We start from the raw sequence: 72089 nt of genomic DNA on the forward strand, positions 1-72089 counted from the left end.
TCGTCAAAGGCCACCATTAAGAGACTAAAAGGGGAAGTCACAAAGTAGGTGAAGATATTTGCAATAAATATGCTTGAAAAGGACTCATAGCCAGAAAATATAAAGAATTCTTTCAAAGAAACAAGAACAACCCAATGGAAAAAATAAGCAAATGACTTAATCGTCACTTCACAATTGTGGATATCCCATGGTCAACACTCACGTGAAAACGTCCTCTACCTCATTAGTCACCATCAGGAAAATACAAAATAAAGGCTCAATAATATATTGATAACCACTCCCTAGAATCTTTAAAATGAAAAAAAAAAAGGCAGAGGCAATGTTATTTGTTGACAAAAATATGAAGAAATGGAGCACTTTACCCAGCTGGTGGGGCTGTCAACTATTTGACGGTGTAGGCAATAGCGTTGGTGTGCTCCCTGTGTCTCCTCAGCATCCACCACTCCCATGCACACTTGCCTGACAGTTGCCAACAGCAAACACCCATGACTCTTTGAGGACCTCCTTTAGGTGCCATAACTTGGTTGGCCTGCATGTGGGGCAGGCCCAAAGAGCTGGGGAGTTAATTCCCTGGGAGATGGTCTCAATAAATGACTGCTGGGAGTTACCAGATAAATATGGCTAAGCCTCATCCTCAGTTGGGATAGCTCTGAGGCTGTCCTACGTTGCCTCCCAGAGTTTCACAGCGGGATTGAGGCTCAGTTGTCTGCAGCAGCAATCCGCTCCCTAATTCTAGAGTGATTTCAAACACACTTCTGCCAGGGGTCGAAGGAGTTCACTGATCCCAGACCAGCTTCCAATGTGAATTTTTTGGTTTAATAGTCCCATACCATATAGTATTAATCCAGACTCCACCTCTACATGTGGCACAGGCCTGGGGTTTCATCTCTCATGGACAACTTGAACCTCTCCTTAGCTAAAGCTGTGGACAAACTGCAGGCTTCTTTTTGTTTCTCTGAGCCAGTGGACACAGTTTTTTAGATCTCATCCTATGAACAAGGAAGATATTCTGGCTAAGGCCTCTATACAAGGAATTCATTTCCAGCTTCACACAGGCCAAAGTTCATGTCTTTTGTCCCTAGTCCCTAGACTTTAGAGCCTATATCTGACCTGAAACTCATTGGGCAGTAATTCACTCCTTACTACTGCTTTGGTGTTGATTTCTCTCTTCATTTTTGCCACATAGAGGTTTCGCTTTCTTTTTTGAGCTCAGCTTTTATAGTAGATGCTGTTGGCCCATATCATCTCGGCAGTAGCTCTACATGTGGAAGGCTACCTATCACCCTCACTTGTGCCTCCCAGCCTGAGAGCTTTATATTGGATGTGGGGACACTCAGCTTGCAGGCAGGGCAAGCTAGAAATGCCAGAGAATTAACGCCCCCATGCAGCTGTCACCCAATGACAGATGGGCATTTGGTGGATAAATACCCTAGTTTCCCCACCCCTCAGTCAGGATAGCTCAGACAAGTTCCACTAAGCTCCAGTTGCTCGCATTGGCAACTTGTGTGATAATGCATTCTTCAAGGGCTTTATTTCATTTCCTATGTCTCCATTCCTGCTCCCAGCGTCTCCTGGAATTACTGCCTAAAGAAATTATTGGCACTCAAGTCCTTGACTTGGGAACTGCTTTTAGGGACAGAGACATCATCAACTAAAGTTGATCATACATATAATCTGTGACCCAGCACTTCCTCTCCTGAGTCCACGTACAATGGAAATGCATATAAATGTACGTCAAATGACACATACAAAAATATCTATGGATGTATATTCATAATGCTGCGAGTTGGAAACAACTCAAATGTCCATCAACCATAAGATGGATAAATAGATAGCAGTGTAGTCACAAAGTGGAATACTACACATCAAAGTGAATGAATGAACTGTCACTAAACATAACAACGTGGAAGAATCTTGCAGACACAATGTTGAGCTTAAGAAGCCAGACACAAAAATATACACGCTGTATAATCCACTGATCTCTATATCATAGTATTGGTGCTATATTGTTATTGGGCGCTATATCATGCAAGCCAGAGTATAAATTATATTATAAATGAAAAATGAAATATCTTCTACTATAATTTAAAAAAATAAGGAACAGTTCATTTGGGTTTTCTTCTCCTTAAACGTTATTTAAATTGTTAGCTGATCACGTTTGTGAGGATACTTATTATTTTACAGTACAAGGCTTGAAAATCCATAATATTCCCTTATTGATTGATGTGCTTTATGATGTTAATATCTTAGTGGCCTTATTTCCTCAGTGTCTGATTAATTACACGCATACAATGATATCCATAGTATGGATGTGACTCTCATTTTAATTGATGCAATTAAAAATAACATGGCACAGACTTTTCAAGTTTAACAAGTAGAAATTAATAAATGGATGGTTCACATTTTAAGTCATCAGCATATCAAAAAGAAACCAAGGCAACTGCAGGTAACTTTCGGTTGAGATAATTGGTTTGCCACTCCAAACTGAACCCTTTGGGGTCAACAATTTCTTCAGTAACCATATTAGCATATTTTAATACCTGTTGAATCTAGAGACTCACTAATACGCTTAGTAAATGAAATTGCTATTTATAGTTATTAGCATATTTAATCTTCATCCTGGCCACAAGACTCTGAAAGCATTATTAAAATCCCATTGTAGTAACAGAATCTCTGTGAGTGTTTAGGATCATTCTGCTGCAGCATAAGCAGGAAAATAGAATCCCATCTTTTGGAGAGAACCTTTCCCTTTTCAGCGTGGGCTCCTAACGCGGGCTTTCTGAGAGGCAGCTCAGGGTGGCTCTGGAATCACATTGCATGGCTGTGAATTCTCGCTCCATTACTTAGCAGTAGGTTAGCCTTGGGCTAGCTGTTAAACTCTGTGTGCCTCAGTTTCCTCGTCTGTCAACTCAGAATAATAACAGTACGAGTTACTATGAGATTAAATAAGTGCAATGCTCTTTGAACTGTATGTGGCATAAAGTTAGATACCTTCATTTATTCAGCTAATGTTTATTGAGCCCCTATTATGTGCCAGGGACTATCTAGGCACTTGGATATATCAGTAAACAAAACAAAGTTTTCTGCCCAAGAGTGTTTACTTATAGTCTAACCAAGGAGACAAACAATAAACATAATAAATAAGCCATGTATATTGTGTGTTAGAAGGTGATGGGAACCACGGGAAAAGGCACATGCAGACTAGGGTGAGGGAGGTCAGCAGGGGCCAGGCAGTTTGCAGCAGATAAAGTGGTCAGGGTGGGTCTCAATGAAAAGGTGAAATTTGAGCAAAGGCTTGAAGGAGGCAAGCGGGTTTAGCTAGTGGATTTCTGAAGAAAGAGAGCTTCAGGAAGAGGAAAGAGCTGGGCCAATGTGCTTGGCATATTCAAAGAATAGCAGGGAGGCCAGTGTGGTTGGGGCCAAATGTACGAGGGGCTGTAGGAGCCCAGGTAAAGGGGCTGGATCTTACAGGGTGTTGTAGGCCCTTATAAGGACTGGCTATTGCTCTGAGTGAAATTATTGTTGTTGTTAATCATCATTACTCTTTCCAAGACAGGACATCTTTGCTATAGATGTTGTCTGAAGTATTTCTGTCCCATTTTTTGGTACCCAAGTGACAATCAGTGAAAGATGTTATGAGATTGGCTCCTTTCAAGGCCCCAGGACTTGCCAAGACAGCCAAGGACAAAAGTCATGAGCTGTTTGCCGATTCAAGGTAGTATGAGATCCAGCCTATATGAATGTGTGTCCCCGGGCAGGATCAGCACTGTCGCTTTGGAGGGGAGGCAGTGGTGGTGGATGTTGGCGGAATTTCTCTCTCTTTAGAAGCATTTCTATGTTGGTGTTTAGGCCAGTCACCAGCCTTTTAGCTATCAATAACTCAAGGAGGAAGATCCTCTAGATACTTCCACACCTCACCAAGCCTCTTCCTTAAGCCACACAGGGCTTAAGTAAGGACAGGAAATCCACTTACATGGGGAAGAAGCGATATGGTGTGAGAAAAAGGAAGAAAGTTCTTTATCTGTCTCCTCTCTGTGTGTTCCAGATCCCCGCCCATCTTCCCAAAGCACACTCCTAGCAGACCTACGGTATGCGTGGGTTGTGCAGGTGTGTGCAACTTGGTGTATGTCTCTGTGCCTGTGTGCCTGTGTGTTTTTGGTTACTTATAAGCGAAAATATCAGCAGTGGTTTCAGCAAATTATGGGAATGAGTTAGACAAAGAGTTCACAGGAGTCTCCAGAGGGCATAGGAAGATTTAATTGCCTCTCCTCGCCTGTGTCTGGCTGGTGTGGAATAACCTCAGCTGCTTTTTGCATAAGAAGTGTTCCTCACTTCGTGATTCTCCAGGTAACAGGCCAGTTTCCACTGCTGAATTGATTTTGTTCCAAGTTTTCTGTGCATATTAAATAGGATGGGCTGACTCATTGTCTCCCAAATTCTTTGAGCTTCATAACCAAAAGAGATTCTTCAGCTAGAACCAATGTGACTCTCATCCCTGTCTCTCTATGCTCATGGCTATACTGTCTTGTTTGCCTGGAGGCCGCACAGCTGGAAAACTGAACTCTTGCTCTTAGCCCTCCCCGCCTGCATCCTGCCCTGCTTCAGGAATTTCTGGTTACCGAACTTACCAAATGTGCAAGGAAGCAAGCACCAAAGCGTCTTTGTTGTCTCAGCCATTCACAAATAATTTAACAGCCTACAAATTATTTAAAAGCAATCTAGCCCGAGTTCTCAGAACTTCCAATCATATTTTAGTACTTGCTGCTATGACATTCTTTGGGCATATTTCTTCGCCCTTCTGAGTACTTCATTGACTTTTTTCTATTATCTCCTACATCGAGTTTATGTTTGCCCACCCTAGATGTTATGGAAAACACAATCTTTCTTTTCTTTCTGTCCTCTAGCTTTCCCGTTCCGGTCCGTAGAAAGCCACTGAAGAAGACTTTCCTTTTGCAGCTCCTTCATCTTTTTCTCAGCTGTTCCCTCCCCCGCAATAGTAACTGGGCACCCACTCCATGCCCAGTGTTCTCCTTTCCAATCCTCAGAACAACAAGTCTTCAGGGAAGGCACTATTCACCTTTTGTTACCAATCAGGAAACCGAAGCATGAAGCAGGCAAGATATTGGCTTGAGGCCATACAATTCCCAAGTCAGAGGACCAGAATTTGAATCCAGATCTTCTGCTCCACAGCCTGATTCCATTCCTTGCCTTGCTTTTTCCACTAGATGCCTCTTTATTCTCAGAGCACCCTCTATCATGTATCCATAGGCTGTCTCCCTTTGCTTTTTCTAGGTCTCTAGACTGATTCTTCCAGAGTCTACTCTAATCTATCCCAACCATATTTGTGAGTGTAACAAAGGGGAAGAGTGCTTACACAGTCTTATAGATGCAACAGCAATCAACCCTCCTCTAGTGAAAATTCTGGTGTATCTTGAGGTGGCTATGCAGATTGTGTTTACTCAAGAGGGCACTTGGCCCAATCAGATCTCAGAGACTGAATCCTCTCCTTCCCATCAGGACATGATTAGCTTTGCACTGTCTGGAGTGCAGTAGAAAGGCAAGGCTTCCTTTATTTTCTAAGCCAGGGTCTTAAGACTTCAGCAGCTTTGCAGGGCAAGAGTGAGGGAGGGTGGCATTTATACCAGGGAGAGGTTGACAGCAATGTCTTTAAATGAAGGAAACCCAGGCAGAAATCTAATTTCTCATCTTCTCCAAGTGCCAAAGCACTCCCCCTTTTAAAATTATTTAGTTAGGTCTCAGTGGGAGCTGGTCTCTGTGGAGTATTTATGTGTGAATGTGTGAGGAAAGGAGAGAGTCTGTATGTGTATGTGTCTATGATGATATCTCTCTCTCCCAAAGAATGAAATGTGTGCAAGTTCAATAAAAATTGGGCAAACTTAGACCAGATCTGCAGTGCCTTTCTCTCCACCCATGTTCTTCATCTTCTGCTGACTCAGGACTGAGACCTTCGTTTTCAAGGCACCCCTCCTCCATGCTCTGGCTGACCTTGCCTCCACTTGATGGACCCACCAATCTTTCTTTCTCTGGCGCCATCATTTTCTCCTCTTCCTTGTACATATCCTCCCTATCTTGAAAATGCCTTTATTTGTGACCCTGCCACTCTCTCACCACTACATGCTCTCTCACTATATTCACAGCCAAACTTAAAAAGAAAGTCGTATACAACTCACCACGTCTCTCTTCTTCCTCCTCTCAAAGCAACTGAAGTTGTCCTTTTAAAGATTATCATAACCTCCTGGTCACCCCACCTGATGGTTTCTGCTCATTCTTCCTGGACTTTCTGCAGCTTCAGGATCTTGACAATGCTCTTGCCCTTGTTTTGAGAGTCTCTTCCTCCGCGCCTTCCAACACTCCCCTTCCCCACCTCAGATCCATCTGTCTCCCTCTTCCATTCTCTGAGACTCTGGCTTTATGTGAATCTCTCCAAGAGACTCATTCCTTCTCAAGAACTCAAATAGGATTGCTACACAGATGGCTTTGAAAATACATGTCTCGTTCTATCCTTTCTCTTGGCTCCAGTCCTACGGGTATAACTATTAAATATTTCCAACTAGATGTCCCGTGATCACTCTGAAGTCAAAATGGCACAACAAAGACATCATCATTTTCTCCAGAGTTAGTTCCCCCGATGTCCTTATGTTTGGTAGCAACACTATATTCCTGTAAATTACTACAGTGTAAAACCCAGTTCTCTGGTGTTTTTCCTTATTCTTCAGATGATGTAGATTTTTATCTTTTCTATGAATTTTCTATCTTTTCTATGAATGTTTTTCTTTCTATTCTCACTCATGTCCCCTAGTTCTTCATTGATCTGTCATTAATCTATTTTTGTTTTTGTACTAAATTCTCTGTACTTTGGGTACACTTTCTGCCCACTTTCTTTGCATGCTGTTAACAGACTAATCTTCCTAAAAGACTTCCACTCATCTCCTCAAAACCCTTTTCTAGCTCCTCATTGCCAACATAACAGAGCCCACACCCCTTAGCCTTGCATTTAGAGTGTCCCCACCAATGTGAGACCACGTCTTCCACCTTTCCAGCCTTATCTTCCATGTCTTTCCCACATAAACCCACACTCCTGAGGTTTCTCTCCTCTTCACTCTCCAAAACTACCTCCTCACCAACTTCTTTCCTAACTTCATGCCTACCCCTTATCATTCTTTCCTTTTGAAATACTACCCACCCCCTTTTATCCTATTTGCCCTAGGAAACCTTCCATAATTCTCCCAGCTAGAGGGACCTCAGCCCCTATATATAGCCCGGGTTACTTGGTGTCTCTACCTCCTGTTCTTACACAAGTGCTTCAATTCCTTCCTATGTGGTCCAAAGCATTTGTTATTTGTACAAGTGGTTTTTTCCTCCCAACTACACTGTAAGATCATGTTTACATTCTCCATAACATTTGAGATAGAATCTTTCACTTATTTATTGAACAAGAATAGTCTCCACTTTGTGTGGGGTGGGGGGTGCATGTGTGTGTGTGTAAGAGTAGGGGGAGAGGTTGTGGGAAGAAAACATTAGAACTCCAACTTATATTTATTTTTTCCACATTTAAGTTTTTATTTTGTGAACATTTTATAGTGAAATAATATTTGAGTACAGAATTCATGTATTCAACATTTAAAGGTGGTAATTCACTATAAAAATATACCTGAGGATCGTCTTAGAATGGACTCACTAGAAACAGAGTTGGAGGTAAAGAGCTGCATTCAGAAGGTTGATTGGTCACAGTGATCAAGAATTGTCTCATTTTGGGTTGACACTGGCAGGGCTCTAAGCAGGGCAGTCAGACACAGACAGGACTTTAATCTGTGCCAGGTGGCTGAGCAGCAGGTGAGTCTCTCACAGACGGCCATCCCTAGGGCTCAGCACCTAACAGTGGACCAGCCTTTGGGTGTCCTCTGGGTATCAAGAAACAGAAATGTGCCCCTGGTACAATCTGATGCTCAAACTGAAAATGCCAAAGAGGCTATTAAAACAGTGTTGGGAGCAGGATTCGGAGAGTGAATTATAAAGGTGCAGAAGAGGCAATTAACGATGGAGATTGCAGTACCACTTGGTTATCTTCAGGTCCTTTTGACTCTGAGACTTCATAATGCCACAATCTCCTGGGGAATAGGGAGAAAAATATGAGTGTGAGAAAAGCAAAGAAAAAAATGGCAAAATCAGAAATTTTAAAATAGCTAATATTTAATTTGCCTTTTAAAAGTCCTGATTATTGATTCCTTGTCTTGCTTGCTGATAACTGCTGAACTCCTTGCTCTACAAATCCCCAGGTTGGCTCCCCCTCCACATTCAACTTCATGCTTTCATTTCTTTGTTTCCTTTTTATTTTTTCATAAAACAAATAGGCCAAATCTCCTCTCATGTTGTCCTTAGGCCAGGTTTCCAAGGAAGGCAGCTTCCTGCCAAAGTCCCACAGCTCACACAACACAGAAGACAGTATACACACACATCAGTACACACAGACACACAGTCACACACACACAGAACAATCCCCCAATCATACCCTTCTCCAAAGGCAAAAATGCCTTTATGTCCACTTTCTCTTGGAGCCCCTCCCTTCTGCCTGCATCTGTTTTCTGCACCCCGCTCATCTTGCCCCTCTTGCTGCTTTATTTTAGGAGATCCGCTCTTAGAGCCCATTCCAGGAAGATTCAGGGTCTTCCAAGCGCCAGATTCTTTCCAAGGTCTCTCAAAGCTCAGATCCCAGTCGTCTACGGGAGTTTCCATTTTGAGCCTCCCCAAGCAACCAGCAGGCCAGAGACATGGATGAGATTTCCTCTCCTCCTGGCGCATTTATCAGAATCTCTGTCAGGGGCTGGGCAGGAGGTAGGACAATTTCAGTGTGAAGAGTAGCTGTTAACCAGTTCTCCGTGAGCCCCTTCCGGCCCTAAGTGACCCCAGAACACAGCCTATAGAGATGCAGCATGTAGAACTAGCATTATGTATTTGTCCTTCTCCCAGAGGAGATTTTCAGACCCTTTGAACCAGGAAACAGTCATCCATATCATTTTTTTCTTTACATAGTAGCTTTCTCATACATGCATTCCTGTGTAGCATGTGAACCTTTTTCATTTGTAGGCATTTTATGAGTAATCAGAACTATAATAACACACAATTTTGTAGCACCCTTCATCCAGGTTCTCACTGCACTTTATAAACAGTAGCTAATTGGAGAGAGACTGCTGTGTATTTATTTAACAATACAGTTGTATCTTCTGTTTTAACAGAATGTTCAGTTCTTTACTGTTTACTGTCAATGTAATTTCCTTCACATAATACAAAATTAATGAGGAGAGAAAAAAGCAAATTTGTTTTTCATTAGTTACTAATTTAAGGATTTCCAAGCTGATTAATCAGAGTCCTTCCAGCCCATCCCCCTGCTCCCAGGCACTCAACTGATCAACCATTTTTCTTCCTAAGAATCTCATTTGCAGTTAAATATTTGCTTTGTTTCCTTAACCTATACTAATTTTCCATTTGCTTATACACCTGCATTTCTCACAGTTCTCTCTTCTCTTCTTGCCTCTCCCACAAAACCCACGTGCCCACGATAGAAACCTGTACACACCATCTCTCCCCCATTTCTCAAGCAACTGCCTCTTCTTCTTCACCTAGTCTCTGAAAATCATGCCTTTCTTTTTCTTTCTTTCTTTCATTTTTTTTTACTATCTTTGAATTTAACTCAGTGGCCTCAAGGGTGATATCTTTCAATTTGGAGTTATCTCCAGATACACACACAGACAGAGATGATAGCTTACTGCTGCTAGGGAGATTATTAACTGCTCATATGACTTCATCACAGAATTTTTTTTGTCTGACAGTTGCTTGTAAAATTTATATTTTTCCTCAAGTTCTCCAACAGCGTTTCTATCATCATCACACATCTTCTCCTGTATTGGGCCCACAGGCAAAACCCAATTATTAGCTGTGAAATAAACAGCACTCCAGCAGAGAGAGACCCTCTCTCCTTTCATTGGAATTCCCCAGCAGGGCCATCTTCGTGGGTGTGTGACCTATGGAGTTATACTGGGTCCCACACTTAGAAGGGCCACCTGCTTGGTTTAATGCTTTGTTGTCACGGTCTTGAAATTCTTAATAACTTTTCAACAAGGGGTCCTGAATTTTCATTTTCCATCAGGCACCACAGTTATGTAGTCCGTTCTGCTTTTTGCTTCTTCCTTCTATTCACAGGTCCTGGGCCCCCATGTAAAATCAAAGAGGTCAAACTTGCCCCTCGGTGCTTAGTATTTCAAGGAAAGGGACACAATAGCCTTCTCTCACAGTGGGAACCTTCCACCATCCTGTTCACCTCCACTGAAAGAATCACCTCTGAGTCTCCTAGATCATTTGCTGCCTTTTACTCTAACACCGTCTTCTCCCCAGTCTAAGACCTCAATTTTTCTCCCCCCAGGACTCTCTCTGAACTTCGTCTCATCCTCTTCCACCTTCAGGTGATTCATGCTGGTCAGGTGATTGGGGTGACACAACTCAGTAATTCAATGGCAGAGACACTAAGCCTGGTATCTAAGAACCTCTGAACCTGAGGTCTGAGCTCAAATATTCAGCATAGCCTGTAAAAGCTTTCCTGAGAGTGACTAAAATGCTGTCTAGAAGCAACAACTACCAAGAGGTGGCTGAGGGGAAAAGAGGAAAAGAAGTGCTTTGAAAGAAAAAGATTTAAGGATGATAAGATAATCAACAAGAATAAAAAAATAACTGAAGGGGCCAGCCCAGTGGCGTAGTGGTTGAGTTCATGTGCTCTGTTTTGGTGGCCTAGGGTCCATGGGTTTGGAGCTGGGTGTGGACCTACACACCTCTCAACCATCCACACTGTGGCGGCATCCCACATACAAAATAGAGGAAGATTGGCACGGATGTTAGCTCAGGGCCAGTCTTCCTCATCACAAAAAGTAAATAACTGAGTCTAAGGAAGAGGCACATGATGAAGGCCGCTTATGAAGCCAGATGCAAACAAGTTTGCACAATGAAGTGAAAGGAGACAGGGAAGGTCTCCCCGTGAGTATAAAACTGATTGAAATGTCAACTGTCATCTGTTACTTATAGGCCCATTGTGAAGGAAAAGCTGAGACTCTACTGGAAAACAATTTGACAAGAACTGGACCTGTCTTTCTCTTCAAAACACACACACACACACACACACAGACAACAACAACAACAACAACAACAGCAATCATGGCAATATTATTCTATTCTGCTCGACTTTTTTGGTTAGACAGCAGCTCTTAGAGATCAGGGTCTTTATCTTTTTTTCTTAGGCACTGCCATTTGTCACAGTATCTCACACTTGGTGTGTGTTTTCAAAATGCTAGATTGGTTGTGACCCTCTTTCTTTTAGTACCTATGTGTTCTGCATTGGTGATGACATTCCGTGCAGATTCAATAAGATTTGAAGAGTCCCGTGCATGGAACATTCTGCTTGGACTCAAATTCCTGCCTTGCTGTTGCCAACTCTGTAGGTCTGCACATGTGTCTAAACTTCACTGTGCCTTAGTTGCTTCATTTCTAGACACGTTGCTGTGAGGATTAAATGGGTTTATATGCTCAAAGTACTTAGAATGCCTGGCACTCAAGAAATGTCAGCTATTATTATTATCGTTGTCTTCGCTTTCTGCCTTGTGAGACAACAGAGCTGGACGGTGCAAAGTGTGCAATGAGGGCGTGCTTTCTGGAGCTCTAGAACCACACTTCTTGCTCCAGGCAAGGGCTGTAATCCTCTCAGGGGTCCATAGCATCCTCATCTTTTATGGCAGGAGCAAGGCTTGATTTGAATGTACAGCTCAGGCCTTCTTCCCTCTCTTTCATCTTCCAGGCAAAAGTGATATATTCCATGCTTATTTCCTGAGGGGATTCACTATGAAGAGTCTTTCTACCCATCCACATCCAGAGCAGACTACAGAAATATGACTGTGCCCTGTGGGTAACATTATGTCCAGATATTGACAAAGCTGGTGCAGTGGTGAATAAGACAGATAGATGAGGATGAAATACCCAATGCATCGGTAAGAACAAAACATATTATACTTGGGCAAAACCTCTTAGGAAAACCAGTGGGGCCGAGTGGTGGACACACTAACATAACTGATAGGACTACGGCACCTGAAGAAAGGCAGTCACCTTTGCCTCTGCATCTCTGCAGCCCCTCAAAAGCAATGCAATCAAACCGCTTACACAATAAAATATTTAGAACATATTATTTAGTTTAACCTGCTTACACAATGATAGACCTTGGCATTTTCCATTGTTTATAGTTTCTTTGTGTAAAGAATTCACCCCATTAGGTGACAGCTGTCCTTGATACTAAAATAATGTTCAATCTCTCTTCTTTTTTTCAGATGCAAACAGGGACATTTGTGACTTGCTTTCACAGTATCTAAAGCACTTGGGTTTTTAATTGATTATTTTATAGAACAGCCAAGCTTGCCATTGGAGAATTCTTTGAATTTTCAAACAAAGCCCAATGCCACAGAAACCCTGCAGAGTCCCAGAATAAAGCAATACTACATCCTGAAGAAAGCATCTGATTTCAGGAGCAGCCGTGCTGACACTCATCAACAACATCCTTCGCTGGCCTCCATAGATGCACGTAAGTGGACTCCTGCTGGACAAGACAGTCATGTCCTGCGACCTTTCAGTTTTCTCTCCACGTAAGTATCAGATTCTCAGACTGCACTTACTGATCAGAGTCAGAGAGCCCCCAAAGAAGAAGTCAGATTATTGGAAAGCAACAGCTCTGTATAGAAGCCAAAGGAAAAGGAAAACAACCATTATGTCCAAGCTTGTTTCCTTAACACCTTCCATCTAAGGAGCTATGTGAAAACACTGGAGCGATTCTTGCCGCAGTGTAGAATTATCTAAGTCACCTTTGCCCCGTGAACACCGTGCATTGTCAGCAGTTGGATTGCCAATTGCCTAATTTAAGCTTTCTGAGTGTTTTTCACTGATAATAATAATAATAATAATAATAACAACAACATGTTAAAAGAATAGCTTCCTAGCCTAACATTTCTTCAGATGACAGCTGGATGACTCTTTTATTCCTTTTGGTGCAGCCACCCATGAGCGTGAAAGGACAATAAGATATAAGATGCTGGAAGAATGCATTTAACCCAATGCACTGTGACACTAATGGAGTACATCTCAGACGTGGTAATATTAAACTATTTGCATTAACTCTCCCTTGTTGCTGGCAATCACACTGTGACAAGTGTCATCTTCAGCAAGGAGATAACCTTAAACATTCAATTTTAGCACAAACATCTTTTACCAGCAATGAGTGATCGCAGAAAAACAAGTGCTCCTACATAGATTTCCCTTGTATATCCTGACCTAGGTAAGGAGACAAGAAAGGCCGACTAATTAACACGATGTTTTGAAGCTAATACTCAGGAGTGCCTATCCTTCTGATTTCCATTTGTAAATATTTTCTTTTTTTCTCTGCTTGTAATGAAATTTGAAGTTAGGAAGACTTTTAATTGGCTTTAGCAGGTTTTTTTGGGGGGTGGGGGCAAATTTCCTTCAATCCTGTGTAAAGATCTGACATTTGCTCTTAGTTCATTCAGAACGTGTAATAAAATGTTTGGGGTGGGGTTGTGTATACATTTGCACTACCTATTCAATCAGAATTTCATTGGGGTTCAAAGATTAAAAGGGTGTGATCTCCCTTCTTGTATAAAAGATTTGGGGTCCAGCTATCAGAGTGTTTCTTCTTCTCATTTGAGGTCTTCAAGGTAATGAAAAATTTCCAGAACCTCTGCCCAAAGGGATTGTAGTCAGAACCAAGGAAAACAGTTGGGGGAAACTTACTAAATCCAAACGAGTCTTAAGGAAAAAAAGCCAAGGAGCCAGCCCCGTGGCCAAGTGGTTATAGTTTCCTCTGCTCCACTCTGGCATCCTGGGTTCTCGGGTTCAGATCTTGGGTGCAGACCTACTCCACTCATCAGCCATGCTATGGAGGCATCCCATACACAAGAAATAGAGGAAGGTTGGCTCGGATGTTAGCTCAGGGCTAATCTTCCTCAAGTGGAAAAAAAAAAAGGGATTGGCAATGGATGTTAGCTCAGGGCAAATCTTCCTCACCAAAAAAAAAAAAAAAAAAAAGACAAAATGCAAAGCCAAACATTTCAAGAACCAAGGGAATTCAGTGAAAGAAAAGATTCAAAGTAGAGGAAGGAAGGTGAGTCAAGTGAATTCTCTGATTTGGAATTCTGATCCTCACTCTTGCTTTTTTAGCGTACCGATGGACCCTGGGCTGGGTGTGTTGGAATGGGCAAATTCCAAGTGAACAACATGACTGCCTTCCATATATAGGCTTTGTTATTTTTCCATGGGACCCAGACATCTCAGAGCTCACTGCATTTGGAGACAGTTTTCTAACTTCAGGTCTTTAAGTTATTCTCTTGTAGGTTAAATTTGACCTATCTTCCTAATTTCCTCAATTCACTGGGTGACGGAATGATGTGTGAGCACAAAAGGGTGGAATTGAAGCAGACAGATGTAGAGTGGAGAGGAACATCTTCATTGTGATTAGGCAGGGGAGAATGATTCCTATGGGCAAGATGGGCTTCAGGTACATTCATGAGGTTTAAGAGACAGCTTAGAAGATAGCTGGATGGAAAAGATAGCTTAGTGTACTGGAGAACGGTAGACATTCATCAAAATACTCAGGAGAAGGATGGAGATGCAGGAGAGAGGAGTGGAACAAGGTGAGATCCAAGGGAATAAATCTGGGTCTGGAGCCCACAAAAGAGTAAGTTGCTGATCTTATTTTGAGGACTTATTTTAGGACTACCTGCAAAAAGGCCATCTTGGCCTTCACTAGGTATTGACTGAATCCCTCAGTTTGTACAACGTTAAGTTAAAACTAGAAGACCTGAATCTTTCAAACTGGCGAGGTAACTTATTGTCCATGAGCACTTAGGTAAGTCTCCAACTATTTCAATCTACCGTCACCTAGCGTAACAGGGCCTTCTACCTGGCTAATCTTTCTTGTAAGTTACAGGGTGGGTCACCTGAGAAACATATGAGAGTGTTCTAAAGATCTGAAGTGGGATTTTCAACAACACAAAGATGCAAATACAAATCCCATTACAAATATAAGGGCTGGAAAAATATTTCTCCACCCATTGTTTAGTACATAGCTTAGCTCAACAAGTGAAAAGGAAATCTTCAGTGCCAGAAATTAAGAGAGCAGAGCGGTAAGTAGGAGCTGATGCCACTTGCCCAAGCGCACTTCAGATCAGATATGTACGTAGAGTCCAGGGGTTGGGGACCAGAGACACGACCTTGGACCTGTGTGACGTTGGGAGGCTCTAAAAGAACTCTGTGCATAGAGCTTGGAGTCTTAAAAAGCTGCCTATTCATCAAAAGAGATCCAGAAAAACTTTTCCTACCAGCTTAGAAAAACAGAAATAAAGCTTCCTATTTGTCCAAGGCCTTGGGGGAGGGGAAGAGTTGCTTATGAGAAATTTAAAGCCACATGTGAGTTGTGCCAAATGCAGGTGTAGAGTCTGAATTTATCCTCCTCGGGTGGTACAGAAAACTTAAACCACGAAATTAGCATGAGAAGCTGATTTTGGGCTATCGAACGACTTGAAACCCCCAGTGAAAACACATCTGAAAGGACTCAGAAGTGTTTTATTTTTTCTCCCGCATCCAGAGCAATCAGGATCTCCAGGGAAAAATAGGCCCTGCAGAAGATGAGTTCACAAATTAAAAAATTACAAACCACACGAGGAAATGAATCACCATGAAGGAGAAGCGAGAAATAAAAACAAATGAAAATTAGCTACCCAAGACTTGAACACAACTAATTTGAGACTGTAGATTTTGAAAGAATAAAATAGAACTTCTGGAAATAAAAGCAGTACCGATTAAAATTTTTATATGCTGAAAGGGATAAGTATTAGTATGATGAGAGGTTATACATCAGAAAGAGATGTTTTTATTTTAAACAATAAGAGTAAATATTATGAGAATAAGAGAATTTTATGTAATATTTATTAATGCCCATGATGAAGATCTGTATTAAGTTCTGAAGATACCAAAACCAATTAAGACCCAGTTCCTGATCTCATGGAGCTCATATTCTAGGGAAGACCACAATAGTGCAAAAAAAGCCCAGAAAATGTTATAGATGGACGGGGTACAATGAGGGCATAAAGGAGGGAGTGGTCAAGTCTATCTAGTGCGGTTGGGCAGAGGGCAGTCAGAAAAAGCTTTGTAGAGCTTCAGATGCTTGAGTGGGTCTTGAAAGACGGGCATGTGTTTTGCAGACTCATAAAGAGGGAAAGCCATTAAAAGTAGAAGATGCATGGTAAAACAACATGGCATGTCGGGGACACTGGGCGTGAAGGTGAAGGGAAGGGTCAAGAAGCAGGCAGGCATATGGTGATTTTTACAGGGGCTTATAAGGAAAGCACAGTATCACCGTAGCTAGGAACCTGGAGGCAGACTTCCTGGTGTAAATCTTGGGCCTGCAACTTACTGGTAATGTAACCTGTCTCAGGGCTACTTAATCTCTCTAGATCTCAGTTTCTATTGTAAAATAGGGAAGAATAATACAAAATCTTCAGAAGATTGTTATGATAACTAAATGACATTATGCCTGTCAACACTTGGCACAGTTTCTAGTATGTTTTAAGCACTTAATGAATACTAGCCCTTGTTATTATAGCTGCTACTCTTAAGACAGAGAGGATTTTGAGAGGGATGGAAGCAAACAGCAAAGTAATAAATATTACAGTATTCCTTCAGTCAACAAGTATTTGAGACATTTGTTGATAAAATAAGGAGCAAGGGTTATTGCACCGAAAAACACCAGACTCCTTTCCTCAAGAAACTTACATTCTAAAGGGGAAGACAAATATTAAAAGGAAGCAGAGAAAATGCGTTGTCTTAATCAGCGTCACCTGGGAACTTGTAAATGCCAATTTCCAGCTTCTACCCGAGACCGACTGAATTGAAAACCCTGTGTTTGGGGCCCAGTAATCTGTGTTTTAACAAATCCTCCAGCTGATTGTGATGCAAGCTAAAGTTTGAGAATCACTGCGCTGGGCTTTTATTTCTTTCAGTTTAACAGAGGGAGCTCTTCATCATAGTTGAAAACACCCTAGCGGCACCTGGAATGTAGCCATTGAAAATTACTTGGCTCCAGGTGCTCTCCTTGTGCCTTCAGCTTTTCGTGGGTTTTTCTGACGACTAATTTAGATTTAAAAGACATTGTTTTAAAATTGAATCTGGGTAAAATCTTAAGAAAGAAATCAATAGCTAATTATAGTCTGTTTGGTTTCCCGTCTTCACTAGCCTCAGAGAGATAGAATATGGGCCTGTTGTCTCCAGCAGGGGGCTCCAGGATCAGCCAAAGGAGCAAGAAGAGAGTCCCCACCCTCGACCAGGAGTGAGGGCCAGCCATACGTACTGGCTGACTTTGCCAAGAATACATTCTGTGGATCAGGCCCACTGTCCAGCCACACATATCCTACTTAAAGTACCCAAGCGGCCCATCATAATGTACGTTCTAAAGAAAATGGATTGAGTTCATTGCAGGGCTTTTAATTTTGTCATTGGACATACAAATTGGGACAACCTGTGGCCTTCCTTTTTGATGCTCCTTCTGAGTAATACTCGACCTTTATCTAAATACATGTTGAGAAAATATTTAAGGAAAATTCATCACAAGGTGTGCCAAATGATTAGCCCCTAGTGCATGGGTCCAGGTCAGGCCAGAACAAACAGACAGTGCTATGTCACAGCTTATTGAGAGACAGACCAGTAGTGAGTTCTTGGTTCATCTCTTGGACCGCCCACCTGAAAGGAAAGTCAAGCTGCTGACCCCACTGGAAGTCTAAGCAGCAGTTCCAGATAAACGCAGCATCTTTGAGGCTGACGCTCGGCCAGAGGTAACGTTCATCCCTAAAGTTTGTTTGCAAGGTGAGTGTTTAGCATTTGGAGGAAGTTTAGACATCTTGTTATCTATGGTCGTTAGGTAACCAGGTCAACCCGTGCTGTGCCTCTGGAATGGCATGAATAGTGTAAATAACTAGACACGATCATTATCTATAAAGGACAAGGAGGAATGCCTTTGGACGCCAAGAATACATCCCTCCCCCTTAATGGGAGGGAGAGGAAGGGATGTCACTGAAAGCAACATTTGGTGACTCAGAATCGGCCTGGGGGAAGGGTAGAGAAGAAGTAAGGAAGACGTATTCCTTCAATAAAGTTGTGGTGCTCTTTTACGCTTCTACAACTCTCCAGTGGAAGAAAATGCTCGATATCAAACATAAGAAGGCCTCTCAGTGTTCTGCACTGGGAGCTGCAGGCATTTTGATGGGTGGGTGGAGGCGGAGGGGTAGATTGGGCTCCGGGTCATTTTAAGGCCGAGGGGTAGGGGTGGGGCTGCCTGTTTGGCAGCACCTGACTGTGGTCCTAAAGGAAATCCCCAGGTGGAGATATTGACCTTTTCTTTAGGTGAGGAACAGGAAAGCGATTGACAGATGGAAAACATTTTGTGTGTGTGGCCAGAATGTTGGAACCAATACGGGATCTCTAATATTCTAATATAAGTTCAGTAGCATGCCAGGAATTTGTTTTAGAACCAAATTGTGAAAAAAGTGCTCCTGATGACACTTTGCCAGGAGTAGTGGAAGATTCCACAGGTCCAACGTGCCCCTTGGTATTTATCCAAGATTAGACTGTTTGTGGGGCAACAAGAGGAGGGGTTGGTTGCCATGGAGCCAAGAAATACCCCATGACACAGGTGGGAGTCAGCAAGGTGGAAGGCACATATCTCACAAGATTTTTCAGTATAGTAAACTGATTATTTAGGGAACAGATGTTGAAGATAATAAGGAAAGATGAGAATGATTAGTTTTTAAGCTTCAAATGGTTGACTCATTGCCCTTTATGTATAGTTTCTTTTTTTTTTTTTTTTTGAGGAAAGTTAGCCCTGAGCTAACATCTGCCACCAATCCTCCTCTGTTTTGCTGAGGAAGACTGGCCCTGAGCTAACATCCATGACCACCTTCCTCTCCTTTATATGTGGGACGCCTGCCACAGCATGGCTTGATGAGCAGTGCCATGTCCGCAGCAGGGGTCCAAACTAATGAACCCCAGGCTGCCAAAGTGGAACATGAGAACTTAACCACTGCGCCACCGGGCTGGCCCCCTCTTTATGTATAGCTTCTTATGAACCCTCAGAGAAAACTGGAGGTAGAGAAATGTTAAGTAACTTGCCCAAGGTCACAAAGTAGTCGAGCTGGATTTTGAACCCAGGCGCTTTGATTCCAGAACTTCTACTCTTCGTCAGCTACACTTCCACAAACTTAACTGCCTCCAAGCCTCTGGATTTATGGACCAAACGGCGTACCGGCCTTTGCAGTCCTACATGCCGCGGGCAGAGGAGCCTCTATATTCTAAACTTTGCACTTAACCTCAGTTATTCTGCGATTCAGATATGCATGCAGGGAGACTGAGGGAATTTTCAATACATTGGTTTAATTTGGAAGAATTCCGTTGGACTATTTCCCTCCCCACTAGTCTCCACTCATTTCCCTACTTGACAATCTCTGCATCATTTAAGGAGGATATTACAGTGGCTAGAGCACTTTCATTCCCAGATCTGCTATGTATTTGTACATGACCTTAAAGCAAAGGAATTCTCAGGTGACTCTGGTATCTACATTTGTAAATAGCAGTATCTACGTCTGTAAATGGCAAGTAATGGCTACTGTCTGAGAGGTTTTTAAAAAGCAATTTGTTTGTAAATGACTTCTGGCTTCTTGGGTCAAAGAATTACATCAATTAAAACAGAAATGAAAGAGTCTGACATAACACCAGTTATTACAGGGAAATAGAAGTACGTGCCTACAATAGGAACCATGGAGATCAAAGGGCAAACAAGTGTAATTGAGTGAAACTAATAAATTACTGGAAAACACTTTTCAAGTAGAAGACAATGTCACATATATGAACAACAGCATTATTACTAGCTTTAAAAGAATACAGAACTTCTCACATTGCAGCCCTTCAAAATCATCTTTCAACCATTTTTATTCAGAAATAATGACTTACTACAACGTTTGTTTAGAAACTGAAATTCCCAGTGCAGCATTAGCACTTATTTCATTGATGGAACTCTGGAAGCTTAAAAAGCATTAGACTGAGGTGGTGAAAGCAACCTACTGGCTTCTCACAAATGAGATCAAGACGTGCCCAGGAGAATTACCAGAAGGGCCGATGTCTGATTTAAAGGGGAGGTTGACAATAGATCAGAATCTACATAGCAGACATTTATCATTTAAAACATAGGCTTTACATAGTATCATAGCTTATGGGCTCTCCTCCCTAAGTACCAGAACCATATGGCTTTTAAATCTGACTAGTGACACCCTAACAATTAATGAAGAAAAATCCCCTCGTTTCCTATTCAGGTAGATTAAAAGAATCCAGGACTTCTTGCTACCCTCTGGTTTTTCAAAGCCTTCCAACCTTCTCCAAATACTTCATGCTCTGAAATGCCCTATCCTATATAATTGCCAAATTAAATCTCAGCTTCCTTAAGTCAGACATTCCCAGCTAATTGCCAGAAATACGTTACAGGTGTGTCAAATTATTTCCGTCCTCAGTCCTCAGGGTGGCTGCCTAGGGTCTGAGGGCAGTGGTTTCCAGCCATGAGCAGCTTCAGCAGTTTACTCTAGTGTAACATATAACTATTATTTTCTATGCATGCTGTGACATTTGAAAAAGGTTGAGGAAGAACGGCCCTAAGTATTGCCGATGGATACTCTTATCATGAGATCAGCTAATACTGACTTAGGAAACGTGTACAATAGTGTCCAGCACACAGTGAGTGAAGTAGAAGTGCTTATTAAAAACAGACGTATAAGTGAAGCTATTATTTTAAAACCTTTGCACTAAGATACAAATACTGATAAGTTAATACATCATGAGGATTGAAGTCTAATGAAGGCTCTTATTAATCTGAATTCATTTCTAATTGGAGAAATCACAGCTTCTCTTTCCCTAGCAACCGCTCATTCCCCTCCTCTGTGGGGTCAGCATCCTCCACCTTCCCCTGCCTTGAAAACTTGTCCTGTGCAGTGTGAAATGCAGAGTCAATACCGTTTCTTAGGAAGTATCGTGCCATCTATAATTCTCTATCCAAACACCTTCACCAGTAGCTTTAGATCTTGTGGGACTCGGTAAAAATAGTCATTTCTGGAGGGAGAACTGAATGTTGGCAAGAACCTAATGGATCTTCAAAATCAGGGAATTACAGATGCACGGCTGCCGAGGATCACTTATGTACCGTAAATTACCACAGCACCGTGTCACCGCCAAGGGGCTTCGAGTTGTTTCTGCAGCATAGGCAATAGATTCGCACAAGTTTTGTTGAATGAATAACATATAAATCATAAAATAACCAACTTCTGCTTGATTCATGTCAACTATCATTAAGATACTGATATTAAGTATCATTGATCATTAAGATAATGATATTAAGATATCATTAAGATACAAAGTAAAACAACTTGGTCTCTGCCCAGTGCTTTAGTCTGGCGAAAAACAATAAGCAATTATACCAAAACACCATAAGTCAATGCTTGAGAGCTGGGAATCATGGTACAATCCTGTTTTTGAAAGTCAAATGCACAAGTTTTTAAATCTATATTCCCAAAATTGATTTCCAAAGCTAGATCTCAAATCAGGACTGAAATAGTGGTATCAGCTATGTGAAGTTTCAAGTATACCTCTAAATCCACTGGGAATCACCTTTTCTCTTTTTTAAGTTATTTTTACTGCCTTCAATTTTTTGCGTGTATACATGATCTTTGGAAAAAACAATATTTATCACAAAGAGTTGACTTTATGTATGAATTCTACACACAGAGATTGACTGCTACTAGGTCACCCAGGAGGCTCTGGGAGAGCTAGGTGGCACTGAATTTGATCATAGAGGACAGAATAATATTTTAAAAAGAATTTTCCTGGCAATTCAGCTATATGGCAGAGGTTTGCCACTTTTCTTCTCAGTTTTGGCTGCAAACCCTACACTCCGCTTCAGGCTGTCAGTGTCCTGGAGGGAGGTAGGGAGGGGAAATAGAATAAAAGGATTGGCCCTGGTGGAGGCTCGTGGGAAGACACCATCCATCTGACGTTACTCGAACCGCTGTCTCAGTTTCTAAATGCTCCTGAATAAAACCTCAGTTAATACAGAACTTTACAGACTTCAGGTGTGGCCACAGAAATGATCCCATTCAATCATAATTCTAGCTCCTTGGCTCTGCAGAGCAGTCAGGGGAAGGATTTTTGGGGGCCTCATATATGGGGCAGGGAAGAAGTACACCCAAGATTAAACTCAGCCACGAAGTCAGGCCTTGAACCCAGGCCTGGCATCCTTTCCACTACAGCACAGCAGCTTCATCAAGTCTCTGCAGCTTCAGGGAACCACTGCGTGAGGAGGCAGGCTGCTGCTGCTGGCCATTCTGGGGACCCTTGGGAGAGAGAACAAGGCACCATGCTAGGCCGAGGGGCTTAGTCTCAGCACCCAGTGGACATGGGCAAAATCATCGCTAAGCGGAAGAAAAATCCCCTCTAGCTTGCTTCTGTCTTGTTCATGGTCTTCTCTTTGTTATTTAGGAGCTAATTACGCAGTCTGCTGGTGTCTCAGCTCCCAGGCCTTGTGCTACCTGCTCTCTGACCATTTGCCTGCCTGTTATTTCTGTCAGCAGACAGAGGTCAGCGAGAGAAGGCATCAGACTTTAATCAGCCTCCTCTCTCAGCTGTTAGCATCAGTGGAAAAATCTTTACAGAATGCCTTATAGTTGGCTATCAAGGATGTGCACATCTGGGGATTATTTATGGATTTCATTACTCACTTGACTCCATTCACTGTTATTGTGAATAGCTGAGGTTATTCCTAACACAATTTCAGATCTGCAGAGGGGTCCTATGCCCTGAAGAACTGGACATGTTCAGTTCATCATAGCTATCCATGGCAAACAATTCTGGCTTACAAAATACAGACGTATACAAGAAATGCTCGTGTGGGATTAGTGGGTAGGATGGGTGAAAAAATTTTAAACCATAGGAACATCTCACTTTGAACAATAGAGCTATTTCTGAAAAAGTTCTAAAAAATTGGGTTTATGAGCATTTAGTTACAGTTAAACCCACCAGAGGAATTGACAACTCAAGGTACACCCTGCTATGAGCTCTTATGCAGGTGCAAAGTATTTTTGCGAGGAAATGATTCCCTCTCCATTTGTCTTTTTTACGAATTTGAATATATCGTGTTGTCTTAAAGCACCTGCATAGCTAAATCTGCCAAGATGCCTTTCATTGACTACCTGGTAGATGATCGGACTCATTCCGTCACAGAACATTAGAAACTGTCTGGCTGTTTCCACTTTCAAAGCTGAGAAATGCATACCGTAAATTGGACACAGATTTTTAATGGGCCATACCTGATTAGCTTCCTACACTTGCACACTCATCTCTGAACACAGGAGAGAAGCAAATGGACCCGCTCATGCAGGCAGGTTTAGAAGCTGCTGCTTCATGTAATGTTAAATCTGTTAGTTATTGTGTTTACATATATTTGAGGAAGGAAGACCCATTTGTTTTTATTTCAACTTTCTAAATCTAGCACCTTTGCAAATACTTTAATCACTTGCCTACAGAATTTTCATTTAGACCCAAAGAGTTGGAATAAGCTCATTTTCATTTATAAATGTCATACTCTTTTCTGCTGTTTATACCTCATCTTTGCTCTTCTATACCTAGACAAAAGCTAAGGTTTTTAGGTCACATTTTCCAGATGATTGCTCTGTCTTTGCTGTCATTTGTGCAAATGGCTTCAGAATTCCAGCACAAGCATACAGTGCATGAAAAATGTCAAAAATTTTTGAAGTGTTTAAAGTATAGTAAGGCCGATTTTGCCTGCCGTTTTAGTTTCTCTTGGCCCACTGCCTGATATCCATTTGGTACACTCTGAATATTCTAGCCTTGGACACAAAGGAAAGAGCTTGCTTTTTAGACTGGTTTGTACTATTACTGTCGGACATGATAGCCGTGAGAATAATGGCGTTAAGCCTCGTTGTCAAGTCCCTTGGGTCATGACCATTCCCTGGCTTTGGTGTTCATTCTCATCTTTGCATTTAAGATGAGAAGTCATATTTTGGTTACGCACCTAATCATCCTTACAACCAGACCTGGAAGCGCTTCTGGTTGTCCTTCAACCTCAACAAGGCTAGCTATGTGCCTCTTAGAAAAGGAGAGTCATGGAAGCAGATTCTATTGGTGGGCACGGCATTTTAACTATAGTATAGTTTGCTTCTAGCTTCAAACTACCAAGGGTGTTCTGTTAAAATGCACACGAATCTTCCAGAAGCTTCCTGCTCTACTGCAGGCATCTCCTGAGGCCACCTTGTTAAAGAATTTACTTTCATAATCAGCTTCTCAGAATCAATATTTCTTTTCCTATTTCCCTCTGCTTGGACATAATGTGATTAGAACAAAGAGCTTTCATGCTTTGGGACTTATCAGAATTGTTGCTAAAGAAAACACAATCCAATAGTCCTCCTCTTACATATGAACTCTGCTTTTCCCCTTCCACTTGGACGTCATAATGGCTGTGAGAGCTCCAGAACGCAACTAAGCAGGCTTGGAATTAGGGCTCTAGGGGAAACAAACATGCCCCCATCATTGCAGAGGAGCCTTGAAAAGGGGCGACTTGTGCCAAGATCTTTGTTGACCCATATTCACTGTGATAGCCACATGTCCCATCTTGCTCTTCCTTCCCTGGAGGCTCTCCCCTGGAGATAGTGGCATTTGGCAGTAAGTGTGACCTATTTTGGATCATTCCAAGGATATTTGGATTTATCTAATTTCAGTGAATAATGCTGAAATATATAGGATTTTTCCCTTTATTAGAAAGTGGAGTGCATTTTCTAAGATTTTACAACTCTAATTCCTCAATCAGTGGGGTGAGATTAAAACTTGAAAATATTTACATTGGATAACCAAGTAAGACAAATTGCTCACAGCCCCCCAGGTTAGAAAGATTGGGATTTAACAAGACAAGCAATCAGAGGCTGAATTGAATGGCCAAAGGGTCTCTGTTCCTTTCTAGCATAATCAGAGATTTGAATGGGACACAAACCAGAAAAATTATTGTTAGGTTTATAAGTGCAAATAATAAAATCTATCAAAAAATGTATGGCAAACTCCCCCTCCCTTAAAAAGACACAAAATTTATTCATGTTTTGTGAGTGTATATATATATATGGTGAAATCTTTACAAAAACTGTGAAATATGCAATTAATTTGGAAAAGGATTAATGCCAGAGTATTTTAAAGCTTTACTCCCTTCCCACATCATAACTCCAAGATGTTTTCAGTTTTTTCCTAATTGAAAAGCAGTCTGTGTTATTCAATATGAATGAAGTAATCACATTTGGGTCAGGTGTATGGTTGGGTGAGTTTGGACACTTTCAAGGGAATCTCTCCCTTAGTCCTTATCTATTTAGTCCCTGAAGGATTTCTGTATCTCTTTGGGCAAATAAGGCAGTAGCGGCAGCAATAATCTTATTTACAAAGGGCAGGAGGGCAGAGGATTGGAGGCCCCAAGGGCTGGCATTCAATACCATCCCTGCCATCCTGAGATCAGAGAGTTTGCCCCAGCCCAGGTGAATAATGACCAGGAACACTTTGTGACTGATGACTGCTCTGTTTGGGTTACTAATTGATGTCCCTCAGTTCCTAGCGAATAATGCTCTTTCTAGCAATGACAGTAATGTCATCAGGAGGGAAAATAAGTGGCCAGCTAATGAGGAAATGGGATGATGGGGCTCCTACTCCCACCCCTGGATGCTCTACTGGGCCAAGCAGGAAGCGATACTTTTGCATACATATGTATACCACGCTTTGGAAAAATCTCTTTGAATTAGCAGAACTAGGGAAAAGGCTACCTAAACTTTGATCTTTTTTGACTAATATTATGAATCTGCTCAGGCCTCTGTAAATCACAGTGCAGGCGCCCCAGGAACAATGAATCCCCCTTAGCATCTATGCCCTTGGTCATCTGGCTCCTGGCCCTCATCCTCATTACTCTCCCATGGGTACCGTATCCCAGCCACAGGAGACTAAGTTCATTCTCTGGACGTATCATGCTCTTTCAAATCTCTCACCTGTCTCTTTCATCCTTCCATTATTTCTCTCTCTGTAACATCCTTTATCTCCATTTTTTTCCTTTCCTCTTTTCCTGGCTAGCTCCTACTTGGTCTTCAGGACTCAGCTGAGGTATCACCTCTTCTTTCTAAGTCAGTTCCTTGTGTCCCTTCTGGTTTCCACAGCCTCCTCTACTCTAGCATCGATTGCATTGCACTGAGATGATCTCCTGAAGTGTCCACCTTCTTTCATCAGCTCTTAAGTATTTTGATGACTTATCATCATAGATACTCAACAAATATTGCTTGGAGTGAACAGAATAAATGCACAGTAATTTGCTAAATGGAAATTGAATCATGGCTATCAACTCAGTAATGTAGTGGCTAAGAGCAAATCTGAATGCTACCACTTACTACTTGCGTGACCTTGGGCAGGTTACTATCCGTCAAATGGGGATAAAGCCTTCAGAGGCTGGTTGAGAGGTTTAAATGAGATGATGCATCTCATAATAAATGAAATAAGTGCTAACTATTATTATCAATGCCAAGAACAAGGCAGGTTCACAGTGAATATTTGCTAAATTGCAGTTTACAGTTTTAACAAGTTACAATTCATTGACGAGCAGAGTATTATTCCTAGATGGATTGTTCTATGTCCAAGTTAAAAATAAAAGGCAAGGTTTTTTTTTGAAATAAAAAGAATTAAAATGAAAACTTGCTGTAAGAAAGTGGCCAAAGAGCTATGAAAAGAGCTACTATAAGGGGGATCAGGAATATACTTGTAGCACCCAGCTCTGGGGATAAAATAAATCAAACTTCTCCTCAGCTATTGTTTTAGCTACCCAAGGTGAGTGATGATTCACACTAGGCAAGTAATAAAGAACACAAATTTAATTTATTTTGACATCCAGATGGATTTGATAAAGGTTTTGAGTCGCTGCTGTCTGGAGAAAGAAGGAAAGAAAATGCATGTATCTGGTTAGAGCCGTGCACATCCTCACACCCCATGTTCCTTTGCAACATGGTGTGATGAAAAGATCCAGAGCTTAGAGCCAAAGGATCTGGGTTTGAACTCCAGAGATTCAACTCACTGCTGACTATCCATGTTGAACTTGGGCAAGACTCTTGGGCCTACGTATGTGGAAATGTGCTGCAAAACACCACAACTTTAGGCATTATTTTTACTAGACGTTTGGTAGGTAAAGGTGATGCTCTTCATCTTTGTATTTTCTAACACATGGAAAGTTTTAAATAGATATTTGTGGAATATATGACTTTAAATGAATAGAGAATGAATGACTGGAAGCATTGTGGTTTAATAAAAATAATACGGGCTTTGGAATCAAGAAGGCTTGGGTTCTAAACTTAGCTATGTGGTCTTTGCCTTATTGAGCTTTCATCTCACTTATAGTGTGAAGTTAATAATATATACATCATAGGATCGCTCAAGGATTAAATTATATATATATTATATGTAACATAATATAAGTTGTATATATATAAAGTGCTGTTATAATGCCTGCCACTCAGTAGGCACAATAAAACAGAGCTTCTTTGTTCCTGATTACTAGCTAAAGGATTGGTGGAGACGTTAACTGAATAACTAAGATAAAATGAATTATTTTAAGATGGATTAATTCTAATACTTTATGTTGGTATAGTCCTTCACAATTTTCAAAGCTCTTCAAAACACTTTACAGCTTCTGATGCTACTGATATTTTCAGAGTTCGTATTTTCACAGATGAGAAAACCAAATCAGAGGTTGTAGTTTGTCTAAGGCCAAACAACTAGAAAGTGACTGATCCCCATCTACATCCTGGGTCTAATAATTTCTTCTCCAGTATTCTTTCCAGCACAATAGCTATCTCTGTCAGTCAAAGCTGGGTATCTTTGACATTTGTCGTGATTCTGAGGTTAGCCAAAAAGATCGTGTACTGGATAAGGAACATTTGAACATTTTCGAATGGATCAGGCTGACCAAAGATGTTAGGAATTCTATTATCATTATTGTTAGAATAAACAACTGAAGCGCTGCATTTGTCATCTATTTCCTAGTGTTGAGAGAGTAATTATTCATTTGCTCTACAAATATGTGAGCACCCATGTTCAAATGTTCAAATGAACAAGGTCCTGCAATTAACACTGGGGAGTCCTGCGATCTCCTTTTTCTCTTCATCCAAGACTGCATCTGTATTTTTTAGTTACTCGTCCCATTTGTCAATTTCTTCCTGTCATTCTTTTCCTTCAGATGTGTCACAGGGAACTACGTATCCTATAAGCCTAAATGTTTGTTACTTACCTTTACCCAGAAACTTTTGAAGTTGCAACATGGTAGCCCAGTGACCTGTCCTTCTGAGATGTTCAGAGACAGCCCCTTCCACACATTTCATCACCTCCTAAGCTAACCAGATACGTAGACTCCAGATTTCCCTCCCCAGCACTCCGGGGAAAGGGAGTTGAGGAACAACGGTGACGTGTATTGTTCACTTTCTGTATTCCAGTATGGAGCCAAGAATGTAACCTGTATCATCTTTAATCCAGGAGAAACTATTATCATAGAACATTCTGGAGGTAAGGGTGGAACTTTTCCAGTCAAAACCATCTATAAGAGACACTGTGGAACTTCTTAAATACTTCAATTTGTTTTCTATTTCTACATCATTCTAAATGTATATTTCAATATAGATGGCAACACATCTTATTGATTGGGGATGAGTTTTGAGTTTCAAGATGCTATATGAAGATACTGAAGTAAGTATCTTATTCCCATCAAGTCCCAGTATAAAATTTAAGAGCTAAGAACACATGTCATTTGTTTTTTAGTAGAAGCATTCAGCTTATGGAGTTAACCACAGTGTTTCCTAAAAGAGGCAGAATGATTAATTTTGACTATTAAGAATAATCTATTTTCAAACATTTGCCAATTCATCATTTAAAAAATTTAAAGCCTTCTTTCAAAATTGACTGCAAACATACTTTATTTCAGACAGTAATAATGGTAAAAGTAATTATAATGTTTTTCTTTACTTCATTATAAATTTGATAAACTGTTTTCCTTATGGTTCAAATAAAAATCACGTGAGTTTTTACAAGTTATGTTGAAAAGTAATTGTCTCTTTCACCTGGTTCAGAATATATGATGTCTATAAATTCTTTAGTTTTTATATGTTTTATTAAATCTGCTAAGTTCCAATTTAATTTACATATTGTGAATTGTACATTTATTTTCATTTACTGCAAAATCACTAAGTTCTTTGGTGAAATAATGTTTTAAAAAGGTATGATAGGCTTTTTTCCTTTATTATGTAAATGATGGCTTTTCACATGTTTTTCCTTTGTTGAAAATGAATATATTAATCCAATTTGCCCCATTTCTCAACTAAAGTCACAAGTGCTTTTGGGGAACAAATCACTTCTTCAACAATCTTTTAGAACTTAAGTCCCTAGTGTTTTAACAGCAGACTGTGAAATAAGGCAGAATCCAAAGGCATCTTATGTTCTTCTTGATAATCTAGAATTTTTATTTGATTCCAGGTAACTTAGGACAATAGACATGATGGGATGTTTGCTTTTTGAATAAATAACAATTTAATTACATCATTGAAATAAAATATAGTGTGGGCTTAATACATTGTAAATATCACAGAAGTCCTACTTTGCTATAGTAATTCAATGACTGAAGCTACAGTGAATAACAACCTTACTAGTACTTGTGTACAAAGTATTATACAGATTACTAACAAAGATAGTGCAGCGGTTGCAAGGATGTTACCAGCTCAACAAACATCTAACAATACAATATTTTGCTAAGAGGAAAAGTAATAATGTTAGATTTACAGACAATAAAGAGCTATGTTTTCCACTTGAAACGTCGGAAACAAGAATCCAGATAATCTGGTATCTTGATTCATATTATCACAAGAAAAGTTTTCCTTTCATGGGGACTCTGATCCCCAGCAGACCTGGTACACCAAGTTTATGTGAAGATAACTTTCAGGATGCCACAGCAATGTGAAGAAACTCTCCTATCTGATAATTACTGATTTGTAGGCCACCGCTTAAATATCTGACTTTTTTAAAACCTATTTACATACATTCAGCCCAAATCAGTAGATAAAATGTTTTGTCTATGTTACAATAGGCATTGTTAACATTTCATCAGAAGGCCAGTGCAAAACAATTGTTAATAGCCATTGCCCAGCATTTAGGAGATTTTAAGATATCATACAAATATACAGTTAGATTGTGAGAAATCTAATTTTGCGCATGATATTGGTGGTCTCTTTCACAGACATGGAATGGCAGAAATTAATCAACAAGACAGTAACTAGAATGCTAGTCATCCAGGGCCTAATTCTCATCTCATCTCATGGTTGGGCCTATTTCCGCAGCATGGGTTTAAGGTGGACAGAATTCCTTGACACCTAATGCCAGATAAACCAGACTCGAAGTGATGGGGAGGACTGGGAATGATCTCAAACGTAGGCATAAGTCTGCAGCTTCTCCCAGGTCCATGCTTCTCTAACATATATTTCACATACGATGGAAAATTAGAGGTTCTTGGAGACAGCCCTCTTTGTCTAAACGAAACTTGGTCTAGGACGAAAGATTCATCAATACTCTGAAGAAATTGAGCAGGTTGGGAATTTGGCCCTTTCTGAAGACATATGTGATGGCGAAAAGCATGGTCAGGACAAACAGGTTACCCTCAGAGGAAAGTAGATAACTCTGAAGTTGGACCTTATAAAACTTACTGAAATCTAAATATATTTAAACTAATGGGTCTAGTAAGTGGACTAATTAATGAATGATACTAATGATTCTAATGAGTATATTCATTGGGGAGAACATTTGAGTCACTTGGGTTAGGAAATGATATTAAAAGCGTCAAAGTGAATCAAAGTAATTTAAGTGTTTTAAAATGAAGTGGTATAATACATAGATGATGATACTTCAGATATTTCTTAAAATATCAATAAGCACCAAGTTAGTGCTGTCAGCCCCATTGTCCCTTAATTTATTATATTTGATTTAGATCTTGAAAGCACAATACACTATAAAATCTACATTGCACACACACAAATACAGTTTCAAAAACGAACCCTGGAATTTTTCTACCAATAACAGGAATTTCATCCTCACCAGCTTTTCACAGCTGTAAGAAGAGAGCTGGTACTGCCAGACGAGTTTTGAGACATGTGGACTAGTACTCAGAATGATGCAGGACAAAAGAGGGACAATTCTTAAATGGAAGCTAGACGCTGTTGAGTTTTCCCATAATCTTTTCTCTTTCTAAAGAGATCTTATGAATCCTCTAGCACCCTGAGTCCCCATCTGCATATCACAGAGAGGTACAGTAAGGGAACCAGCAGGCAGATTCCAGCTGTAGAGACAGACAATTAAAAGTATTCCAGCTTGGTCCACAGGCCACACTCAGCCTTAGACCATATGCTGCAAGAAAAGACTCTGCCCATTAGGCTTCTCAGGTATGTAGATAGCTAGAAATCACCAGAGAAACGCCCACGCTCCACTTCACTTCACGGTCCTAGGCCCGCAGGTCCTGCAGGTGCCATGCTTTATCTGGATAAGGAGTAGGTTGTTTGTAAGTAAAATTTGTCAGCGTTGAGTTTCCTGGGAAAGTCCCTAATTCTGAGCCCCTGTGGCGCCACTGAGGAGTATGAGACTGGGCTGTAGGAAGAAAGCAAGCCGGGCTCATCCTTGCACGTTAGCACATCTTGCCAACCAGGAGAGGAGAGGTCTATTCCTGACCCGAACCTCCCCAGACAAAGCAGGTGCTGGACTGTCACCGGTGACATGCGGGCAAAACACAGAAGCAGCCCTGTGTCATCCAGGCCTCACTCACGAGTGTGTTGGCTCCTCACTGCCCTTTTCTGTCTTGCCCACGGCCGGGTGGCCCTCCTTAGCCACAAGGCCAGACCTGTTGGTCCTACTTCAGCAAGTGGTGTACAGTGCTGCTTAAACTGGGATCACACTGCCTACACACGTGATCAAAAGATGTTACCATTGGGGGTCTTTTAGAACCACTTCCCCTATAATGACTTAAATCGCCGTGGACTTGATCCATACTGGTGCTCAGAAAACAAACGCTCTCATTTCCCGACATTAACACTGTAAATACAGACTTTCACTTGAATGTTTGTCATTGATTATTCCTTGCTAAACACTGGTCTCAGGGAATGCCTAAAAGTCGGTTTAGGAATACATGACCCAATCTCTTAAGAGGGAAGGTTCTGAATGTTTACGGTCAATATTTTTATCAACAGGATTTCTGGAAGAAGTCAATTTTAGAAACTGAATTCAATTGCTCGAGTGCAGCGAGTGGTACAGTTCATACTTGGTCACAGTTTTCTCACTTTATGACATTACTGTAACAGTTACAGGATAGAAACACACACATACACACATTTATATTCACACTCACACACAGTATAATTTTACTGATCCAGACAACACTTCTCAATTAAGAAAAAATGAAGACTGTTGCTTGGCCACCCAGGCATGAAATCTACTTAAACCTGGAATACAAGAATGCAATACTCTTCAAGTAAACAGCAATTGCACAGTGATAATAATATACATTAAGATTGACACATGCTGTCTTAAGAGATCCAGTAATAGCTAAATACTAAAGAAAGTCAGAGATATCAGCCAAAAAGTCAATATGCCTTCTCTCTTCAGATCGGATTGTAATCCATCACTCAACAGAACAGCTATCATCCAGAAGATAATAAATGTCCTTGTATGAAAATGCAGCGCTAACAAATTTTTGTGTCAATGAATTCTCAATACTTTGGAGAGTCTTCAAATTCTTCTTGTTGTATTAACAGAAAAATAAACCTTTATGATTATTTCGGTGTCAAATTTAAATAGAGATAGTTGAAAAAATATTAAGGTTTCTAAAGTTATATCATGGGCAATAATTTTTTAAAAAGTGGTCTCATTGGCATATATCCACTGCTTGTGTTCCATTATTCTCATAAAAGTCTACCCTTCAGTTTTGCTGAACTAGACAAATATAAATAACACATAGTAAACACTGATACGCATCTTACAGGACACAACACATTTTACAAAATAGTTCTACTTTCGTACTATAACTGTTGTAAAAATGGACATCTCTGATACTTACGGACAAACACATTTCACATTATAATGAAAGTTGTGGTTACAAAGGCAATACGCATTTGATGGCATTTTTCTATGGGTACTTAGACTTCAAATTGTATAGCCAAAGGTTTCTCTCCTATTTCATTGAGACTTTGAAGAACGTTCCAGTCACTTAAGCAATAGGCTTTCTTCACAGTAAACCCCTGGAGAACCGAGTTTGAGTACCTACACTATTGAAACGTTAAAGAACTGACAACTGATCATGGTGACAATCACCTTTTCACCAAGCATGGTAAACTTAAAAAAATATAACCGATGAGACGACAAACTCTTCTAGATTTTGAGCTTAAAAAAAAAAAAAGTGAATTTCTTTTCTTGTGCTGCCAGGGAGGCGTCAGGCTCACAGAGCCTCAGCAGACGTGTCTGTGGACACAGACATGGTAACCTTGGCAATCTTGACCGTGCTCTTGATGCAGCTCTCCGCAGCCCTGTGCATGCTGGCTGTGTTGTTGGCGTGTTTGTGGAGGCAGTCAGAGTCCCCCATGCTGTTATCGAGCGGCTGCGCAGTGCCTTCACATGAGGGGAACATACTCCGGAAAGCATGTCTCAGGTCCTTGCTCCTCAGGGCATAGATGATGGGGTTCACGGTGGAATTCAGCAGGCAGAGCATGCTGCAGAATGCAAACACCGTCTTAATGAGCTTGTTCATCTTCCCAAAGACATCATACACCATGATCGCAAGCAGAGGGCCCCAGCAGATAATTAAAACCACAAGGATCAGGACCAGGGTCTTGGCCAGCCTAATGTCCATGCGGGCTTGGTCGGGCCGCGTCACCTGGACCTTGCCATCCTCTGATGTGTGGATGATGATGCTCTTCTGGGTGCCACGCTGAATCATGCGGACTGCGTGGCTGTGAGCCTTCCAGAGAATGTACATGTACGCATACACGATAAACAGCAGCAGCACGCTGGTGACCCCAATCCAGAACATCAGGTAGGTTTCATCAATGAGTGGGAAAATGTCTGAGCAAACGGATTGCAGTTTCTTGCAGTTCCAGCCCAGGAGAGGCAGCACAGCAATCACAATTGCGATGGTCCACATCAGGCAAAATGCCACGACGGCCTTAGGCCTGGTGACAATCCTCTTATAGGCCAGGGGCCTGTGAATAGATATGTACCTGTCGATGGCTGTGAGGAACAGGCTGCCTACTGAGGCAGTAAAGGAGGCTGTGACCCCGCCCAGTTTGAACAGAAACACATTGGGGCTATCTTTGCGGTGGAACACGTGGAAATCCACGAAGCTGTAGACAAAAATGACACTCCCCAGGAGGTCGGCCACCGCCAGGCTGCCGATGAAGTGGTAGGAAGGCCTGCAGCGGAGGCTGCGGGAGTGGAGGATGACGCAGAGCACCAACAGGTTCTCCAGGACCGTGAAGGTGCCCAGTGTGAGAGACAGCACGGCGATGGCCAGCTGCTGGCTGGGGTTCAGAATCATGAAGCACTCCATGTCCATGAAGTTCTCCCCACACTGAATGTTCTCCTCATTCTCCTTGTAGGACGAAAGGGACTTGTTGTAAAATTCGGTGATGTTCACCTGGTCTGCTGGCACCAACTGGGGGCTGTCTCCCGCAGTCATCTTCTCTTGGAAGGGACTTCCTCTAAAGGAAGTTAAAGGAAACTTCTGTGGGAAGTACCCTAATTTGGACGCCATGTCGCCTTTGATATCTTCGTACTGAATGTCATTTGAGCCCACATAGAGCAGGTCTGTGGTGATGGTGCGGAAGGTGGTGTCTGCAAGGCCATCTAGGATCGACTTCATAACCTCCGTCTTCGATTAGGCCAAACTCCAAACGACTGAGGAAGAGACCCGCAACAGGGAATCCTAATGGGAGGGAAAACAAACAAGCTGAATGGTGAGAAAACCAGGAGAGTATATACATAAAAAAAAAACTCTCCTGTAAACATCCCAAACATGTACCATCGTGTTATTTCATTCTCCACTCTGAACATAGGTAAAATCAGATTCAATCAACAAAATGAGTCAGGCACTTAGTTAGAGAAAAGCCACCCAAAGCTGGTGATGTATTTGGATACACTAGAAACATATGTTCCTTCTTTTAAGCTTTCTGCGCAGATTTAAGTCACTGTGTTACTATCACATACACACAGTGTCCTAACGCTGGTAGGAACAGGGGAGAGCAACAACGTGTCACACAATCTCTGCTCTTGAAGACTTTGATCACCTTGTCACACAAGTAAGACAACGTACAAGACAACCAAAGGACAAGACAGCGCAGAATCGGGAATGAGCTGCGTTAAGTGGAAAGGCGGAGGAAGAGACTGCCGGGAACCAGAAGAAGCGCCCGACGTCGGCGGAAGATCCGGGGTCTAGTTCCGACTCCATCAGGCAAGTCTCCTCACCCAGGGGAGAAGTTTGGACTGAGCCCAGGCTCAGAGGCACTTCTAAATTGTCTACACCAACGAAGAAAAATGTCATGAAGGGCCACCTTGCACTGAGCCTCCAGAGCAGACCAGGCTCTTTAACCCTGGGAAGGAGTGATGACGGACAGCGCTGCCTGACAGCGCCCCCCGCCCGCTGTGCAGCGACACAACACGCTGAAAACAGGACACAGGCCTGAGCATCCGAGGCTTTACACGTGGACGGAAATAAGGACGACGGAGAGGAGGGGGCCAGATGTTAAGGGCTCTTCAATTCCAAGCTAAGCAATTTGGTTTTGTTTCGAAAAAAACAGGCAGAGAATTGATTTGACTGTTTATAAGTGTTTGTTCAAAATGTGACTATTATGCTCTTTCGCTTATAAAAAATAGAAGTACTGAATGATATCTATAATAATTAAAATAATCATAAAACCAATATTTTATTTACCAATTATCTTTTTGCTGTTCCTAAACATATCACACTATACTCGGGGGAAGAAAAGATAGTCATTATCCTGGAACAAGCTATAAAGTTCTGAGTCCTCCTGTGAAAATGCAGAGATTCTACCTGTCTGAATTAATAATTCATTTACTCATCCATTCAGCAAATTATGGAGCACCCACTATGTGCCAGGCACTGCACTAGGCACTGGGAACACAAGAGCATCAAGAAAGAGTCCTTCTTCTGGTGGCAGAGCAGTGGATTACCCTGAGCCTGGCAAAATGGTGCCCAAGGCCATGAGCAGACACGCCAGCCCAGCGAACAAGCTGTCTTCCCCCGTCTGACTGTGGTGCTGCTGGCCGCTAGCAAGTTCTTTGCTGCCTGGTTCTTCGTTTATAGGGTCACCTCCACCACGGACACTCAGATATCTACAAGGAGCTTTTCACCTCTTTGGTGGCCTTGCTCTCTGGAGTCCTCTTTGGAGTCCTCTTCTTGCTGCTCTGGGTCAGCATCGACATATGAGCTCCCAAGGGTTCCAAGCAGGGGCCGCACTGGATCCCTGCTTCTGTAAATTAAATTTTTCACTATTGGTGGAAGTGTCCTACCTGCTGCTCACAGTAAAGGCAGATGTGTGAGCAAATAAAAAATAGAAAGAGTCCCTGATCACATGAAGTACAGCGTAGCAGAGGAGACAGGCAGCTGACGCTGTAATTATGAGAAAGCATGATGACAGCTATGACTGAGGACATACAGGATGCTGTGGGAGCAGCCAGTCTAGGGGGTTGAAGGAGGCTTCCCCAAGGGAAAGATGCTTATGCCAAGAGTATGTAGGATTAGTGTGGGTGGAGACAGGACACGGAGGCAAAGAAAACAATTTAAAAGTAATACCTTAAGTGTCACGATGTGTTTTTGTTCTGTTTGTTAGTAATTTGGAACAGGCACAATGTGTTAAATGTGGCCCACCCTTCCACACTCTGCCACCCCTAAGTCCAGGCCACCATCCCTGCTCACCAGAACTAGAGCCCCGCCTCACAGTTTTCCTGCCTTTCTCTGGACCCAGCCCCTTTGATCACTTGCCAAACAGTGGCGGCAGTGGCCTCCATGAAAGACCTGAGTGTGTGACTCCCCCATTTCAACTTCTTTACCCCAAAGACCAAGTTCAAATTTGTGCAGGGCGTTTCCCCTTCAGGCCCATGCTCTGCAGCCTCACCACATGCAGCTCTTCTCTTTTGCCCAGCTGAGCCCCTTTCGGATCTGACCCTCGCTCGCTTGTCCCAGAGTTCTCCACCTGCTGATCTCCCTGAGCAGAAAGCTCTCCACTTCCACCTCTACCCCTGCAGGAAGACATCTGGTAATGGCTTCCCAGGGTGGTGGACCCTGGCCTCTCTCTCCAATCCTCCTCTCACCGCCCCTGGCCTTACCACTCGGGCTGGACCAGATGCAGCTCCACAAACCACCAAAACCCCAAATCCACTGCTCTTCCACTCAGTGCTTTTGCTCCCACTATTTCCTAACGCTCTTCCACTCAGACCCTTCCTCTCCCTCTGCATGGTCAACACTACCTCCTGTAACTCCCCTGCTCCCATGTGCAGATGAAGGGCCCTCTTTGGAGTTCCCAGAATATCCAAATAGAGTTCTATTGTAGCGCTTACTAAATTTTCTAATTTCTCTGTGTTTGCATCTGTTCTGCCCCTTCCTTCCACCCACTGGAGTGTAAGCTCTCTGAGGGAAGGACTTTATCTATCTTAGTATTTATTCATAGCATTTAGCATAATGCCTGACAAATAGAAGGGGGCCCTAAAAAAGTTGGTTGATTGAATATATGTATTTCAAAATAGAAAAAAAGGTCCTTTCCTATCCAAGGTGGGGGAGGGGTGCTCCTAATTATAATGGGAAATAAATAAGCATGAAACTTGAATCAAAATATCCAGCTTAAATAGCTGCCCAACCCATTTGCGCTAGAAAAATGCTCTGTATAGGTGAGGTTATTGACCTTTTTTTCCCTTATTTTATTGAAGTCACATTGGTTTATAGCACTGTGTAAATTTCAGGTGTACATCATTATATTTCTGCTCCTGTCTAGACTGCATCGTGTTCACCACCCAGTCTGGTTTCCATCTGTCACCATACATAAGTGCTCCTTTACCCCTTTTGCCCTCCTCTCACCATGAAAGCTGCCTATGTAACGATTACCTAGGCTAAATACTCATGGAATGAGCCAGATGACTTGGGCAACTTTGGCTGCAGAGAAGCAAACAAGAACACGGGCAATGTTTTGCAGGTGGTAATCAGACAGGTGTGACGGGTCTGTCAGGAGGGCTCCCTTAGCTCCTCCAGCCCCTCCCTGTAGCCCTCTCACATGATCAGTGTAGCCTGTAAGGACAATATGGAGGCACCACCAAGCCGAGGACCCCAAATCCTCCATGGGTAACTTCTGTCATCACTCAGGTAATTACACCTTCTTCCTTAGTCCAGGCTTTGAACGGGTTCTGCTCACCCTCACTGCACTGTCCTAGAACCAGGCACACAGGAGCTGGAACCACCTGACCACAGGCAGGAGTACTAGTGTACAGACCACACAGAGACACAGCACAGGGAGTCTGTTAATTTGAACGAAGTCAGGCAGCGTCCAGGGACATAGGGAGTTGTTGGGGATAGAAGTAAAGGATGCAGGAATAACAGTCTGAAGTCCAACAGCCAAGCTGGTTGCCTAGTGCTTCCTGGTTCTTTCACCTAAAATCTCTCCTGAGTCCCCAACCTCACCCTGGCTCCAACTGTTAACTCTCAAGTGTCCTTAGGTCCCTGTTTAGCTATCTGTCTATCATCTCCTTTCCCACATCATCTTCTCTTCCAGAAAATGTCCTATGCGCCCCACCATTGGGCTGTCTCCTGAGTCAACTTCGCTCTTTGCAAACTTACATTTGCTAAACCACCCCATTTACATTGGAAAGTTTTCCCATGATCAGAGGGGCACAGAAGATAGCCAGTTTGGGAGAACTGTTAATGGTCCTGGCACAGCCTCAAATCTAACTTTGGCCTCTCAACTCCCACCCAAACTTAAACACACAGCTTACTGGCCGGGAGAGGACTTGCTGCTCCTTGAATCACACTTGCACACCTTCCTCCTGTGCAATTACCCCTCCCTCTGTCTGACATACTCATTTCCAAGCTCTCTGTTAGATTTCTCTTGCAAGGCCTAGTGCCAAAGTAACCTCCTTTTCTGAGTTCTCTTTGACCAGCCCTTCCCCCCAGGCAGAACTAATTCCCTCAGTTTATCTCTCTATTATAGGCTTCATCATATCATTTAATCCTGAATTTATGTATTTACTTCCGTAACTAGAATGTGGTTTCCAAGCACAGGAATGGCGTCTTTTTTTTCTTACATGATTCACCAGCCTGACAACAAGATAGCAGACGAGAGAGAGAAAGCTAGGCTCCCTCAGAAATGTTCACGTGAACCTAACAGGTGGCAGTTGAATTTTATTAACTGATGCATTAAAACAGTGAGTTAATAATATCTGCCTTTTCTTAAAATTAGAGGAGAGAAAGGTAATTAATTCAACGATATTTGGCCTGAAAACCAAAGCTTGAGCTCAACATGTCCAAGCAGCTCTCGGGAGCTGGTCCAAGGCCTCCATCCCTAAGTCATCTTCTCTCAAGTAACTAACTCTCTCTTCACACTTCCCAATTAAAAAACCAATTTATTTTAAATTATGATTATTTACATGTGTATATCACATTCATACGATTCCAAATTCAAAAAGTGTAGAAGGATATGCAGCCAAGAGTCAACCTTTCTCATGCCGCTGTCCCAGCCAACCAGTGTTCCTCCTGAGGCAAGAAGCTCCTTGTTCCTCTTCCCAGAGATATTCCATGCGTAATCAAGCATCTATGTGTTCATTCTGTCTTCACTTTCTTTTTAATGAACGCTAATGGACTTCACATACTGTTCTGCACCTTGCTCTTTCACTTAAAAGTATACGTGAACACAGTTCCACATTAGTCCACGAATCCTCCCTCCGTTTAGCAGCTGCCTTAAGGATCTGTTGACGAATGTGACCAGCCTCCTACGGATGCAGCTTTAGGTTACTCATCATCTCGGCTATTACAAATCATGCTGCAGTAAACTACCTTCCGTCATGTTGTCTTTCCCATTTCTTATGGTATTGTGAATAATCTTTCCAGTCCCCTGAGCTCAGACCTCAGACTTACCCTGGATGCTTCCTCCTTCTTGGCCTCTGTAACCAGGTGGACCACTAAGTCTTGCTGATTTTCCCTTTTTAAGCACTTACTGGGAGGTTATTATGTGTAGGTGGCAACCTGAGCCTCTTAGGTGTATCAAACTGTTTATGTTCAGAATAGCCCTATGAGGTGAGTGCTGTTATTATCTCCATTGTACAGATGAAAGGCACAGAGAGGGTAAGTAATTTGCCATTCGCCCAGCTAGCAGGTGGTGGAACCAGAATGAACCTATATATTCTCCTTCTAGAGCACTGCTATCCAATAAAAATGCAATGCCAGCCACATATGCAATTTTCAAGTTTCTGTATCTAGGTAAAAAGAAAAAGGTGAAAGAGAGAATTAATTTTAATAATATATTTTCTGTAACCCAATGTATCTAAAATATTATCATTTCAACATTTGGAACCAGCCACATTTCAAGTGCTTAACAGCCACATGTGGTGGTGGCTGCCATATTGGACAGCACGGGTCTGGAGCTGCTTTTAACCTTCGTGATACACGATCCCTCTCACCAAAGACAGAGATGCTATTACACTACCTCCACTCGCTCCAGCCAGTCAGAGCACCAGTAATGGAGAGAACACTCAACCAGGAGTTAGCAGACCAAGATTAGTGTCAGACCTGTACATTGGCAAGTAGCTAATCTTTCTAAACCCCAGTATTTTATCCATAAAAAGGGGAGGAGAAGCAGGAGGTGGAGGAGGAGGAGGCCAAAATCAGAATTGTTTTCAAAATTAAATGGAAAAAACAAAAGCATTTAAAGCACTCGACATAGTGCCTAGCACAAAATCTGTCTTCAATATTATTATTATTGTTACTTAGTACTATGGCTCTTTGCCATATATTATTAATTATATTTCAAGATAATTCACTGCCTTAATCAGATCATAAGCTGTTTATTCAATTTTTCTTTTTGTCTCAGCACTTAAAGCACGAAGCAAATAGAAGATACACACGTAGGGGACGGAGGAGGAAACTTCATTGAACGTCTATTATATTCCAGGCATTTGAGAGACTCTACGTATATTCTGTCACTAAATTGCCATCACAACTCTGTCAGCTGCTTCTTTATAATTCCCATTTCACAGACAAGGAAATGGAGGTCAGTAAACGTTAAATAAACTGTCCAGAAAATAAGGAGTTTGGAGCTGAACGCACGTCTCTCAGACTTCAGAGCTTCTGCTTTTGGACTTTCAGCACTGTTTTAAGGATTAACAGTAACTAGGATAAAGCCATTTTGCATCTTGTGTTATATTCACGTCTTCTAGCTTCCTACAAACACAAATTAAGGTATTTTGTCAATAGTAATTGACTACCTCCTACCAGATCACTGTGTCCTATCCCAGCCCATCTAGGTAAATCTTCCCATGGGCATGGCCTTAAGGATTAAAATCTTAGGGGCCAGCCTCATGGCTGAGTGTTAGTTTTGTGCGCTCCGCTTGGGCGGCCCAGGGTTTCGCGGGTTCGGATCCTGGGCGCAGACTTGGCACCGCTCACCAGGCCATGGTGAGGCGGCGTCCCACATGCCACAACTAGAAGGACCCACAACTAAAATATACAACTAGGTACTGGGGGGATTTGGGGAGAAAAAGCAAAAAAAAAAAAAAAAAAAAAAAAAGGGGATTAAAATTTTAGTATCTGGAAGAGCTACAAAGCTTCTTCAGTGAAGTCAAAGGATCACAGTCCTTATTCCAGAAAAGCAAAACATGTGTGCCTGTGATTGACTCTTTATTAAGATCATCACATATGTGATCACAATTTCCCATTTTAATGTGACCGAGCACTTTCATTAAAACAAACCAGGTCGTTAAATCTGAACCAGGGTATGGTGTGGTTATGAGATATAGAGTAATTTCTGTCCAACAGAAGCCAACTTTAGTGAAAGAATACAGTTAAAAATATACATGGATTTTGTGTGGCTCAAGGATCTTAGTCATGTCAAAATACCACTGTGCACAGGCTACTTTCACAGTTAATGGGATCATGGCAGGAAAACTGTTCTCCACATTTCAGCGAGCCTTTCCTTTATTTCTACATTCGGATTATTACAGTAATTTCCACCTGATTGTTTTTTGCACTGAGAGTTTTCTTTGAGGATTCATTAGTAATATAGTTTAGGCTTTGAGGGGTGAAGCTGCCATTAATTTTGTTTGCTACTGGGAAAATCATAATTGGAAACTTTTAGCAACATGCACACATGCACCTATTAAAGAAGAAGTTTTTGTTACAGTTATAGTAAAAGAAATGACTGGATGACATTTAAGGAGATTTTTCTAGAATTCTGCTTTTAAAAATGTAACCAACATATTCTCACAAAATGAACCTATAAATCACAATAACTTTATAAGCTTTATAACAATAAAACTATTTTAATGTGTTGGATCTATTATTTTTTAAAAACTTCAAGATTTTAGAATACCATCACCTGTTTTTTTGTCCGCCTCTCCATTTGCACACTCGCCTCTCCATCCACCACCCCCAAACTTACACATCGCCTGGCAGGCTATGATATCATCAAAGAAATTTTATGGAAATGGCAACAGCATGGAGTTTTTTAAAAAGTCTACCCAGAGCCTGTATCTTTGTTTCTATAACCATTAAGGCTATAAAACATCCATGTTCTCATTAGGGTGAGCATGGAGTAAGTCCTTAAAACAAGACTTCAAATAGAATCTTTTCTGTATCAGTATAATTTAATAGCAGGTTATTTTAGTCTTCATTGCCCTACTGAAGACCTTCTTTGTTTTAGAGAGACATTTTAATAATTTAGAGATTTATCACTGTTGTATCTGGAGTCAAAAGGCTTGCAGTCTTGGCCTGTGCAGCATCTCTGGGGGAACAGAGAGTAGGCAATATTTGCTTCCTGCAGGATGTCACGTCCAGGAAGGCAGAAAACCCTTTAAAAGCATCAAAAGGACTGATGCTCCCGATATAGTTACAGACTGTATCAGCCCGTTGGCTCCTTCTCTAATATTCTAAGCTTATAAATGCTTTAAAGAGACAATACCGAGCTCACAGTTTCTATTGATGAGTCCAGGATATCAAATGCAAGAATTCCAGGCCATTGCTTACCCTCGTTGTCTTCTGTACTCTCTCCCTTGGTTCTGTGTTGTTCTGCTTGGCTAGCCTTGTAAAAGAGCCCTGTGAAGGGTTCAAGAGAATGAGGGTGCCAGTGGATATATTTGTTCGTTATTTTCCATTTATTTCTGGGAACGAGTCTGGTTTCTACTAATCTGATCAAGAAAAATAACTTGCTTCTCTAAATACTTCTCTAAAGTTAGTAGGGAAAATTTTAGTTGACTCTTATAATAGCATTAGTCTAAGTCATGTCCTCAATATACATGGCAGGTCTCATGGGCCAACATCATAACTTGATGAATGATATTTCTGCTACAGTTGAATGGGCAATTGAGTATTTTCTAACTCTTACCTAACTGTTAGAGTTTTGGAATTATTAGTCTGGTAACCTTTTGTATCATCTTCTATAGCAAAGAGAAATAAAGGATTGACTTAATTATCCTGATAATTCAGCCAAAAATACATAATTCTTCTTCCTTGTATTAATGTTGGCTCCTCTTCCCATACATAAACGAAAATTCCATTACGCTGGTAATGCTCAGTTGGTTCTCAAAGCTTTAGCTTTTCATATATTTTGTAACGTAGAATAGAACTTATTAAATGTACTATTTTCTCTGGACTATTCTTACTAGCAATATCAGTGAGTGTTGGATTTTTCATAAAAATATATCAACTAATATAAACTAAACAAATATTAAGACATCTATAAGGCTATATTTCTGTTCATATTTAACCTGAAGTATGCCTAGTTATTTAACATTTTAAGGCTTGTTAAAACTTAAAGAATTTCAGGGCTCAAGAAATGATGCCTTTAAATGCTATCAGATTAGCACTCACCGTCAGGCAGTGATGCCAAAGAAAAGCATATCACAGAGGCAAATTAAGGCTACAAATGAAATGATTTGCTTTTATAACTAATTCCATTTATCATTGAATTTTGCTCTGTTGTTTCCTACTAAGAAGTAACTTTTCTTTTTCCCTTTATTTTTTTAGAGAGATACTTTTTCTACATAATCTGTAAAGAAAGTAATGGAGCATAACTGAAGCAGCTTTGCCTTGAAACAGAGCTGACAACTTTTCAATTCAACAGAAGCCTGGCCCATATCTAAAATACTCCATAAAATTGTCTTTATCTTGCATATGAGGTTTGGTCATTAAAAGCCAAAAGCAATATATTATTCTGGTCCATAACATACGTAGAACCCAGTAGACAGATTATCTTTATAGTTCACTACCAACGACAGCAGCAGTTAAAGTGTGCCACATGTTGCCCAATGGTGCCGCTTACTTTTCAGTTTCTTCATTCATTCTGCAATGAAGGGGATTTTCTCTTTGAATCCATGAGCATACAAATTAAGTCCAACCAGAAACCAAGTCTTGTTTCTCCAGGTTCAAATCTCAGAGCAATGGGGTGATTTCGGTTATTAAATACATAATAGAGAAAATTCCAATTCCCAAATATTTTCAATAAGAAACATTTGAAAGTTTATGTGCCGGGCATCATGCTAAGCATATATATTAGTTTTGTTTAATATTTCCATGAATTAGGTGCCATTACAATCCCTATTCTACAGGAGAAAACTGAGTGTAGAGAGGTAAACCCTTCACTCAAGGTCTCCACCTAGAGGACACAGAGCCAGAACATCAACCCAGGTCAACATAACTGAAGTCTTGCTCTTAACTTCGAGGTCCGGGAGCCATTTAATAAGACACTCGCCTTTCCATCTCTAAGGGAGGGGGAAGAATTGATTTTGGGAAAAGAAGGTAATAAATAGTACATGATAATTTTACACAGTGAACAGCTAAAATTTGAAAGAATGATCTGTTGGCAGCAGAAAGGTTGCCCATAGCACTTGCAAATCATCCTTGCCCCATGGTCTTCAGGGACAAAGTATGACAATTAACTATAAACTATAAATCCCAACCCTGGATTAGCACCTTATTTGCCATGACTATTGGCTCATAATAAATAAAATCTAACCTGTCTTTCCCTCTATTTTTTAAAATTAGGTAGATTTTTTTTCTTCATTAGTCAATAGTGAGGATTGCGGACAGTAATGAGTTTCCACAATACCAGCAAGGAATGGAGAGGGCACCCTCTTTCAGTCTGAATGAGACATGATGGTTATTAGTAAACAAAAGCTTGAAACATTCATTCCCCATATGGAGAAATTCAAACTCACTTGAAATCACTCAATTTCCCACATGAGCAGTGTGGTTTTCTTAGACCCAGAGGGAACAAGACTCTCTGTGGCCAGTTCCTAAGATCTTGCTAGAATCAAGGCAGAATAAATTCTGTAAACCTTAGCAAGGCTCCAACAAGAAAGTACTTGTGACAGACTCGCAGTGCCCGAAGGACACAAAGCCGTGTTACTACAGCAATGAGGCTGGTGGATATAAAGTGATAGGCCCTTCCACACTTCATGTAACACATTTTTATTGGGTGTGTACTCTGTGCCTAGCACTACAGACAATATAGACATTATCCACGTGTCACACCTGTGTAACGGATATGGGTCAAGGATACAAGGGAAATGATTCTCTATTTTACCCCACCCCATCAAGTAAAGTCCCCCTATCTGTTCTTCCCCTCCCACTGGTGACAGACTGGAACAGGGTACGCAAACATGTAACAGACATATGATATATCAGTACCGGGTTGTGTAAACCCCGTTCCTACACATGCTTTCAGGTTTTCTCCCATGAGAGATGATGGTACTGCTGAGTCATTCTGTAGCAGTCTTTCTTGTGTCTAAACCCCTCAGATCACAAACACCTTGGGAGTAGGGCCCCATCTTATCTGGCCTTCCATGTCCTCTGCCTGGTACTGTGCCTGGCACAGGGTAGGGACTCAATACCTGTTTACTAAATCAATGTTCGTGTGCATTGGCAACATCGCAGATCTATCTTAGCAGAATGGCTTTTAACTGGGGATAGTTTTCCCTGGTATAAAGTCAGTTGATCGTTAGGGAATTAAACCTGAGTCTTGGTCTCATACAAACATCCATCTGAAAAAAACTGCCCAAATGTAAACGTTACATGAAAGACATCAACAATTATTTACCCCAGGATCTTTATCTCAGTAGCAAACAGAAGTGACTCTGATGACAAATGGAGGTTATGGGCAAACATCAGGTATTTACCTTTCATCCCCATCCTTGTTTAGCCTGGGTGTGTATTATGAAGTTCAACGTTTACCCATATAACAATGACATATAAAGAGACATTGCAACATGCACAACCCCGAATGAATCCTAATTATATGCTGTTTATAGACTTTCAAAGACAATATATGAAATTATGATCATAATGGACTTTTCTTCCCTCACATGCATATTATTATGCATTGATCTTTCCCAAATGGGTTTCTCCATATGCAAGCGTGTTTTCAATACACACTTGTAAAAGAAGTTATGTGAAAATTCAACCACTAGATGGAGTGGCCTTTTTTTTTATAAGCCCTCAGGAATCAATTAGTTACTCTATTCAGTGGACACAGTTCTTGCCTTGGTTGAGCAACTTCTCCTGCTACAACATTTTATGCATTTTACAACTGAATTAATTAAAACATAAATAAGAAAATATGTTACGGAGGGTTAAAATGGATTATCACCACTGCTTACAAAAACGAAATTTCTAATTGCTTTTCTGGGGCAAAAGGGCATTGAGAAAACTTAATATATTGATAAAAATTAATTGTGAATATTTGGAATTCTGCCTCAAGAAAGTAATTAAGAATGAGTAGAGGAAAGTAGTTCTACTAAAAACAAATGATATGTTTACGCCAAGAGATGCTAAAAGTAAGATGAGAATGTCTCAGGAGCCCAAAATCAATTCTAATAACAAACTCAACTCATTTCTATTTTATGATACATTTGGCTTTCCAATTTTCAAATGTGAAATCACCAACATGGTCATAACTCTGTGATAAAAAAGAATAGAAAATTATTTTCTATTATTACAGGGCTAAAATGGAATATTCCACAAGAGAAGTGAATTTTTGTTCAAATACTCATACAAATCAAGGATACAGTAGCTTTCTAAATAATTCAATTTCCTTTCTATCATTTTCTCACTGGAATAATTTAAAATAAGTTTTTATTATTGTGTAACTTCAAGGTTCCCTTCAAACACAATTTTGAAAACCAGGTACTTATGTATCTCTTACTTGAAATGTTAAAAAATTTTCAGTGTGTACTAATAATGTAAGACATAAATAGAAAAATATGCCTTCAAGATGCAAATAAATACATACAAACAGAACTGGAAGAGCTAAGTTTCAGTAAAGAGGCTAAATATGCTCTGGAGATGTAGTTACGATTAAGAAGTAAGCATGCAAATTGGATGCAAGTATAGAATGTTTATGCCACTGAAACCATGAGGTAGTTCTATTGAACTCATTCAAGGTCAAACCCTTCGAAGGGTGTGTGTCATGCAATTGTGTGATTTTTGAACACAGCTGAGGAACTGAAAATACTCAGAAAAAGTGAGGTGAAGATAAAGAATTAGGAAATAAGATAGGTGAGAATGGGCTGGAAATTCCAGTGTGCATCTTAAAGAAGACTCTGAGAAGTCACATAGCGGTATGTAAGTGCATGCAGAGTTATTTTATACATCATTGGTTCTCAAAGGGTGGTCTCCCAACCAGCAGCTTCAGCATCACCTGGGAACTTACGAGAAATGCAAATTCTCAGGTTCCACCTCAGACCTCCAGAATCAGAAACTCTAGGGTTGGGGCGCATCTGTGTTTTAACAAGGCCTCCAGGAGATTCTGACACACTCTAAAGCTAAAGAAACACTGTTCAAAATTATGGAGACCTATGAAAAAGACTAAATGAGGGAGGAAAATAGAATTAAGCTTTAAGAAGAATTAAGGTTAGATAGCAAGAAAGAATATTCTATGAGTATAGGTTTTTAGATCAACAAAATGAATTGCTAAGGGGGCCTGCTCGTGATAAAGTCGTTGTCCACAGAAGATTTAAAACCAAGGTATTTCTATTTGATTGGAATAGAAGATGTAGTCTAGCTTGAACATAAGCAGGAGTGGGGAACTTCTCAAGGTTTTTCAGCGTAGAATTCAGGGCTCCTCGGCATTTTTTCAAGAAACTTATTGTTATATATTTTGTCCGGCAAAAAAAAGTAGCTTCAAGATATATGTACATACCCAGTGCGCAGACATAAACTAAGAGCTCCACACCATTTCCTCCTAATTCTATTTACAAAGTCCATGCCAAGTTTTATAGGCCTGCTAGCCATTTCTTTCAACACCATCGGGAGGGGACCCAGGATTGCTGAGCATAAAAGAATAGGAAAAAAGTAAAAGTAGTCAACATTCCAGCTTATTTTTTTTAAGATGGAAATGTTTCTGTTTCTGATTCTGTTCTCTTCCCCAAACCGTAAAGTAATGTATCACAGGAGATGAACCCAGAAAACGACACACTAAAATGGAAATTTTGCAGTAGGTCCACATACTGCAGATCCATTGCAAATTATCCTACAGAATTACCCTGGTAATTATGCAATTTACACTGCTTATAGCTGGCAAGTATCTTTCACAAATACCTGAAAGTATATATGTGGAAATGTATCCCAAAGCACTTAAATCTATGACTCTGGGCAGACTGTTCCCTCTCTAATTATTTCATCAATAAAAAAGGATCATCGATTACTCATAATTAGTTTCCTTAGGCGATGACTAAAATCATTCCAAGATGTCCTCTTTTTTTTAATTTGTAAGAACTTAGATATAATTTTCAAAAGTAGTTGTACATTTTCCAAAGTCAAATTCCCCCCTATGCAAAGATACGGAATTCTTTGGACACTCTTTTGCTTACTTTGGTTATGTGTTAATTTGTTTAGCTTTCCTCTTCCTCTACATGCATAGGGCTTCCTCACCACAACTTATACAAAAGCTAGAGAAAACATTTACAAATTCTGGTAGCAATGCATTAAAATGAGTTGAGAATCTGGTCCATTTAACAAGCTACACTGGAATAAACCAAAATACACAGATCATAGTGGCACTAAATTAAGTCTCTCTTATAAAGAAGAAGTCAGGTTGACTTATTTTTAAATATAGTTGAGTAAAAAGCAAACGAGAGTGACAAAGGCATATCACTTATGATATTGGTTCACTTGCTATGTTAAAAACATCTTTGTTAGCCTCTTGACCAACAGAAATCAATGTTATAAGATTTCCTAGTACAAATGCCCATATGTGAAAGTAGAAATTCATTTTTAAAAAAGCATACTGGAATTTAGCACCATTTAAATGTAAAACTCCTTATAACTTAATTGAATTTACAGAACTCATATTGATCCCAATTTTCTTCTCTAAATATATGATCTACAAGAACAGATGAAGAAATGATGAAAGAGGGGAATCTTCCCATTTCAACATAAATTTTGAAAAACATTATTTCCTTAGTATATTTTATTTTAATTATATTTAAATATACTACCGACATACACAGTTTGTGAAAGCATTTGCCAGTATATTCAACTACCACAACAGATTGCCTGGCACATCTTTGAAAAATGCCTCTGCTTTTCTTTAAAAAGCAATAGCATGGAATTTGCTAGTAGGAATAAAAAAATAGATATTACACTGTCAAATTTAGGAAACTATACTGCACTTTATCTCCTGAAGTTAAAAAAATTTTTAAATGCTCTTCAGAGTTGATAATGGTGGTAAGGAACCCAGTCAAAGATGTCAAATTTCAATGAATGCAAACTCTAAACAATTAAGAACCTAAATTAGAGTGGAAAAACAAGACCTTAGATAACAAAATCTTATACTCTTAGGGAAAAATGGTTTGCCATCCGTGTTAGGAGAAAAGGGAACTTAAATTCCTTGTTGCATTCAAAAAATGCAAAATCTACTTTAGGAATCTTCTTCAAAAGTACAGAGCCTAATGCAATAGCACAATGGATTAAAAAAAGAGTTGGCTAAAAAATATCCATTCCTATCTAACCAGTCTCAACTCACATATTCAAAAACATAAGAAAACAAACCAAACATACAAAGCAAAACTCTGAAAGCTTTCCTAAAGTGCAGGTGTGAACATTTCTCCAGCTGGGGCTAAAACAGAATTCATAGTATTCCAAAACAACTGCTAGGACTCTGCCAGGCCCATTTGCTCAGGTTTGGTGAGTAAACAATTCTTCCCTCAAAAACCCATCCAAACACAACTATGAAGCTCGAGAATTCCACGCTCACTAGGTTACGAAATTAACCTTGCCAAATGAAACTTTCAAATTAGAGGCATCCCCAAATTATTCATTTATAATCTATATGGAAAATACTTCAAATATATGGAAAATTTCCATGAAAACTAGATCAAGAATATATTTGCAATCGAAACTGTCCTAGGATAACTACTATAATGCAATGCACTTTATTTTCCATGAGGCACCCTGTTCAGTGAAGAAATACGACCCAGGAAAGCTTTTAGTAAATATTTTATGTTAAGAACTAGAGGTAATCACACTGATTACTTTATGTAATGGCTTTGACCTATTATTACTGATATGTCATCAGCATACCTATTATCCATGCAGGCCTGTTTGAGACAGAAGTTCATCTAACATCAAACACTTGAGCAGCGGCAAGAGAGGCATTGGAAAACCGCTAAACACACCCCCCCCGCTCTCCCCCCTCACAAATTTCCTATACTTTTAACTTACTTGTGATAGCATTAGCATGTGTGTTATATATAACAAATAGAAGTAGGTAATATGCATTTTGTGATATAGTAATAACTTTGTATATTTTCTTCCAACTTTCCTTCAACTTTCTTTCCCAAAATAATAAACAATTAGCAAGATTGGTGAGAACTGTGTTAAACCTATCAATTAGTGCGTATGATAAAACTACACTCAAATGTGGTTATGCCCATTCTGGCATCTTTGCAAGATTCTTCGAACACATGGGACTGGAAGGAATTTCCACTATACTGGAAAAGAAGAACGGCCTTGTTCTGCTTCAAGGTGGATACTCCTTCAACCTTGAGTCTTCAGTGTCCATCTGCATAGCTGCCCTGAATTCGGACATTTCCCCAAATTTGGAGTATTTACTTAAAATCTGGATTATATGTTCAAATATATAGATGTCTTAATTTTTACTTCGGTCATGAAATACATCTATGAAAAGTTTGTTCATACATATGTATAAATGTGTGTTTACACATGGTTATCTAAAATTATGCAGCATATAATTTGATATTACATATATTTTGGATGATATATTTATTGTTTCTTTTAGTCCAGAAAGTATCTGAAAGAAATTTGAGTTGATCTATGTTCTAGTTAATCCAATCTAATCTAAGAATATACAGATAAGTGAATTAAACAGTTATCGGAACATTAAATAGCAATTCAGTGGCCAAGTGTTGAATCTCCCAACCCCCAAAAACAGCATTCAGGCAGTTATATTATCAAGTTAATATTATTATGAGAACAGGACTCAGAAAGAGCTGGAGATCCACGGCGGGAAAATAAGAAGTTAAAATTTCGCCAACACAAGGTACATCAATTGGTTTTGATTTCCTCCTCTTCTTTAACTTGTCTGCCAATCTTCAGTCAAGAAAAGAAATATCAGCAGAGCTGTGGTCCCTCAAAATGTAGATAATGCAACATATAAACCTGGCCCCAGCACAGTTTTTCAAACAATGTTGAGTCCAGGTTGTTTCAGAGTCAAAAGCAGAATTATAAATAATTTAAACCCAAAGGCTGCTTTCATTCTAACTAATTTGTCAGTTCAATTAGAAAGTGATGAATACAAAAATAGAAGAGACAGACTTACACTGGTGGAGACACGGCATCCTTTTTTGCAGGAATGAAAGCTCTCATCTGTGTTCTTCATGCAACTGAGCTAACATAATTACCCCAAGAATAACAGGCAGCAACCTAGAGGACAGGCTCCATCTTACTAACCAAATTCAAGACGCTATAACCAAATCTTGTTTTACTCATCAAGTGTCGTTAGGTACTTCCAAATTCAATTTATTACTCTTTTTGCAGCATTCCTGGAGAGCTAATTATGGGAAATAATCCCTTTCCTTATTAGGCCAACTGTTTGCTGGGAAGAAACATTTGGTAAGCATGGTGAACTATAAACTGCGATTATAAATTCCATTTCATAACAGTTTATTCTTCTAAAGCAAAGTATTCCATTCTAACTCCAAATACTAATATGCAAGACAACCAAGGAGCCTGTCTAAATTTCCGGGTGGTTAATGTTAATTCTGAGTCAAAGCAAAGAAGAATGTCATACGATCGCTTTGAAAGAGTTTTTCAGGCTTTGCCTTAGTAATTAATAAGCTGACACTGCATACTAAAGACTTATCAACACAATCAATGGGGCTGCTTCCTCCTTGAGAAAATAGGTAAACTGATTCAAGGAGTTTTCTTTTGGAAAAGACTGTAACATGCCACAAACATAGTGGTTCTTCTGGAGAATTTCATTCCCAGGAGTTTCATCTTGGTAACATTTAACAATTTCACTATTTTAACATTTTGAAATGCCAAAAAGAACACACTGCTCCTGCAGCTAGGCTTATTAGAGAAGAACAACCTCACAGGCGAGACAGCGAGGCACACAGTCCACTGGGAAAAGGATAACAGAAAAAGACAGAAAACAGTGGATAACAAACAAAGCCCAGGACCACTCCAACGTGAGATCGGATTTCCACCAGAATGTCAAACTTTACACACCAATGAATTACTATCACTTATGGTTTAGTTAGAGGACGAAGCATCACATTCTTTTTAAATGCATGTATACTGATGCTATCTATTAAAATCAGGGGGCATGGATATCTAATTTGCCTGCCTAACTAGTATGCAAGCAGAGTAATTTTATTTTTGAAAGGTCAGAACTCGGCATTTCCCCCTGTGGCATTATTTTACCCCCACGGAGACTTAGGAACACAATGAGACCTCTCCCCATCAGACACTTGATACATACCTCAGCCAAGACTGCTCCCCGCCTGGAGTGGGAGACATCTTTGGAACAAAAAGAGTCCGTTTACAGTAAGTTCTCTTGAGAACCTAAAATGAATTAGTTTTTAAAAACCATGTCCATCATCAAGTCTCTCGCCCAACTGTGGCAACCGCTATTGCACCCACAATTAACCGTCTGTGGTATGCAACACTTAACATTCCGGAGATGCATGGATTCTGTTCATGTATGGATATAATCAAAAAATAATCTGTCTTGCTTAAGAAACTATAGAGGGCCTTTTATTTTGATAAACTTGCTCTTAACTGAGTTAGAGAGTGGGGGAGGGGAAGGAGTACCAGGAAAAAAGGGACAGAGAAAAAAAATCAATCAGTGTATCTTCCCTTGCAAACTGTCAGTAAGGTGGGATTAGAAAAGCAACACTTTAAATCAGATAAAGTCCTAGGGGAACCTTAAAGGTTGGTTGCTCTGAGCTTCTCAATATTCTGCAAAATAGATTAATGGCAGTGGTCACTCCACTGATACCCAATGTCCACCGAGTTTCTGCTAAGAAATTGCATTTCTCCCATTGTTCAAAAAATGTTAACTTGGTAATAAAAATAAGGAGAACTCATAGGACCCACAGAGATATCTTTCAACACCTTTAAAATCAGTAAATGTGTTTTAATCTCTTATTGGATTAAATGCCCAAGGATGCTTAATATACCAAGAAAACAACAAAGGCAAGAATAGCACTTATGTGAAGAAAAATAAAAAAGATGGGGGACAAAATGATTAATAGGTTACTAATTTTTTCTTCTCATCTGTTCAATTTAAAACTAAAATTAGAAACATGCATGTTGCTTTTAAACTTTCAAAGGACCAAATGACAGTTTCTCACGTCTATCACAGCAAACATATTTGCATTCAGGCCGTGATCCATTTATGGCTGTGAGCCTTAGCAAGCGATGTCTTTTAAAAACACAGCAACTTTATTCACCTAATGGCTAGTTCTGAGTTAAATGGTTCCATCAACATTCAAATCCAGATACTAGTTAAATGCACACTGATTATTCCTCGAAAAAGAGTGGTTTCTGTAGCTATACTTTTTTATGTCAAAAGTTTATTTGACATACATTTCTTTATATGACATTTATATTTTACTTGCGACAGTTTCTAGGTTTGCTGCAGAGATCGATGTATTTCTCTGGGAAGACTTCGTTGCTGATATGGTTTATAGACATTAAGCACCAGCTCAAGCATCTGTTTTTCAAACATGCACAATTACACATTTTCCGCGAACACACAATCAGTGCATACAGAGAGCCAGGTGCACACACATTCAATAACTAGTAAATGGTAGAAATCTCCAGAAGTAGCACAGACCACAGTTAACAGGCTGGGGCTATACAGCTAAGTAAACACCGACGCACGATTCGCTCACACGGAATAAGAACTCCACGAAGGGCACTTGGGGACCACACCGGTCAGTACCCGAGGGGGCTGGAGGCGGAAAAGTATTTCCAAACGCAACTCTGCCAGGTCTTACCCTTCGCATCCCCCGGTCCTCGGGGAGAAGCTCCCTCGGCACCTCTCGCCCAGCGCAGGGGCTGTTTCTCCGCCAGAACGAAATGTCCCCCCTGACTCTACGGAGAGCTCTGCAGGGAGCCGAGGCGCCCCGCCCGGGCCAGGAGTAGGCACTGGCGCCGCGGGAGCCAAGGAGAGGCAGAGGCGGAAAAGAAGTGGAGAAGGAAGGGGTGGCCAGGGGAGTAACGAGGGGGAGGTGGCGCCGGCGCTGGGATGCAGGCGAGGCGGGGTGGGGTGAGCGGGGTGTGCCTCCGTCGGTCGGTCAATAAGTCAGTCGGTCCGCGCTCCCCGCGCGCCGGCGTCCCCTGTCTCCAGCGCCAGCCCGCGACAGCGACAGAGACTGGCGTCCCCTCCGCCCGCGAGCCTCGCCCCTTTCCCGGGCTCTTTACTGGGTCCTCCCGCTCGCCCCGCCTGGCCCGGCGTGGGGCCACCCGTCACCGCCAGCTCGGGCGCCTGTCGCCTGGCCCAGCGCGCGCGGTCCCTGCCTCTCCCTCCGCTCTCGCTCTGTCTCTGGCTCCCTCTCGCTCCAGTCCCATTTATGAAGCGCGGTCCCATCACGTGTTAATGAGCCTTTGTCCTGCCCTGGCAGCGGCGGCGGCACAGACCCCGCCGAGGGAACTGCGCGGGGAGGGACCCGCGCGCTGCGCAGCGCGGCGCCCGTGGCTCCAAACTTTGCTGGCGCGGCGGACCCGCCGCTGCGCGGGCCCCGGGGCCAGAGGGGACCAGCCTCTCCGACCCACGTCACCTACTTCTCTTCCTCCTCCTCCTCCTCCTCCTCCGCCGCCACCGCCGCCGCGGTCCTGGGGGCCCCCACTGCCATGACCTGGCTCTGCTCCCGGATACCCTCACACCCTGGCCTAGCCAAGAAGGGGTTCGTGCCTGCGCCGCCCCGACCTCTGGGCCATTAATCACGCGCGCCCCGGCTGCGCGCACTGCCAACACCTTGCGCGGGGGTCACGTCTGGGGCAGCGGACTCAGCCGGAAGGGGAAGGGGAGCCGAAGGGGAGAGATCGAGGCGCTCCTGGCCCGGGGGTGCGGCCTCGGGCCCCACGGCCCCTACCCTAGGCCGCCCCCGCGGCGGGCAGCAGCATGGCAGGCCCGGGGGCGGGCGAAGCCTTGGGACAGCGTCGCGCAGCCCCAGAGCTGTTTGCTACCTGGCGGCGGCCCCGCGGCCACCTGTCCTCCACCCTCGGGGCTCCGCCTGGCTCCCCGCTGGGCGCCTTCTCCCGCCCCCGCCGCCCCCGCCGCCCCCGCCCGGCGCGGACCACTCGGGCGCGCCCCACCCGCCCGGCCCCGGCTGCAAACAGTTGGGCTCCGTAGGCGGCTGACTCTGAGCCTCCCCGCCCAGCGCGCCCCCTCCCCAGCCGCCTGGGGGCCCCGCTCCTCGCACCTTCTCGCTGGAGGAGGACGCCCCCCTCCAGGGCCGGGCGGGGGCCTCGCGGGGTTCGGGGGCAGCCGCCGCAGGCGCCTGGGGATCCGCGGTGCGCCCGGCGGCCGCGGCAGAAATTAGGGGACATGCTCGTTAATTGGTTCCACTATCAGCCGCCGTCTGCCTCCCGTGTGCACGGATCAAACCTTAATTGGTCTTTACATTTATCATGGAGAATTGCGAACCTACAAACAAGCCCCAGCCGCTGCTTCAGCAGAAAAGGCGCTCCCCCTCCCCCTGGGGCCCGGGCAGGGATGTGGCGGTGGCGGTCGTGGTTATTTAGACATCTTTATCTCTCGTGAGTTGGGACGAGGGAGAAGTGCACGGTTTCCACCTGATGGAGCCACGTCACTCCGGCCCCAAGAGCCCGGCCAAAGGCACTTGGTTCGGTTCTCTCCTCTCCATGATCGTCTCGGCGTTCATTTTATGACACCTCGCCGGGGATCCGGCAAATTGTGCCCCAGTCCTCATCCATCCCCTCTCCGGTACCGACCTCCACTCTCCTCTCTCCCCAGGCCCGGAGCCCAAGAGTAACGGTAACACATCTGGGCCCCATATTTGCACTACGTGGCAAGAATCCGGAAAAGCGAGCCTCTCAAGGAAGAGGAAGACCGGTGGGAAGGAAGCCCAAAGTTGGCAGGTCAGGGCTCTGGGGGAGGGAAGGCAGTAAGTGCCTTTTGGAAACATCAGGCCAAAGCGTAGAAAGGCTTCTTGCAGAGCGCTAGTCCAGTCTTTGAAAATCCCCCTAGAGTGCTTTAGGTTAGAAAAAGTATTTCCCATTTCCCCATCAGGAAAACGGCTGAGATCGAGTCCACAGCAGAAATGATCAATTTCTACTAGGTAGGCAGACGGAATAGGTTATAAAGAAAGATCTGATGGACCCATCAATAGATGAAGGAATGATTGATTGATAGGTAGGTAAACGTGGAATTAGCGCTGGGCTTCAAACCTGATGGCGAGGGCGCCCTTACTCACAGCGGAAGAAGCCATCTTCAGCTCACCCCAAAGGAGAAGGCTCCCTCGAGAGATTTAAAAGGGGAGTAGGGGAGGCTTCGGCATCTGTTGCCTTTTTTTTCTTTTAGAAGTCATGGTTGTTAAATTTTACCTTCACCCTGCACCCTTGGCAGAAGGAAATATTAGCGAAGTTTTGCCCCCGTGTGACCTCCTAGACTCTAATTTCCCAAGTGGCCCTGTGACTTGACAGGAAATAACTTCCGAGTCTTGCCACTTCTGGTAGCACAGGTTCAAATGATTGCCAGTAATTAAAAGAAAAGATCTAAGCAGCTCTTCCTCTCCCTGTGAGGAGGACATCTTTGAGGCGACAGGAAAAGCTGGGGCACTGGGCTCCTGGCGCACTTCCAGGCAACAGGATTTCACATGAGCGCTGCCACCCTCCCCTGGGTGATCCACACATCTTAGGCGGGGCTGAGGTGTTTAGCATCCCTCAGATACACAATTCGGACACATCCTGAGGTGCCCCTTATAGGGCATTCTCCCACTCATCAACCTACCCCTTGGTGGTCAACGTCAAATCTAAAAGTGGGAACAATTTACAGCCTATGGAAGGTACGCCATGGAAATCTCTTATCTAAACTCAGCCACACCCACTTTTGCTTTTGCATAAAGGGGAGCAATCTAATTATCTTCAATGTCTCTAAGTCATCCCAAATCTCTTTTGATTGATAGTGGATTTCTTCACTGAATTCTGTGAAATTCCAAGCAGAAACCTAGGATCCAAATGGCTTAAAGATTATTCGTTGAGTGACTGGCCGAATTGACCTGTGGACAGAGCCAGTCATTAAGAATCTAATCAAGCAGTGACTCCAGCAGCTCTAACTGTTGAACCCGTGATTCTGTTGTTCTGGGTGGGGGGAAAGCTGGAGCCTGACAGCTGGTGAATTGTACTGACTTTCCATTTAGAGCTCAAGGGTAATGCTCAGTAATGGAGTCAAAATTTGACTTGTGACCTGGCATTTTATTGCCACAAGTGAATGTTTTGTTGAAACTGAGAGAGTTATTATGTTGTTTGGAAAATGCTATTCTTGTGGGCATGCTTGCACGTCTTTAAAATTTAAAACCTGTCCTGGGCTCATCAGTGTATTAGACTGCCAGTCAAAGAGCTGCTACAGTCTTCCCTCAGAGCTGGAAGGGGGCAGACAGCGTGAGAGCAAGATGCTCTTTAGTGCCTCCGTCCAAGCTCACGTTTTGCAAGGATCACCTTTACATGGGAGGAAATGATTTCATTTCCCCATGTGGTTGGTCAGCCACTGTACTCCTGAGAGAGTCAGCAAGAATGACAAATGCACGCTGTCAACATCCCTATTAGGGATGTTATGTTGAGGGCACACATACATTTGACAACAAAACGTTGAATGGTCCTTGGTCAGCACAAACCTCGGTTGAATTTGAACCCATGACCTTCTGCGGAAAGACCCTGGAAGCCCCTTAACAGGCTTCACTAGTCCCCACACTGCTACATGTAAGGCTGTCTGGTTTTTTAGTTCTTTATCCTTTCAAAATTAGAACAGGGCTATGATGAGCCAATTTACTGCCGTTCTGTGTAATTTAGGTTATTCACTCAGTGAAATGTAGAGGATGAGAGCACAGTTAAGGCTGCATATTTCAACTTCAAAGAAAGATCTCAATTTATTCCTGCCAAAGTGTTAATAGTTATACCGGGCATAGAACATTAGAGAAGCATGTCCTGCCTCCCTAAGATAACTGTTGATCCAAAAGGAGCATTGCTTTGAGGGTTCTTTTTTTTACTTGTTGTGCTTGGTTATGCCTCTCTCCCACTCCCCAAAGGAGTGGTCTGCTGGGAATGATGAGTAACGATGTCCTGGTTTGGGAACTGGTACGGCAAAAACATCACTCTCTCTTAGAGTTATGGAAGTTCTATCCAAGTTTGGCCCTCATATTTTATTTGGTATTTTCGGTGTGATGCTCACACCACAGGGCTGGAATGCTCACTGATTAAAGACATTTTTGGAATGATATGAAGACTACACGATTTCATTCTAATTCGGAGCATGGCTTTAGAGTTTCGACAGCTATTATTGGCTCTCCTTTGAAGCATTAAAGCATTTTTTTTTTCCAGCGGCTCAGTATGACTGGATGAGATTTTGCTTCTTCATTCCCAGGCTAAAGGGTAGGTGTCAGCAAGCCCGTGGACCCAACCGGGGCCCTGTCATCCCAAGCTTGACCTCTGAACTGCTTGCTCAGGAGATGCCCTGCCAGTGACGCCAGCCGCCTGGAGAACCTCCTGCACCACTTCTGCCTGTTTCTCAAGAGCTACAAAGCTGGAGATGGGAAGTGACATTGTTTTTCACTCCACCCTCAGAAATTAAACTCCATGAAATCTGCTCTAGGTGGAGAAGCTGGTTGCCAGGGCGGGGAATGAATGGGTGAGGCAGGAAGGCCGATGGGCTTCTGTGACCTTGGGGGACTCTGTGTTATGTTAGGCACAAAGAAAATCACAGCCGCTTCTCAGTGATCTTTCCATAAAACTAAACACATGCTCATTAGGGCATTTTCTTTTTCACCTTCTCACCTTCTTTCATTAAACCCCAGTCTTTAACATCCCAGCTGAGCGGCAGCAACGAAGGCTGAGAAATGACAGGAAGACATTTCTCCTTTGTTCATATGTTTTGTTTTGTTTTCCATCACCAAGCAGAGGCTCTGTAATGAGGAGATGGATCATCCTTTCATTTCAAACCATATGAGGAGTACGTTCTCACTGATAATAAACCAGCACGTAGTGCAAATAAGGGGAGGGAGAAAGCAGGTTAAGAAAGCTTTTGTTCCTTCTTGACTAAACTCCCGCAAAATAGTCATCAAAACTCTATAATTAAAAAGGCTACAAACATTATGTCTAAATATTTCATTTTTAAAAATATAGGGCAAGCAGCAGTATTATAATGTCAAAATATGGCAAATAATAGAAAAATAGTACTAAAAGACACGTACTTCTTAAATAGTCACTTGGCCTAGCCTTCTGAGGAAACAGTCAGGCTGGTGTTCTTCATGGTTTTTTCAACTTCAGGTAGGAACTTAAAAAAAGAGAAAGAAATGACCATCTATCTTGGGTTATGAGAATTAAATGAAATAATAAACACAAACCTCCCAGCCTGGTGCCTGGAACTTGGGCTCTTCATAAACAATAGTTGTTTGTATTTCTCCCACCGCTACTGCTGGGCTGTGGCTGCATCTGTATTAATTATCCAGAGAGGACCACAGTGTGGCTGCTGCCGGCTCTTTAAGTCTCAAACCAGAGGGTGGGCGGCTGATTCTTAAACAAAGTACCCACATTTTGAGGGTGTCTTAGGGCTCAGCTGTGACTTCTTTGCTGTCTCACCCATTCTAAACAGATGCTGTCGATTATCTGTTTCACACAGTGGTCTGATGGACTGATACCTTGAGAAGTCCCCATTATCTGCTCCCCGCAGTTCGCTAGCTTTTCCTCGAGATGCAGCTGCCAGTAAAAATGAGAATTGGCAAAAGTCACTGGGGTGTATGATCAGTCTGTGTGTTCGTTGTCTTGTCTGTTGTATCCAAAATATGTTAAAGAAACAGGTACAGCTCAGACTGTATTATAGCATTGAAGAATGGAAAGTATCATATTGTTTTTTAATTTTTGATTAAAGAACTAATGATTTACATAGGATGCAGGTGAGATTTGGGAGCAGAACATCTGGGGAGATAGATTTTAACCCCAAGCTACGGCGCTGACAACCCAGGCTATCCCTTACCATTTCTAGAGCTCAGTTTTCTGTTCTGTGAAATGGGAATAACAGTCTCTCTAACTTTTTTTAAACAGTCTTTGAGAATGTCTAATAAGGTAATAAAGGTAGAAACATATTGGAAAAAGCTTCAGGAAAAATTTGGTGAAAGAATTTTTTAACATTAATAATTTATCTGTTGTGATGGTCCACTGATTTCTCAGTTGTATCAAATTACATAGAATATTTTAATTATTCTGCTCATTTCAAGAGAAAACAGTAAATAAATTGTGAATCTTAGAGCTTTGAAGGCATTGATTTTGTATCTAAGGGCCAGAGATGAGGATGTGGTAGTGTGCTAATAACCAAGTTGAAGACTCTTAAGCAAGAATACTGGATGTGTGTAATGGATGATTGTATATATTGAAAGAAATTTCAGTTCATGGCGTGATAATATATGTCTCTCTGAGCTGGTATATTGACTGATCCACCAATAGTTACTGCTACGGCATGCTACAAATTGTCCACTGGAAATTACTTTCTCAACTCATGGGGACATAGTTTCCTTATACATAAAAATCTGGAAAACATGTGATTTATTATTCCTTTAAAAAATATTGTTTTCCCCAAAACTGGTTGCTGAGTGTTAAGGCTGCATAACTCATCTTCTCCCTGTAGTAGGTATTGAGTAAAATAAGGGTAACTTCATCTCTGGGTAGTGTGTAGTTCTCAGGCATCAGAAGAACAAATTGTAAGGGTAGAAATCCCATGCGAGAAGTTAATTTAGAAGCTGTTAATAATTTGCAGGATACTCATGTATGAACTCAGCGCAACAGTCTAGAAAAAGAACTCATGTGACAATTTTTTAGTGTCAAAGTTATTAAAGAATATATAGGCAGAAAATGAACCATCAGTAAATGTCATTTTCAAAAAACTTCAGCTCTGAAGTTTTCTATCATGATCTGTTATGAGGAGAACTCTGACGTCAAGGCCATGTACGCCTCCAGTACACTGAAATGTTCTCTCCTCTGTCACCTTCTGGAGGAAGGTTTTCTTTCTCCTTTCTCTAGTTCTTTCTCCCTTTAATAGATGTTTTTTTTAATAAGGATCCCATTAGGTGGGTGAGTGGGAGATATAGAAATGGAAAAATAAACAGAAGGAAAAAAGAAACAGGAAGAAAGCAGAAAATAAGAAAGATTTCTCGAGAATATTTATATCTCATAGAGTCCCTTAAATACTAAAAATGAGAAACTTGAGATGGCATGTGAAATTTGTGATCTGACGATTTGCCTGATATGAAGCGATAATACTCCTCAGCTTTCACAGGCAGCCCCAAGGGCCTGACTTTGGAGAATTACTCGCATCTTCTGAGAGGGCATTTCCTGGCTAATTCATTTCTGCTCTAAAAGACCTCAGAGAAACGAACTGGTCTAGGAATAACCTTGAAAGTTAGAGCATACTGAGACAAAGTGTGAATATTTAATTTTATTTGATTAAAAAATGATTCAAAGATAATGCAATGTCAAGACGACATCTTCTAGTGACATCACAATAATGTGTTGGGGCTGATGTGCTCAATGGGTTGGGTTACTGAAGCAAGTCATGGGTTCAATACTGAAGTTGATCATTTCATTCTCAGCCTTTATTATTATTTTTGAGTAAAAATAACATTCAGAAACGACTGTTTTAATGAAAGTGAGACATGCTCGTTATAACAGAGGACTGTGATAGAAAATAAAAAGTGCGAGTCCCCACCTCATACCCCCATTCCCAACTGTTTACCCAGAGGTATTTGCTGGTACGAGTGATGTACATCCTTTTATTGTATATGTAATTGGTTGAGTGACTGAAAGGACAAATCCCTAGAAATAGAATTTTCAAGTGAAAGTTTCACGTATTTCAAATGTTGAAAGAAAATGCTAATTGCATACTGAGCCCTATAAATAGACATGATCAACCCACATAAACACGCTACTGGAGCGACGTGAAAACCCAGTGTGGCCCCATCTCTAAGACAGCGTTGCACTAGCTCAAAGGTGGTAGAGGAGTACGGCCCCCAGGGGCTTTGGAAGCTTGTAAGTATTCTATTGTCACCATGATTGGGAGGGCAGACTAAGGGGCTGGGGCGATAGACACACTGTAATGTATAGGGCAGTCTCACACAGTTAAAAATCGTCCTGTGTCCCATGCAATTTACAAATGTTTTGGTGGACATTCGTGTTGGTGAAGAATCTTTCTTATTCTGGGCCCAGAGCCTAACTACATTTTACATGTAAATCCATCCAAAATTTTCTCTTGTTTTTTTTTTTCTTTGTCATGTTTTTAATATACATTGAATTTTCCAGGAATACAACCACCATGAAAATTGAGAGTTAAACATTTTGGAAAATTGCATCACTGTGGCATTTAAGTCCTAAACCAACATGTCTTCATTGGTCTCTATTTATAAGCAGTGCATTCACAGTGATTCTATGTATAATCTGACTACGCCACCACGATGCTCAAGCTTATATATCATGATATGTATGTATGTTATATAAATTACTTTCTTTTTGGTTCTTTTCATATTTTATTTAGGGTGTGATGTTAATTATTTTTTTAAAAAAGCATGTGTGTAGTAAATTATATATTATCTATGACTTTTATTTCACTTTAGTAAGGTTATACTACAAAATATTTGTTATAAAAAGGGGAACTTGCGTCTGGCAGGGGTGAAACCCACTGTTTAGGGAACATTCTCGTTCCCTGGTTCAGATGGGAAAGCTGGCTCGTGTGGCTTCCGGTTCGTGACTGCTCTTGACTTGCTCAGGCTCTGGAATCTTTCCTTCCCTCTCCAGGCCCCAGGGCCCACAGGTGGAGCGTTACTGCAGTCTTACACGGCAGCTCCAGAGAACCAGCCCAGCCAGGACCGTTCAGCCCCGTGCTCTCCAAAGGGTCAGGCAGTCTGTGGGCAGAAGAGCGTCTCCCTGTTCCTAGGAGAAAGCAAATAGTCAATCTAGTGACCATAAAGCACACTGAGGAGAAGTAAAAATGTGAAAATACTTGCTCACTGCCCGGAGGCCTGCCGAGTATCTGGAGGATGTGTGTACTGGCCCCCCAGGGGGCAAGAGGCTCCATAGGAAAATCTTCATATGCAAGCAGAGAACATGGTTGTTGCTATTATTATTAATTTTTCTGGAAATACTGCCACAGATTTTTCTCATTATAAAAGTAATGAATGCTTATTGTAAAAATTTAGAGGGTATAGAAAAGTATGAATAATAAAATTAAAAGTAATTTATAATCCCATTACCCAGAAATGATATCATCATTAATGATACACACGTCATTAGTATTTGGTGTGTATTTGTCCAAACTGGTTATTCTACCCATATACATAATTATATATGTGTATTTTGCAACTACGGGTAAAAATCATATGATCTGATTTCACTTTAAAGGGAATACATCACCTAAAAATATGTCCTAAATATTTTTATGATTATATGTATTAATGCTATTAATCTACTATGCTACTTTTTTCCTTTATGGCTGCTCAAAGCCTATCTCATACTTGTCATACTTCTGAAAATATTTAGCCATGTTTTTCTTCTAATTTCTCTGAGTGCATTTTCAGTGTAGAGAAAATTCCTTTTTATTTATTACACTCCACTGGAAGATAAGCTCTCATTTGAGATTGGGAAGCTTGCAACCTTAAAGCCTAGAATAGAGCTTGCTAGATAGATGCTCAATAAAAGTAAATGAGTTAAAATATGTATCTATCTATTTCTCCAAATATAAGATATTATATATCTTTTTTATTAAGGTTATGAAAGTTAACATCCTTGTGAAATTACAGTTGTACTTCATTATTAGTCATGTTGTAGGTACACCACTTCACCCCTAGTGCCCTCCACCCACCCCCCTTTCCCCTGGCAACCACCGATCAGTTCTCGTTGTCCATATGTTAACTACCACCTATGAGTGGAGTCATACAGAGTTTGTCTTTCTCTGTCTGGCTTATTTCACTCAACATAATACCCTCAAGGTCTATCCATGTTGTTGTGAATGGGACGACTTTGTCCTTTTTTATGGCTAAGTAGTATTCCATTGTGTGTGTGTGTGTGTGTGTGTGTGTGTGTGTGTGTGTGTGTGTGTACACCACATCTTCTTTATCCAATCATCAGTTGCTGGGCACTTAGGTTGGTTCCATGACTTGGCTATTGTGAATAATGCTGTGATGAACATAGGGGTGCATGGAACTTTTGGAATTGCTGATTTCAGGTTCTTAGGATAGATACCCAGTAGTGGGATGGCTGGGTCATAAGGTATTTCTATTCTTAACTTTTTGAGGAATCTCCATACTGTTTTCCATAGTGGCTGCACCAGTTTGCATTCCCACCAACAGTGTATGAGGGTTCCCTTTTCTCCACAGCCTCTCCAACATTTGTCATTCTTGGTTTTGGATATTTTTGCCATTCTAACGGGTGTAAGGTGATATCTTAGTGTAGTTTTGATTTGCATTTCCCTGATGTTTAGTGATGATGAGCATCTTTTCATGTGTCTATTGACCATCCGTATATCTTCTTTGGAGAAATGTCTGTTCATGTCCCCTGCCCATTTTGTAATTGGGTTGTTTGATTTTTTATTGTTGAGTTGTGTGAGTTCTTTGTATATTATGGATATTAACCCTTTGTCGGATAAATAACTTGTGAATATTTTTTCCCAATTAGTGGGCTGTTTTTTTGTTTCAATCCTGTTTTCCCTTGCCTTGAAGAAGCTCTTTAGTCTGATCAAGTCCCATTTGTTTAGTCTTTCTATTGTTTCCCTCATGTGAGGGGTTATGGTGTCTGAAAAGATTCTTTTGAAGCTCATGTCAAAGAGTGTACTGCCAATATTCTCTTCTAGAAGACTTATTGTTTCAGGACTAATCTTTAGGTCTTTGATCCATTTTGAGTTTATTTTAGTAAATGGTGAAAAAGAGTGGTTGATTTCATTCTTTTACATGTGGCTGTCCAGTTTTCCCAGCACCATTTGTTGAAGAGACTTTCTTTCCTCCATTGTAGGCCCTCAGCTCCTTTGTCAAAGATTGGCTGTCCATAGATGTGTGGTTTTATTTCTGGGCTTTCAATTCTGTTCCATTGATCTGTGCACCTGTTTTTGTACCAGTACCATGCTGTTTTGATTACTGTAGCTTTGTAATATGTTTTGAAGTCAGGGATTGTGATGCCTCCAGCTTTGTTCTTCTTTCTCAGGATTGCTTTAGCAATTCGGGGTCTTTTGTTGCCCCATATGAATTTTAGGATTATTTGTTCCATTTCTGTAAAGAATGACATTGGAATTCTGATTGGGATAGCGTTGAATCTGTAGATTGCTTTAGGTAGTATGGACATTTTAAGTATGTTTATTCTTCCAATCCATGTGCATGGAATGTCTTTCCATCTCTTTATGTCGTCGTCAATTTCTTTCAAGAAGGTCTTGTAGTTTTTGTTGTATAGATCTTTCACTTCCTTGGTTAAATTTATCCCAAGGTATTTTATTCTTTTTGTTGCAATCGTGAATGGGATTGAGTTCTTGAGATCTTTTTCTGTTAGTTCATTGTTAGCATATAGAAATGCTACTGATTTATGTATGTTGATTTTATACCCTGCAACTTTGCTGTAGTTGTTGATTGTTTCTAGTAGTTTTTCTATGGATTCTTTGGGTTTTCTATATATAAGATCATGTCATCTGCAAACAGCGAGAGTTTTACTTCTTCTTTGCCTATTTGGATTCCTTTTATTTCTTTTTCCTGCTGAATAGCTCTGGCCAACACCTCAAGTACTATGTTGAATAAGAGTGGTGAAAGTGGGCACCCTTGTCTTGTTCCTGTTCTGAGAGGGATGGGTTTCAGTTTTTGTCCATTGAGTATGATGTTGGCTGTGGGTTTGTCATATATGGCCTTTATTATGTTGAGGTACTTTCCTTCTATACCTATGTTATTGAGGGTTTTTATCATAAATGGATGTTGGATTTTGTCGAATGCTTTCTCTGCATCTATTGAGATGATCATGTGGTTTTTGTTTCTCGTTTTGATAATGTAGTGAATCATGTTGATTGACTTGCGGATGTTGAACCATCCCTGTGTCCCTGGTATAAATCCCACTTGATCATGGTGTATAATCTTTTTGATGTATTGCTGTATTCGGTTTGCCGAAATTTTGTTGAGGATTTTTCCATCTATGTTCATCAGTGATATTGGCCTGTAGGTTTCCTTCTTTGTGTTGTCCTTGTCAGGTTTGGGGATCAAGGTGATGTTGGCTTCATAGAAGGTATTAGGGAGTGCTCCATCTTCCTCTATTTTCTGGAATAGTTTGAGAAGGATAGGTATTAAATCTTCTTTGAATGTTTGGTAGAATTCTCCAGAGAAGCCGTCTGGTCCTGGACTCTTATTTTTGGGGAGGTTTTTGATTACTGTTTCTATTTTTTACTTGTGAATGGTCTATTCAGATTCTCTATTTCTTCCTGATTCAGTTTGGGTAGGTTGTATGAGTCTAGGAATTTATCCATTTCTTCTAGGTTGTTCAATTTGTTGGCATATAGTTTTTCATAGTATTCTCTTATGATCCGTTCTATTTCTTCGGTATCTGTTGTAATTTCTCCTCTCTCATTTCTAATTTTATTTATTTGAGACCTTTCTCTTTCTTTTTAGTGAGTCTGGCTAAGGGTTTGTCGATTTTGTTAATTTTTTCGAAGAACCAACTCTTTGTTTCATTGATCCTTTCTACTGTCTTTTTTGTTTCAATATCATTTATTTCCGCTCTAATTTTTATTGTTTCCCTCCTTCTACTGACTTTGGGCTTTGTTTGTTCTTCTTTTTCTAATTCCGTTAGGTGTCATTTGAGGTTGTTTATGTAAGATTTTTCTTGCTTATTGAGGTGAGCCTGTATTGCAATGAATTTCCCTCTTAGGACTGCCTTTGCTGCATCCCAAATAGTTTGGTACAGTGTGTTTTCATTTTCATTTGTCTCCAGATAATATTTGATTTCTTCTTTAATTTCTTCAATAATCCATTGTTTGTTCAGTAGCATGTTGTTTAGTCTCCACATTTTTGGCCCTTTCCCAGCTTTATTCTTGTAGTTGATTTCTAGTTTCATAGCATTATGATCAGAAAAGATGCTTGATATTATTTCAACCCTCTTGAACTTATTAATGCTTGCTTTGTTTCCCAAGATATGGTCTATCCTTGAGAATGTTCCATGCATGCTTGAGAAGAATGTGTAACCTGCTGTTTTTGGATGAAGTGTCCTATATATATCTATTAGGTCCATCTGGTCTGATTTTTCATTTAATTCTATAATTTCCTTGTTGGTTTTCTGTCTGGATGATCTGTCCATTGGTGTTAATGGGGTGTTGAGGTCCCCTACTCTTATTGTATTGCTGTTGATGACTTCTTTTAGTTTTGTTAATAGTTTCTTTACGAATTTTGGTGCTCCTGTGTTAGGTGCGTATATATTTATAAGTGTTATGTCATCTTGATGGAGCGTCCCTTTTATCATTATATACTGCCCTTCTTTGTCTTTCTTTATCTGTTTTGCTTTGAAGTCTACTTTGTCTGATATAAGTATGGCAACACCTGCTTTCTTTTGTTCATTATTAGCTTGGAGTATTGTCTTCCATCCCTTCACTTTGAGTCTGTGTTTGTCTTTGGGGCTTAGGTCTGTTTCCTGGAGGCAGCATATTGTTAGATCTTGTTCTTTGATCCATCCTGCCACTCTGTGCCTTTTGATTGGAGAGTTCAATCCATTCACGTTTAGAGTGATTATTGAAATGTGGGGGCCTACTTTTGCCATTTTATCACTTGTTTTCCGGTTCTTTTGCATTTTGTCCTGATGGAGAGCTGTTACTTTGTGTTATTGTCCTTCTGCTTATCTCCTTTGTTCTGGATTTTGTAACCCCTTTCCTTTTTTTGATTTTTCAGGAATGAGGTTCTTCCTGAGCATTTCTTGAAGAGGAGGTCTTGTGGCGATGAACTCCCTTAACTTTTGTTTATCTGGGAAAGTTTTTATTTCTCCATCGTATTTGAAGGATATTTTCACTGGGTAGAGTATTCTTTGCTGCAGGTTTTCGTCCTTCAGAGTTTTGAATATTTCATTCCAATCTCTTCTATCCTGTAAGGTCTCTCCTGAGAAATCTGCTGATAGCCTTATGGGGTTTCCTTTGTAAGTTATTTTCTTCTGCCTGGCTGCCCTTAGTATTTTCTCTTTGTCGTTGACTTTTGCTAGTTTCACTACTATATGCCTTGGGGTTGGTCTTCTTGTGTTAATAAAGTTTGGAGATCTATTGACTTCTGTCACATGAAGTTCCATCTCTCTTCCCAAGTTTGGAAAGTTCTCGGCTATTATTTCTTTGAACAGGCCTTCTGCCCCCTTCTCCTTCTCCTCTCCCTCTGGTATACCTATAATCCTTATGTTGCATCTCCTAATTGAGTCGGATAATTCTCAGAGAGTTTCTTCATTTCTTTTTAGTCTTAGTTCTCTCTCCTCTCTGTCTGCAGCATTTCTATATTGCTATCCTCCAAATTGCTGATTCTGTCCTCCATATTATCGACCCTGCTGTTCAGAGAGTCCAGATTTTTCTTAATCTCCTCCATTGTGTTCTTCATCTCCAGTATTTCTAATTGGTTCTTCTTTATAGTGTCAAGCTCTTTTGTGGCATAGCTCCTGAACTCATTGAGTTGTCTATCTGAATTCTCTTTTAACTCGTTGAGTTTTTTAATAATGGCAGTTTTGAAATCATCATCATTTAGGTTATAGATTTCATTGTCTTTGGGATTGTTTTCTGGGTGCTTATCATTTTCCTTCTGTTCTGGAGATTTAATATATTTTTTCATACTGCTTGATGGTGTGGATTTGTGCCTCCGCATAGAGATAGCGTTTAGTCGCTGCTTCCACTTGTGTGGTGTGTGTGTTGGGGGGGGGGGCAGCTGTTTAGACTGCACCAACCAGGAACCCTGTCAGCTGTTACTGACTGGACCTGGACCCCTCCTCGTAGTCACAGTGGTCCTGTGGGGTCCCTCGTCGGTTGTGGGGGCAATCGCAAGGGGGCCTCAGGCTGCTGGTGCCTACTGTTGCAGCCCACTTAGATGCGGTCCCTCCTTGAGGTCTGCAGCGGTGTTGTGGGCTTTCCCAGGAGCCAGGAGCAGGATCACCTATAATCGCTGCTTTGTCCCTAACAGAGCCAACAAGATCACACTTGTCCACTATAGGTCCCAGCAGAGCTATGGGTATCTTCTGCAGTCTGTCGTTAACTCACCTAGCTGTGCTACTTTTGCCCCAGGGCCTTCCAGCCTTGTGATTGCCAGTCAGGACCTCTCCACTAGTGCTGTGCAGAGGCTTTCGCTGAGGCTGCTGTAGGAACCTGGAGATACCCCCTGGGCTACGTAGCCGTTTCACCGGAGCTCCATTCTGCCCCACTCCACTCTCATGGGATCTCTGGGAGCCCCTTGCCTCGTCTGGGACACAGCCAGAGTCCATGGGCCTGGCGGTGGCTTGTAAGCTGCTGCCTTGTGGGGAATTCTGCTCTAGGGAGCTTCCTGGTGTTCCAAATGCTGGGCAGGGCCTCCCTGCCAATGGCAAGCAGAGGCCCTCCCTGCTGGGGGGGTGTGGGACCCCAGAGCCTCCCCCAGGCCACAGAGCCGGGCGCTAGAGCTCCAACCATGTCCCCAAGCACATCTACGGGAAGTCCGGGCACCCCCTGCACCAACCCGTGCACCAGAGACCGTGAGCCCAGCAGCAGCTTGCGGTCTGGTGCCATGCCAGGGAATCCACCAGCCGGAAGCTTCCCTTTGTTCTGGATTCTGGGCAGGGCCTCCCTGCTAATGGCGAGCAGAGGCCTTCCCTGCCGGTGGGTGTGGGACCCCGGGGGATTCCCCCTGGGCTTAGGTGTAATCGCGGGGGGCTTGGGTAGGGCTGTTGTCACCTGTTTCCACCGTTGCTCCACTGGTGAGTGCACACTCCCGCCCTTGGTGTGTGGCGATGCTATGGGGGAGTCCACTGGAAGAGAGCCTCCTGCAGGAACTAGGCTGTCCGGGGGTTGGGGATCGGGGGTCAGAGAGTTTTCACCTATTTCCACCTCCTCCTGGGGGGAAGGCTGTCCGCCTTCCGATGTATAGTGGCATGAGACTCTTAGGCATCTTGGGATGCTATCTGGATATCCTTTTTTAATTGGTGAATGTCCAATTAGTTGTGGATTCGACGGGGGAGAGACAAAGAAGACCACTCTCTCTGCCATCTTGGTCCCGCCCCTGGTGATTATTGATATTATATATCTTATACAGCAACATAAGAAAATATTTTTTCCTTTATCTTGTATAAGAAAAACTTTTTTTTGTCATGAACAAATTTACATTGTATGGAAATTTCAGGATTTTATCTGAGAAAGTTAAAAAACCATGATGTGGAAGAAGACTGAATATTCAGAGTGGCAGCACCTTGATGGAGATCCCATGGACTGTAGTCTGACCCTTAGCTCTGCATGATGAGAAGCATTATCTTGTCACTGGGTCCTTAATTGACCTAGATCCCCTAAGAGGTGCTGTCTTATGGTAACCAAACTCACGAGAGACTGATGTCTATAAGCTGAAATGACAGTGAATCATGAGAACTGCACACTTGGGATTCTTCTGACCAGCACAGTCTCTCTCAGTGCACAGAAAGTTAAATTACTATCAGAAGGTAGTTGGTAGACATGAGAACAGAGGAAGGAAGGTTGGTGACCTTACTAGCAGCTGCATTGAAGCTAAGGGAGCCTAACATATCCATCTCCATTACAGGAACCTCCTGTTGGAGTGAAGCAGCCCTGTCAGATGCTCAGGGCACCTCTCTCCTGGACCACAGTCAGAGTCAGTTCTTG

At 41.6% G+C, this 72089-nt stretch overlaps 1 protein-coding gene and 1 pseudogene across 3 annotated transcripts; one reads left to right on the top strand and one right to left on the bottom strand.

Annotated features, from left to right (window-relative positions):
- Positions 1-29185: 29185 nt before the first annotated feature.
- Positions 29186-56584, bottom strand: CNR1 (cannabinoid receptor 1). Of its 3 annotated transcripts, XM_070496437.1 has the most exons (3): positions 55033-56264; positions 53511-53593; positions 29186-35224 (listed from the first exon to the last, which is right to left on the bottom strand). In XM_070496437.1, exon 3 carries the CDS (start codon positions 35159-35161, stop codon positions 33743-33745), a length of 1419 nt encoding a protein of 472 aa, XP_070352538.1. In that variant the 5' UTR covers positions 35162-35224; positions 53511-53593; positions 55033-56264; the 3' UTR covers positions 29186-33742. The 3 variants fall into 3 exon arrangements, with proteins under 3 accessions (XP_070352538.1, XP_070352539.1, XP_014690025.1); XM_070496438.1 differs by lacking the exons at positions 53511-53593; positions 55033-56264 and adding an exon at positions 56461-56584; XM_014834539.3 differs by lacking the exon at positions 53511-53593.
- LOC106826944 (dolichyl-diphosphooligosaccharide--protein glycosyltransferase subunit TMEM258 pseudogene) lies at positions 36505-40364 on the top strand (annotated as a pseudogene).
- Positions 56585-72089: the final 15505 nt, after the last annotated feature.

The sequence above is a fragment of the Equus asinus genome, chromosome 24, assembly GCF_041296235.1.
Source record: "Equus asinus isolate D_3611 breed Donkey chromosome 24, EquAss-T2T_v2, whole genome shotgun sequence".
In the NCBI taxonomy this organism is placed as follows: domain Eukaryota; kingdom Metazoa; phylum Chordata; class Mammalia; order Perissodactyla; family Equidae; genus Equus; species Equus asinus.

What these genes read in the sequence shown, in the direction of transcription:
- CNR1 (XM_070496438.1), bottom strand. Translation starts at nt 35,161, where the DNA reads ATGAAGTCGATCCTAGATGGCCTTGCAGACACCACCTTCCGCACCATC.